Source organism: Anguilla anguilla, chromosome 14, assembly GCF_013347855.1.
Source record: "Anguilla anguilla isolate fAngAng1 chromosome 14, fAngAng1.pri, whole genome shotgun sequence".
NCBI lineage: Eukaryota > Metazoa > Chordata > Actinopteri > Anguilliformes > Anguillidae > Anguilla > Anguilla anguilla.
Window position 1 is genome coordinate 653,742 of NC_049214.1, and position 70,853 is coordinate 724,594.

At 46.6% G+C, this 70,853-nt stretch overlaps 3 protein-coding genes across 8 annotated transcripts; 2 read left to right on the forward strand and 1 right to left on the reverse strand.

The window, feature by feature from the left end:
* The first annotated feature begins 2,461 nt into the window (after positions 1–2,461).
* Positions 2,462–22,251, forward strand: amacr (alpha-methylacyl-CoA racemase). Of its 6 annotated transcripts, none has more exons than XM_035391984.1 (7): positions 2,462–2,484; positions 3,439–3,488; positions 9,913–10,162; positions 11,987–12,130; positions 13,254–13,414; positions 20,778–20,964; positions 21,794–22,251. In XM_035391984.1, the coding sequence occupies exons 3-7, from the start codon at positions 9,916–9,918 to the stop codon at positions 22,201–22,203; spliced, it is 1,149 nt and encodes a 382-aa protein (XP_035247875.1). In that variant the 5' UTR covers positions 2,462–2,484; positions 3,439–3,488; positions 9,913–9,915; the 3' UTR covers positions 22,204–22,251. The 6 variants fall into 6 exon arrangements, with proteins under 6 accessions (XP_035247875.1, XP_035247873.1, XP_035247872.1 ...); XM_035391982.1 differs by lacking the exon at positions 2,462–2,484 and adding an exon at positions 2,491–2,690; XM_035391981.1 differs by lacking the exon at positions 2,462–2,484 and adding an exon at positions 2,491–2,650.
* Positions 22,252–30,964: 8,713 nt separating this feature from the next.
* On the forward strand, positions 30,965–51,949 carry slc45a2 (solute carrier family 45 member 2). Its single transcript, XM_035392013.1, has 7 exons — positions 30,965–31,438; positions 36,493–36,669; positions 41,361–41,725; positions 45,864–46,007; positions 47,695–47,818; positions 48,353–48,558; positions 51,677–51,949. Exons 1-7 carry the CDS (start codon positions 30,988–30,990, stop codon positions 51,899–51,901), a joined length of 1,692 nt encoding a protein of 563 aa, XP_035247904.1. The 5' UTR covers positions 30,965–30,987; the 3' UTR covers positions 51,902–51,949.
* A 5,383-nt stretch (positions 51,950–57,332) lies between these two features.
* rxfp3 (relaxin family peptide receptor 3) lies at positions 57,333–59,430 on the reverse strand. The gene has a single exon (XM_035390379.1). The coding sequence runs from the start codon at positions 59,019–59,021 to the stop codon at positions 57,759–57,761; it is 1,263 nt and encodes a 420-aa protein (XP_035246270.1). The 5' UTR covers positions 59,022–59,430; the 3' UTR covers positions 57,333–57,758.
* Between the last annotated feature and the right edge of the window lie 11,423 nt (positions 59,431–70,853).

Sequence of the window (70,853 nt, forward strand, 5' to 3'; positions counted from 1 at the left end):
CCCATGAGCTAATGCTATTATTAAATTCTCTCTATGAAGTGGGGACCAAATTCGTTCATGCCAGAACGCTGGCAAGCAGATTATCGATTTGAACCCCAAGGCTGATCGAAAGCTCTCCTGTACAGAAAGAACATTCGCAATTAAGGGCATAACAGAAGAACAATGTGTGCTTGGAACATGCGCTGTATGCATTCGTAATGGATTATTATAAATATTCCACTTGTCTTTGTATTTGCCGTTTGTGTATGTTTCTCTCGCCCTATGCTGCACGCTGCTGGTTGGACGTTCACTGACTAAGGGCGGAAGTAGCGTTGCGTTCGTCCCAGTCGCATGTTGCAGAGAGATGAACAGACAGGCTGTTGATAAGATGTTTCTTGTTACAGAATAAAACATGAAAATGATGACGGATGCTAAGTAATTTATAAAACACAACGCAGAAGAGAAATGTTACACATTTAAGGGATTAATTCATCAGAATAATAATTTGTTTGATTCTGAATGGTGCTGGTGTTCGATCACACTAGAAATGAGCTCCAGTGTGTATAAGTGGAAAGATGAAATAGAGTCATTAACTGAGTCATTTGGCTAAATTATAGGCCTTATGATAGGACTGGACATAACTGCCTGTGGAGCCCAACAGAATTAAATTGTCCTCAGGCACAAGTGAACCATTTTTTTGGAGAGAAGGGAACAGCAGTACATAGATATGACTCTACTAAATTAATATCTTTTCAATCTCCTGGTCAAAAATAACCTTCCAAATGGCAACTCTTTAAAGATTTGCGTCATGTGTTTCCTTTGGTAATAGACTATCAGAACAAGATTTTCATTAAGGTCAAAGCAGGAGGTTCTTCTTTTGTATTTATTATTTAACATTATTCAAACAGGGAGAAAGCAGAAAAGGACACAGACAGAGAAGAGAGGACAGCTCAGGTGGCATTGCGGGGATCAAACTCGCAGCTGGGTGAGGGGACTTCAGTAAGGGGCTGCACCACGTGCCTCACCTGAAACAGGAGGCTTGTGAGTGGATCCAGTTTATTTGCTCTGAAAATGGTTCCCTTTTCATAGCAGTGCTGGCTACTAAACACAAAATGGCTCATCGATACACACATGGTTATATTTATGACCCTGTGTGTGTCTATGGGCCATTTGGGTTTAGGAGCTAGGACTGCTATGAAAATGGAACGGTGGTTTTATGCAACATGTGGTTAAACAAGGAGACCATTAAATCCATGAACATTACAGCAAAGTTTAATGAAATCGGGATAGCCTAAATGCTATGGACAAGTTGCTGGAATTCAGGCTATATCCAGTAAAGGTCTGAATATGATCTGAAGGCATCTGAAAGACAACGGCACAACTAGCAAGAGTCTGGCTGTTTGATGGATGTGTCCAGCCCATGCCCCCAGCTTTGTGTTCTGCAAGACATTTTGGGTTTGTATTGGTTTGTATGAGGAGGAACTGGAGTGTGTAGAAAAGGGGCATCTTCTATAAAGCTGTCACAGCCCAGCTCTCACACTACCCCCTCACAGTCTCTTACGTTTTTTGGAGACCTTTTCCTCGTCTCTGTACAGATTTTAAGAAAATTTGGATAGAAAAGGACGGTTAATCTGTACTTGTGTGAAGGGATTTATCCTGTATCCTTCCGGACAGTCCCGACATTCAGAGATTGTTCATTTCTGATCAGAGACGTTATGGACTTAGTGTCAAGCAGGCTTTTCATTTTGTGGATCATGGGATCCTGACAGAAAATACGAGAGCTTTTCAGTTTGGGGAGAGCATGGTTTCCTGGGTGCAAGGGTTTCCCTCATTAAGGATTTTCCAAGGGTGCAAAACTTGAATTTCTTGATACCTTCATGCTGCTTGAGTATTCATATTAAGAATATATTAACATTGTTCACTTTCATGCTTGTCATGTAAATTCCCTGATGGACTACAATCTGACTACAATGGCTACAATCTGACGTTCTCATTCATTTGCATTGTAGTCTGTGTATCTTGTTATTTTCTCCACCACATATGCCTGTGCTGAGCATATTTGTTCACCATTAATTCCCCGTTAATTCCTAGGCTTTACCGGCTGGCCCATCCTAGCCTCTCCAGTTGCTATATACGCGCAAGGCAATATATACTACAGATGCAAATACAGATAATTGTATTAATCCCGATGGGAAATTGGACAATTAAGAAGAATATCATTCTCGCATTAAAACAGTAGGCTAAACAATAAGCACGCAGTGTAATAAATCTATGTTGGCGACAAGTACGTACAGATATTCATGTTTCTTAAAAAAGTAACAACTAAACTCATTTTCATTTTCTGCTTTAAATAAGAAACACAGCGATCGAAAATCAAAATAAAATTTATAAAACTTATAAAAAGTCATATATTCTTCATTGACTTCAATGGGAAGGTCCAATGTTTTGAACTCACAGTAGAGACATGCGCAGTGCAAGTTTACTTCCGGGTACTTGACAAATGAGGTTGGTTTAGGCACTGAGGCGGACCTGATACCTTATAATTATCACGGTTTCTCTGGGCGGAGACAGGTTATTAAAGTATCTCTGGGTCTCCTTTCTTTTTATAAACACGTGTATTATCGTCGGGAGCGACCACAGACCTGGGAGCAGCAGTATCAGTAACGTAACGGTAGAAAGATCCGCTTCCACTCAGAAAGTGTGTTAGGAAAGTAAGATTATAAGCATGTATTCCTTGTTGCAGTGTAAACTTTTTCGTTTTGAATAGTTCCTCAACGTTAAAACAACCCGAAACGTTGCATATAAAGCTCGTGTCAAGGGTAGCTGCTTGTTTTCTAAGGCATGAACTTTGACCGACTTTTTAGCTAGCCAGCTAGCAAACGCTGTACGATGTGAGGTCGCAGGCATTCAGACAGAAATTAGAGAACCATTTTTATGTATCATAGCAGGTACCTCCAACCGTGCAATGGTGCTTTCAGCTCGCTGTTTGCCCGGTAGTATGAATGCCTGTGTGAGATATAGCTGAATTAGCTAAATGTTTACAAATTTAAATTTAAATTCACCAGCATTTGCTGTGTCCTCATTTAGATGGATTTAGCTAATCAGTAATGAAATCAACTAGCTTTAGTGTAGTAGCCTGTCGTCATCTTAAGTAAACTTTTACCCATTCAGACTCATTTGATCTGTAGGCTACTCCTGTGGTTTCCTACAGTAGCTATTCCGGTATGTCCCGTTCAGGTTTTTCTAAAACAATTTTTTGTCCCAAGATGTCAGGTTACCAAATACCCTCTGACAATATAGTTTCATGAATAATCATTAGAAGGAAACACGTTTGTTACGGATATGTGCTACTTTATAATTTGCCTAAGTATTAGGCTTTACATTGTGAACATTTGTTGATGTTTGAACTTAATGTTTCCCCTATTTCTCTCCCAATTAATTGTAGCTTTATTTTTTCAGACATAAGTGAAACCCTGCTTTTGTGCAGCAGAGAACCAGAATTCGTTCAGGTTAGTTGCATCTTCAAATACTTATTCACTTCAGAGCCAGTGTGCAGGAACATTAGTTTAAACTCGTGTGGATATTTGTTCGTGTGTATTCAACAAGGCAATGCCGAGATTAACGCATCTGCGCTACACTAGCAAGAAATCTCGCACTATAATCTAACCAGCAAAATATCATTTTAAATTAGGAGAACTGCTCCATGAAGATCATTTATTACCTCCACTTTTCGAAAAGGTCAATAATATTTTATTGTATCGCAACCACCAAAGCAGCTCTGTAATGTATCTTTTTCCATTTGAATAGCGAATCGAGTCAGTGAAAGTGTCAAAGCAGTTGAAGATGCCGATTAAATTAATACTGGAGCTACTCATTCGCTGATTCTGATTGCAGTTGTCTAGCTGCTATTGAGCTGGTCATGTTTAGCTTTGATGAGGTTAGAATACTGCACCAATGCATGTTTTAAAAAAAATTAGGTTTAACCAAGATTTCATATTCCGTAGCCGAAGTGATGGCATCCGGAACACAACGGTCTGAACGAGTAAAACACAGCAGATGCTCACATAAATTTGAGGGGCGTGTCCCATGTTCGACATAGGATTAGGACGGGCTCGTTGTTAGATAAATCGGGGGAAGACTCTTCACGTGCGGCTGAGCAGATAGACCTACAGCAACCAACAGGGGTCGCTGTAGGACGGTGTGACATGGATCTCGGCCGCTGAACCTGCTCTTGCCCTGGGCGAAGCTGCTGCCCATTTTACGTTGGTTATTAGCTAGTCAATACAATGAAGGTCAGGATTTCTGCCGGGACCGTGGATAATAGAAATACTGCATTCACCCTTTAATTTTATTTAATTTTATTTAATTTTTTACCGCAAAGGCACAGTTGTGAGGACTGCTTTAATTCAACAATCTTTTCTTATTATATTCTCATTAACACTTATTTTTTGGGGAGGTGGAGGGCTTGGAATAAAATGTAATTGGAATTCTAGTGCCAGTATTTTTGTGCGAGTTTGCTTAACCTGAACAGGTTGACATTTTCCCTTGCTCCCAATATCAGAGGCAAGCAGGTGCACAGAGCAGGTCTGAATACCTGCTTGGAAAGCGTGTAACATAGCAGAGTGTGCAGAACTGCAGAGTACGGCTCGTGCCTTAAAGTGGGCTATTTTCAGATGGAGAGCTGGCCTGGCTCACATGCTTTTCCTTCCAGTCAACTGTGCCCACGTTATTAATTGGGCTTCATTAAAGTCAACAGTACAATCCGTTCTGCCTTTTAATGTGAATACAGCAGAATTGTCAGATTCTTATTGGTGCATTGAAGAGTGTGATTTTTTTCCTGTTTTACTTGATAACTTGGAAAATGCAGTTTTTCAGATGGGGGTGTGTCCTAAGAAAAGACATCTAGCGCTTTTGCACTCTGACAGTTGATGGCAGGAGAGACAGTTCAGCTGTAAACTGGAGTGTAATTGTGTTGATGGCAGGAGAGACAGTTCAGCTGTAAACTGGAGTGTAAAGCCGCGTTTCCACCAAAATTACCCGGAACTTTTAGTCCCAGGAACTACTTTTCAAGGAACTAAAAGGTTCCTTCAGCCCATGGTTGTCTGCGTTTCCACCGCGGTCTAAAGTCCAGCGAAGATTAGGCAAATTAGCCCACTGACGTATGAAAAAACGACGTTGTCGTCGGTCCATCTGTCCTATGATTTCTTCTGTAACCCCATACTACCACCGAAGTAGCCTACATTATTTTCTAATAACCGGGACAGCCCAGAGGGGTTTATTCCACTTATATACAACGGGTCACCAACAATGATTATATATGGTTACTTTTGCATTTTTTTTTTATTTTTATCGATTTAATCACCTGGAATTGAAATATTCTTCTGCAGCCGTTTGGGCTTATTTTACCGTTGTCAAGCAAAACTGTTGTTGGTAGTTGAACTTGGACCGTTGTTATGCAACAAATAGGATATAACAGGCTAATAGTCAGATTGTAACTGTTTTATATATCCTCTCAAACACATTCATTATGTTTTTATGCGAACATTCGCTTTCATGTCTTGACATCCGAAGCGACCGAATGCATTCACATTTATATGTATAACTGGCAGCAACAGCAGAAAACATGCACACGTTGTAAACAATTTGCTGTTTGATTACTTTCTCATCGTCAATTCCATATCGCAAATCGCAAAATGACAAGAATAGAACGAAAACTCAGACTTGCGTGAAAATTTAAATTAGTAGTGGTACAGCCACCGTTTGCTTTCCTTCAAAGTTACTGCTAGCCGAGCAGCGAAGTGTGCCCTCCTGATGCGAACCATGCGCCATAAATTAGTCCATAGTCTTCCTGGTCTTTTTGTGGAATTGAAGAATGGCAGAGTAAAATTACGGCAGTCTGAAAAAGCTAAAGGGACGATTACTAGAATTAACCTGTTATTTTACCCTGACAAAAAGTGCGGAAGGTGATTTCCAGTTTGCTTTTACTGTATCACCAATGTAAATTACACAGAACTACCGCATACCTCACATAACTGTATCAAACGTTTTGAGTCAATTACAACGGGCTAACAAAGAAAATCCGGAAGAAAATATTCAGCAACCGAATTAATCCGTTGAATGTTTTGGTACGTAATATGCTGTCCCAGCACGAATGCTTTTTATTTAAAAAAAATTATAAAACGAATACTAAAGCAAGAAAAGAACAGAAGAGCACACGTTATAATTCCAAGACGTTGGCAGGCTATAACCAAAACTAGGCTACTGCGCCGCATAACATACAAGTTTGATTTGAAGTTATTATGAAAATAAATTGGTTTGCGGCTGCATATTTTTAAACATGGCGGCTGAAAACAAACACAAAAAAATGCTCGACCAATCAGCAATGTTCAGCGCTGTAAGCTCCACCCAAAAGGTTCCTGTACTTTCGGAAAGTACTACCCCCCGAGCAGGGACTTTTTGGGGGGTAAAATAAAGCACCCGGAACTAAATTTAGACCCTAGTTCCTGCGAAACACACTTGAGTTCCTCAAAAGGTTCCTAGTTCCGGGGTAAAGTTCCTGCGGTGGAAACGCGGCTTACGTGTGCCCCAAACACATTTACAGTAGGGTGTGAAAAATTAGGTGTTTCCTCATTAATCAGGAATCTGACACGGCTCTGTGCTGGTGAGGCCGGAAGGGAGAGGATTCGCTGTTAATCAAAGCCAGCTCGCTCTCCTGCTGTTCACAGGGATTATGGGTAAAGGAAGCTGGGAGATTAACGTGGAATGCCTGGCGGATGGCGGATAGCGGATAACGATTCCTTCCTGGGGAAAAATCAGGCTGGCCTGAGTGATAAAGCCCGTCTCGGTCTGCAGACGTCAGCTCCACACTTGGTTCTGTAGCCGGCTTTGTAGCCCGGGATGATTGGCAGCAGGGGGATGCACGTACTGCTCTCTGGTTTCTGTGCTCTTACTTGGAGCTGTATTTGACTCTTGCTGTTCTTTGTTTTGCCCTTTTATGAATTTAAAAGCCTCGATTAAATTGCCCCTACGTCTCTTTTTACCGTGCTTGAACAAATTCCTCATAACTTTTGTCTTTCATACCGGAACCAATTTGGTTGCCCTTCTTTGAACCTTTTCCAGAGCCTCTATATTTTTTTTGTAGTATGATCCCCAAAACTCCACTCATTACTCTTAAATGTGGTCTGACGAAAGTATCGTAAAAGATAAGTTTAACTTCCTTGGATTTATACTCAATACTTGGCTATATATCTTAGCATCTTGTTTAAATTTTTTATTTTTTTTACTGCTACAGCACAGTGCCTAGATCCTGAAAGGCTTTGATCAACCATTACTCCCAAGTCTTTTTCAAATTGAGAATATTCCACTTTTTTCCTCCCATAAAATAATCCTGCCTAAAGTTTTTAGTTCCCACATGCAGAACTTTACATTTGGCTATATTGGCTAAATTTAATTTGCTTGTTTTCCTCCCACTTCTGGATTCTCTTTCAGATGTGGACAGAAACCTGGCAAATGAAATTCCTCAGGTTGAGTTCTGTTAGTGGAGTGAGGGGACATAAATTTGCATGAAGGTTCAGTTTAACTGTTTAGCTAATTCCAGATAAACTGCTGTTTCCAGAGATTTTTCATGCACTTGAATTATTTACTTTTAAAAATTAATTTCTTTGAAATATTAATTTTCCATGCCGAGTTCCCCCCTCTCCCTGAGTGGGAATGTGCAGTTATCTGTTTACAGCTGCATTCCTGTTGCAGTCCCTGTGGTTGAATCGGGAAAGCGTGGATAACTGCACTTCTCCTCCGAACCACATGGTGTCGCCATCCTGCCTCTTTCACACCGCCTCTCACAGGCCAAACGTAGACGTTACTGAATCAGAGGAAGCTTCCTCATGTCCAGAGGCTCTTTTCAATCGCTTATTTTATCCGTCCTTGGTCCTCGACTGACCCAGAATTCGATCAAGGTCTGCCATCTTTAAGGACATTCCAGCCCATTAAATGCTCCTATGATCGAGGAGCTAGGAGGGTCCTGAAGGATACTTGGGCAAGGAAACACCAGCGCATTCTTTGCTGAATAATTTTTTTCAGAACGCATGTATAAATGATCGACCTGTGGATCCACTTCTCCCCATCTGCCCCGTCTGTAACTGACGTGGCTTCAAACTAACGCATGACTGAACAAGGACATTCCATTTCCCTAAAACACATGTGCTCAGTTGGTCCCTCCTTGTGTCATTTCCTTGCTTCGTTTCCTCGCTTCCTTTCCTTAAGTCCGCTGATGGGTGGAGCTGAGGAAGCAAGGACAGGATGCAGGGTGGTAAAGTACGCAATACGGAAGAGCCCCAGCTGTGCCAAGCAAACCCTGTGCGCCTGATCGACCAGCGGGTGTCACTAGAGAGCAATGAGACATGGACCGTGTACCGAGCAAACCCCTCCCATCCCTGGGGGACGCAGTTGGGAATTACGCCCCCCCCCCCCCCCCCCCGCCCCAGGCCCTGGCAGGGTCTGGATTGGATCTGCCGCGGGCTTTATTACACATCTTAACTGAATAAACCACCCAAGCTACAGTGCACATAATCGTTATGCTTACAGTTATTAAATATAATTAAACATAAATAAATGTCATTATTAAATCACTCCCAATGGCCACAGTCAGGAAATAAAAACCAGGCATATTATCCTGAGGGAAGTGGTGCCTTTGGCCATTTTATTACTCATGTTTAGGGATTCAAATTCATGGAGTACATTTGCTTATTATCTTACCTTTATGTGAGTTAGTGATTTTAAACATTCTTTAGCAGGTTCTACCAATCAGAAAATGAATGATACCATGCAGCAATGGGGACGAAAAAATCTGGAGAGTGAATTCAGAGTTCATGCTCTTTGTCTGAGTGCCTAATAGGACAGTGGTGCTGAGGCTGGCACACTCCGCCCTAATTTATCCATTTTAACATCTGAAATGTTCATGTGCAATCTGCTATTGATGGAGTTGCGCCTCATACTGTTGAATGTGTTGGGTGTTATAATTCAGCGCGCTAGGGGCCAATGAGAAGCGAGTGTCGCAGTGCATTGTGCTGTGCTGGGTTTCCTGATCTCTGAGGAGCTGAACTGCGGGCAGGAAGCGGTTTTGTGCCAGACTGTAAAAGGAAGAACGCAGGGATGAAATATGAGAGCCCGCCTGAAGCTGTGGAAGGCCTGGCTCAGGCGGTGACGGACGAGGGGGAGCCTGGCGGGTAGAGATGGATAGCCCAGGGAGCTCTGTTTTAACAAGGCGGCCCTGTGTCTCCTGTGGTTTACGGCTGTCCTTTTCAGAGGACGCTCTGCTGAACAGGGTTCTATAGCCGGTACGGGACGGTCTGATCTCCTGGATCTGAGGAGCCGTCCCCTGCCCTGATCCCACTGACCCTCATCAAATCTCTTGAGTCTCCTGTAGTGTTCAGAAATCAGAATTGGATGTTATTAGATGGATGAAAGGATTTAGAAAAGTGAAATACACAAGAGTTTCAGATTGAGTTCTGTCAGTATAACAAGGGAGCATGGGGGAGAAAATGGCAAAGGTAAATATGGTATCGGGAAGTATTTTTTACACGAGAGCTGTCAATGTGTGGAGGGTCTGTCTCCTGGTCTAGTCCGTGTACTTAATGAATTACGTAATGAATTCAAATTTCTAAATAATGATATAAGCTTAGATTTGATCTTTAACGTTCTCTCCTGCTATCAGCTGTCAAAGTTCAAAAGATCTCGATGTGTGTTCCAAAGTCCAAAGCCTCTTCCTCTGGGTGATTTATTTAAGGTCTGGAAATCGGGATTTCTTCGGTAAGTAGGGGAAACCTCGTCCCTGGTTCACACAGGCGCTCCTCTTTCTCTCTCTCCTCTCTCCTCTCTCCTCTCTCCTCTTTCTCTCTCTCCTCTCTCCTCTCTCTCTCGGGCGTGGCTGTGCAGGACATGGCTCTGGCGGGCGTGCGGGTCATCGAGCTGGCCGGGCTCGCCCCGGCGCCCTTCTGTGGGATGGTCCTAGCGGACTTCGGGGCCCGGGTGATCCGGGTGGACAGGACCAAAGTTGCCATGGCGATGGACAAGCAGGCCCGAGGGAAGCAGTCGGTGGCCCTGAACCTGAAGAAGCCGCAGGGCGTGGCCGTGCTCAAGCGGCTCTGCCTCCAGTCTGACGTCCTCATCGAACCGTTCCGCACAGGTCAGCACGTCACCCGGCACGCTAGCGTCTGTTAGCCCCCACGTGTCACCGAGCACGCTAGCGTCCGTTAGCCACCGTGCGTCACCCAGCACGCTAGTGTCTGTTAGCCACTGCACGTCGCCGAGCATGCTAGCTTCCTTCTCCCCCCCTGTGTCACCCGGCACGCTAGTGTCTGTTAGCCCCCGTGCGTCGCCCAGCATGCTAGCATCTGTTCAGTGTCCGTTAGCCCCCGTGTGTCACCCGGCACGCTAGTGACCGTTAGCGACCACGTGTCACCGGGCACTGAATAATATTTTCCAGAAAGGGTTATTAGATAATCATGGTGTGTTCTGGCATATTTAATGGTAAATGGACTGCATTTATATAGCGCTTTTATCCAAAGCGCTTTACAATTGATGCCTCTCATTCGCCGGAGCAGTTAGGGGTTAGGTGTCTTGCTCAAGGACACTTCGACATGCCCAGGACGGGGTTTGAACCGGCAACCCTCCGACTGCCAGACAATCGGTCTTACCCCCTGAGCTATGTCGCCCCTTTAAGGTTTAAAGTGCCCCACATAAGCATCTTGCTTATGATAAGTGTTTGAGAATTTGCTTTGTTAGGCACCGAAGCCATTGGAATGTGCATTATTGTGTTATTTGATCAGGGAGCATGTTTTTTCAGATTTCTTTTCTGAAGTATGCATATATGCGCGTAGCATTCAGTCCGGCGAAGAGGCGGATTGGCCTCGGCTGTCCTGGCTGATGGAGAGAGCACACGCACCTGGGCTGCGTTAGCTAATCAGCCCAGGTGCTTAAAGGTGTGCTGCTCTCCACAGTTCGGCGCGGAGACCGGGAGCTCACACCGAGAGCGCAGTTCCGATCTTCGTTTGGTTTTATTTTTGGCATTGTGTTTGAGACGATGAAGAAAAGGGAAGTAATCCTCAGCTGGGATGCTGGGGGAGCTTGAGCCGGCTGGGGAGGTGGGCCAGCTACGGGCGGCGCACGGGAAAGTTTTACTTTCTTTTGTCTTCGTTATTTTAGTCTGTTTTAGTTTATTGTTTTTGCCCAGAACCCATTTCGTGTTTGTGTGGGTGCCTTCTCTCTCTCCCCATGTGGCAAGCAACGGCGTTCCCCGGCACTGCCGCATCTCCCTCCCCCCAGGGGTGTCACGCTGGCGTGTGGCAACGGGTCTGAACAATATAGAAAACATTAGTAACACGGTCTGTGTAGTTTACGTGTGCCTGTGTAAACATGCATATCCAGTATTCAGAAGGGTTAGGGCATGCTGAGAGAAATGACAGAACCTGAAAGGGAATAAGGCAGCAGTGACAGTTGGAAACTCGGAGGAAGTCTCTGAAAAGCTGGCAGAATACAAGATGACTGGAAGCAAAGCAGCACGAGGGGATTGGTTTTCCGCTCTTGAGCACCTGAGGGAGTTTTGTTAAGAGCTCAGAATGCTCCTGTATGCTTGTAAGGTTGCTAGGTAGCGTTGTGCACGTATATGAGTGATCTGGGCTCATTAAGCACTCTTGTTTTCTACTGCTCTGGATGGCCTGAATGTCCTGTTCTCCTCATTATGTATGCTGTAATATCCCAGATGCAGTGAAGGTTCTGTTGTCCTTGTTTTCCCCCAGATGAAGTGTATTGTCTGTGGGCCATCCTGTAGGGGTTCTGGAGAAGCTGAGCTTGCCCCAGATGAAGTGTGTTGTCTCTGGCCTCTCTCTGAAGGAGTTATGGAGAAGCTGGGTTTGCCCCAGATGAAGTGTGTTGTCTGTGGGCTTTCCCTGTTCTGGAGAAGCTGGGTTTGCCCCAGATGAAGTGCGTTGTCTCTGGGCTCTCTCTCTAGGAGTTATGGAGAAACTGGGTTTGGGACCGGATGAGCTGTTGCAGGAGAACCCGCGCCTGGTCTATGCACGGCTCACTGGATTTGGGCAGTGTGGATCCTACGCCACATCCGCTGGGCATGATATCAACTTCCTAGCCATGTCAGGTAAATACCTAGCCCTGTCAGGTAGCTACCTATCCCTGTAGGGTAGCTACCTAGCCCTGTCAGGTAGCTACCTAGCCCTGTCAGGTAACTACCTAGCCCTGTCAGGTAGCTAGCTAGCCCTGTCAGGTAGCTACCTAGCCCTCTCAGGTAACTACCTAGCCCTGTCAGGTAGCTAGCTAGCCCTGTCAGGTAGCTACCTAGCCCTCTCAGGTAACTACCTAGCCCTGTCAGGTAGCTAGCTAGCCCTGTCAGGCAACTACCTAGCCCTGTCAGGTAGCTACCTAGCCCTGTCAGGTAGCTACCTAGCCCTGTCAGGTAACTACCTAGCCCTCTCAGGTAACTACCTAGCCCTGTCAGGTAGCTAGCTAGCCCTGTCAGGTAACTACCTAGCCCTCTCAGGTAACTACCTAGCCCTGTCAGGTAGCTACCTAGCCCTGTAGGGTAGCTAGCTAGCCCTGTCAGGTAACTACCTAGCCCTGTCAGGTCGCTACCTAGCCCTGTAGGGTAGCTACCTAGCCCTGTCAGGTAACTACCTAGCCCTGTCAGGTAGCTATGTAGCCCTGTCAGGTAACTGCCTAGCCCTGTCAGGTAGCTACCTAGCCCTGTCAGGTAACTGCCTAGCCCTGTCAGGTAGCTACCTAGCCCTGTCAGGTAACTACCTAGCCCTGTCAAGTAGCTACCTAGCCCTGTCAGGTAACTACCTAGCCCTGTCAGGTAGCTACCTAGCCCTGTCAGGTAACTACCTAGACCTGTCAGGTAGCTGCCTAGCCCTGTCAGGTAACTATGTAGCCCTGTTAGGTAACTACCTAGCCCTGTCAGGTAACTGCCCAGTCCTGTCAGGTAACTGCCTAGGCCTGTCAGGTAACTAACTAGCCCTATAAGGTAGCTATGTAACCCTGTTAGTTAACTGCCTAGCACTGTCAGGTAGCTAACTAGCCCTGTCAGGTATCTATGTAGCCCTGTTAGTTAACTGCCTAGCACTGTCAGGTAGCTAACTAGCCCTGTCAGGTATCTATGTAGCCCTGTCAGGTAACTGCCTAGGCCTGTCAGGTAGCTAACTAGATTTGTCATGTGACCTCCGAGTTGGAGGACCAGCCCTCAGCGTTCTCTGTGTCTGTCCCAGGCCTGCTGTCCATGCTGGGGAGGCCGGCTGACGATCCTCAGCCCCCCCTCAACCTGCTGGCGGACTTTGCGGGGGGCGGGCTGATGTGTGCGCTCGGGATCACGCTGGCCTTACTGGAGCGCCACGCGTCAGGGCGGGGCCAGGTCATCGACGCCAGCATGGTGAGTGCACACACACACACACACAGACACTCACACACACGCACACACTCACACACTCACACACTCACACACTCACACACTCACACACACACACTCACACACTCACACACACACGCACACACACTCACACTCACACGCACACACACACACACACACACACGTGCACACACACACACGTTTGTATTGCGATACTTGTGAGGACTTCCCATTGACTTACATTCATTCCGTAACATCTAAACATAACCCTAACCATAACCCAAACCACTACATGCCTAACCTTAATCCTAACCATAACCTAATTGTAACCCTAACTCTAACCCTAAGTCCTAACCCTAAAACAGCCTCTTGAACTTGTGGGGACCAGCAAAAGGTCCCCACCTTGTGGGGACATTTGGTTCTCACAAAGATAATAATACATGCCCAGGTGTCTTCACACCTGAGCCGTCTTCACTCCACACCTGAGCCTTCTTCACACCTGAGCCGTCTTCACTCCACACCTGAGCCTTCTTCACACCTGAGCCGTCTTCACTCCCCACACCTGAGCCATCTTCACTCCACACCTGAGCCGTCTTCACTCCACACCTGAGCCATCTTCACTCCACACCTGGGCTGTCTTCACTTTACAGCTCAGAAGGAGGAAAATTACAGAAATACATAATCAGATCATAAATGATTTTCAGTCATATATAGTGCCCTTTATCACTACTGCAGTGTCTTTTATGCTAATGTTTACCAATAAACAAACAAAGCTAAGATTGAAAATTGGTGAAGCGTGCGCTGAGCTTCCACTCCTGCGCCATGCGAAAATGCAAAGTGAAAGCGACTGGGTACACAGCAGAATAGCGAAGCCTAATTTCAAGCTAGAAGGAGGCCGTAAACTATGTTTGAAAGCTGTGTAAATGAGCTCGAAGAACACGAGGCTGTATGATTACTGGAACATATACGGGGTTTCCAAGCAGGGGCAAACGTCACGATGGGTAGAGCTTTAAGGGGGTTGACCTCTGGTTGAAAACATTTAACTGATAGGGTGTCATTTCAGAAACTTTTTTGAAAATATTGGATGTGTTTGGGTGCTAAAGAGGTGGGGATTTACCTGTCTGAACGCAGCGAACCCAGAGCGGTGTCTGATCGGGCACGTGCGCACGGCTGCTGTAGTTTTCCGCTCCTCATGGGTAGCGCCTGTCCCGGTGTCCCTGATTACCACACAGCGCCACATCAGAGTAATGCCCCCTCTAATGCCCCCTCTAATGCCCCCACTAATGCCCACTGCGGCTACAGATGATGGAACCTCCGCGCACAGTGCTTACATTCATAATGTTTTTGCATGTCGACAGTGGTCAGGCAGCGCAAAATTCAGTTGGCCGCCTCAGAAAAAACCTGCCCATATAAATAGGCCTTAATTGCTCTCCTTTAAATGGTTTTCCCTTGTAATTTTCCAGGGGAAATTATACATTCATGTCAACTGACGAGAAACGGACATAGTGTGTACAGACAGTGGCTGTTAATTGATGGTTGTCATTCTTACTGATGATTGGCCACAATCCGGGCTTTTTGCAGTCCAATGGGAGGAGGTCACGCTGTAAACCTCAGACAAACGGCTGAAATGAACGCTTTTCAGACAAATGGCAGGAGGTCACAGTAATGGCAGGAGGTCACAGTAATGGCAGGAAGTCACAGTAATAGCAGGAGGTCACAGTAACGGCAGGAGGTCACAGTAACGGCAGGAGGTCACAGTAATAGCAGGAGGTCACAGTAATAGCAGGAGGTCACAGTAACGACAGGAAGTCACAGTAATAGCAGGAGGTCACAGTACTGGTAGGAGGTCACAGTAACAGGAGGTCACAGTAATAGCAGGAGGTCACAGTAACGACAGGAGGTCACAGTAACGCAGGAGGTCACAGTAACGCAGGAGGTCACAGTAACGGCAGGAGGTCACAGTAATAGGAGGTCACAGTAATAGCAGGAGGTCACAGTAACGGCAGGAGGCCACAGTAATAGCAGGAGGTCACAGTAACGACAGGAGGCAGGAGGCCACAGTAACAGGAGGTCACAGTACTGGCAGGAGGTCACAGTAATGGCAGGAGGTCACAGTAACGACAGGAGGCAGGAGGCCACAGTAACAGGAGGTCACAGTACTGGCAGGAGGTCACAGTAATGGCAGGAGGTCACAGTAATAGCAGGAGGTCACAGTAACGACAGGAGGTCACAGTAACGGCAGGAGGTCACAGTAACGGCAGGAGGTCACAGTAACGGCAGGAGGTCACAGTAACGGCAGGAGGCAGGAGGTCACAGTAACGGCAGGAGGTCACAGTAACGGCAGGAGGTCACAGTAATAGCAGGAGGTCACAATAACGGCAGGAGGCAGGAGGTCACAGTAACGGCAGGAGGTCACAGTAATAGCAGGAGGTCACAGTAACGGCAGGAGGTCACAGTAATGGCAGGAGGTCACAGTAATGGCAGGAGGTCACAGTGATGGCAGGAGGTCACAGTAACGGCAGGAGGTCACAGTGATGGCAGGAGGTCACAGTAATGGCAGGAGGTCACAGTGATGGCAGGAGGCCACAGTAACAGGAGGTCACAGTGTTGGCAGGAGGTCACAGTAACGGCAGGAGGTCACAGTAACGACAGGAGGTCACAGTAACGGCAGGAGGTCACAGTAATGGCAGGAGGTCACATTCTGTGGCTGTGCCAGTTTGAAGGATGAGGAGCCCAGCGGATGACTGAAGCAACAGGCTGGATTTATCGCTCACTCGGTCGGGAGGCGTGTCTGAAACCGTAAATGTGAGGCTTACGGTGGGGGATGCTCCTGGTGTCACACTATCCCCCCCCCCCCCCCCAGTTTATCATTATGAGCTGCCCGTCTGGTGTGCATGCAAATAGGGGAGAGGGGACTGGACTGTGTGTCTGCATGTGAGTGTGTGCATGTGTGTGAGTGTGTGTGCGTGTGTGTGTGCGTGTACGTGTGTGTGTGTGCGTGTGTGTGTGCGTGTGTATGTATGTGTGTGCGTGTGTGTGAGTGTGATGTGTGTGCTGTGTATGTGTGTGTGAGTGTGCGTGTGTGTGTGTGTGTGCGTGTGTATGTGTGCGTGTGTGTGAGTGTGATGTGTGTGCTGTGTATGTGTGTGTGCGTGTGTGTATGTGATATATGGCCCAGGTTGGGACAGTATCTCTGATGGGACGTGAATGGCATGGTTATTCTGCTCTTTTTATTGCAATGCCCCCCACCCCCCCCTCAGTCTGGAATGTCCCTTATGCAGCTTTGACGTGCAGTCTTTAGAGCCCCCTCTCTTGAGGGAGATGAAACGTGGATCCCTGTCTGACTGATCTCTCCCTATCCTGGGCGGTGCAGGGTCCAATCTCCCTATGGAGCCTCCGACCACAGTCGGCACTGACACGGCCCGGATACTGATGGCATTGTGTACTGTAGAGCAGCCTGTACTGATGGCATTGTGTACTGTAGGGCAGCCTGTACTGATGGCATTGTGTACTGTAGAGCAGCCTGTATTTATGGTATTGTGTACTGTAGAGCAGCCTGTATTGATGGCATTGTGTACTATAGGGCAGCCTGTACTGATGGCATTGTGTACTGTAGAGCAGCCTGTATTGATGGCATTGTGTACTGTAGAGCAGCCTGTATTGATGGCATTGTGTACTGTAGAGCAGCCTTTATTGGTGGCATTGTGTACTGTAGGGCAGCCTGTACTGATGGCATTGTGTACTGTAGGGCAGCCTGTACTGATGGGCATTGTGTACTGTAGGGCAGCCTGTACTGATCGCATTGTGTACTGTAGAGCAGCCTGTACTGATGGTATTGTGTACTGTAGAGCAGCCTGTATTGATGGCGTTGTGTACTGTAGGGCAGCCTGTACTGATGGCATTGTGTACTGTAGGGCAGCCTGTACTGATGGCATTGTGTACTGTAGAGCAGCCTGTATTGATGGCATTGTGTACTGATGGTATTGTGTACTGTAGAGCAGCCTGTATTGATGGCATTGTGTATTGTAGGGCAGCCTGTACTGTAGGGCAGCCCGTACTGATGGTACTGTGTATTGTAGGGCAGCCTGTACTGATGGCATTGTGTACTGTAGGACAGCCTGTACTGATCGCATTGTGTACTGTAGGGCAGCCTGTACTGATGGGCATTGTGTACTGTAGAGCAGCCTGTACTGATGGGTATTGTGTATTGTAGGGCAGCCTGTACTGATGGTACTGTGTACTGTAGGGCAGCCTGTACTGATGGCATTGTGTACTGATGGTATTGTGTACTGTAGAGCAGCCTGTATTGATGGCATTGTGTATTGTAGGGCAGCCTGTACTGTAGGGCAGCCCGTACTGATGGTACTGTGTATTGTAGGGCAGCCTGTACTGATGGCATTGTGTACTGTAGGACAGCCTGTACTGATCGCATTGTGTATTGTAGGGCAGCCTGTACTGTAGGGCAGCCCGTACTGATGGCATTACGTACTGTAGGACAGCCTGTACTGATGGTACTGTGTATTGTAGGGCAGCCTGTACTGATGGCATTGTGTACTATAGGACAGCCTGTCTTAGAGTTCACATCAATCTGAAGTAGGGGCCATAGAAATCTCACCAATTTAATCACTATGAAAGAATTTTGAAAAATTGTTTAGAATTTTGACCTAGTATTTAATCACTGATAATTTTCATTGTAATATTTTTCCAGAGCATCCGTTAATGAATAAACGTTGATAATGGCTTTGGGAAGTGGCTGAAACAGCATGGCCATTGCAGATGGGTCCTTTCACTGAGTGTAATTACATTCCTGAAGGTTTAGTGGGCGGATTGGCATCCAGTAGAAACTGCTTCATAACGAAGCTAATCTGGGACAGTGTGAGACGGGAGCGGCTGGCAGGGCGTCGAGTCTCCTTCCTGCCAATTAAAGGGGGGCTGCTTGAGAAGACTGGGGGTTCGATCCTCTTAAAACGGAATGCCAAGCGCCGTTAGGGTTGCGTGTTGAGCTTCGGCTGTTAACGGCTGGCTCCCTAGCGTGTTAATGCACCTCTCGTACCTGTGCGACCTCTCTCAGATATTTATCGAGCTCGCGTAGCGACGGTACTAAGGAAGAGGACCCTGGGACACCTGGCCTCCAAACGAGCGCCAGCGACGGCGGGAGAGCGCCACGGCGGGTTTCTGAGCAGCAGCTGGGCGCCATGGCGACGGTGTGTCAGTGCTGACATGCCAGGGCTGAACTTAACCGTCTCCCTGCGCCGGGACGGCCTCCCGTTTGGGTCTCCGCGGCTGTCGGCGTCGCGTACGGCCCTGGGGCAGACGTAGAGAATCTTAACGGGAATAACGGTGGTCTTCAGTCAGCAGGAACGGGTGGGGGGGGTGAAGTGAGGGGGGGCTCCAGCTGAGCAGAGACTCTGTAGTAATGGAATGAAATGTAATGTAATGTAATGGAATGGAACGTTGTCTATAATCGTGCAGAAGCCAGAGCATGCATGACTGCACACTGAGCACTGAAGGCGGGTTAGTTAGATTACTCCACATTACACACGCTGTCCTTTGGGTTTGTTTGTTCCTCACATTGGATGGGTGTGTTCTGCATAGTCCAGACCTGCTGCACCTCCTTGCAGTGCGCTACACTGAGCACCGGTCTGATTCAGCGTGCATAGTCCAGACCTGCTGCACCTCCTTGCAGTGCGCTACACTGAGCACCAGTCTGATTCAGTGTGCATAGTCCAGACCTGCTGCACCTCCTTGCAGTGTGCTACACTGAACACCGGTCTGATTCAGCGTGCATAGTCCAGACCTGCTGCACCTCCTTGCAGTGCGCTACACTGAGCACCAGTCTGATTCAGTGTGCATAGTCCAGACCTGCTGCACCTCCTTGCAGTGCGCTGCACCTCCTTGCAGTGCGCTACACTGAGCACCGGCCTGATTCAGCGGATGGGAGAATTCCCGCGGCTGTCAGGCGGTGTTTCCTGGAGCTGCCCGATGCTCTGGCTCCGCCCGCTGCACTCGTCCTTCAGCCCGCGGGTTTAACTGATTCCTGCAGCGTACAGCTCTGAGACGACTGCGTGACATCACACTGCCAGGGTAACATAATAGTCAGCCGTCCTATAAATCTTTGTAAAAAAACGATGGTGAGTTTCCTGCTCTGCTCTAACCAGTTCACATTTGAGGCTGCCGGTGCGCTCTGTCAACATCACGTCCGCTCGGTTTTATTTGGGGACTGCTTTATCCAGAGGCTGTGGCTCTAAGGTGATTTGAAGAAAACCCCTTTGTAAATTCAGTTATTCATAAACCTGGACCATTTCAGATGAGTTGGTTTAATTACAGTGGCATGTCTGATGGGAAAATGGGAGGCCTAATGTCTGTGGTCCTGCAGTGAAATGGCCTACTTCCATTAAAGCATTAAAACACAGGCGGCGGCTTCAACAGCAGTTCTGCTGTCACACGGGTTGAGTGTGCAATGGCTCAGTGCGTTTACTGTTCCAAATTGCCCTGTATGCTGTGTGCGTGTGTGCGCGCGTGTGTGTGTGCGTGTGTGCGTGCATGCGTGCGTGTGTGTGTGTGCGTGTGTGTGCGCGCGTGTGTGCGTGTGTGCGTGTGTGCGTGTGTGCGTGTACGCGTGTGCGTGTGCGTGTGCGTGTGTGTGTGCACGCTTGTGCATGTGTGTGTGTGTGTGTGTGCGTGTGTGCGTGTGCGTGTGTCTAATTGTATATAAAAAGTCTAATTGTATATAAAAGCCCACCTTATTGGTACAGGTAGGGTATGTAAAAGCCCACCTTATTGGTACAGGTAGGGTATGTAAAAGCCCACCTTATTGGTACAGGTAGGGTATATAAAAGCCCACCTTATTGGTACAGGTAGGGTATGTAAAAGCCCACCTTATTGGTACAGGTAGGGTATGTAAAAGCCCACCTTAGTGGTACAGGTAGGGTATGTAAAAGCCCACCTTATTGGTAGAGGTAGGGTATATAAAAGCCCACCTTATTGGTACAGGTAGGGTATGTAAAAGCCCACCTTATTGGTACAGGTAGGGTATGTAAAAGCCCACCTTAGTGGTACAGGTAGGGTATGTAAAAGCCCACCTTATTGGTAGAGGTAGGGTATATAAAAGCCCACCTTATTGGTACAGGTAGGGTATGTAAAAGCCAACCTTATTGGTAGAGGTAGGGTATATAAAAGCCCACCTTATTGGTACAGGTAGGGTATGTAAAAGCCAACCTTATTGGTACAGGTAGTTTATGTAAAAGCCCACCTTATTGGTAGAGGTAGGGTATGTAAAAGCCCACCTTACTGGATGAAGCTGTGCATTTCATGTTCCTGTGCAGGTGTATTTTATGGTCATTTGCTGTGTTGTTGTAAAGCCCTGTATCGCCATGACGATGTGCAGGTGGAGGGTGCGGCCTACATGGGCTCGTTCGTGTGGAAGTCTCGCGCGATTGGCCTGTGGAACCGGCCACGCGGCCAGAACATGCTGGACGGCGGTGCGCCGTACTACGGAACCTACCTGACCGCCGACGGCAAGCACATGGCCGTGGGCGCCGTGGAGCCGCAGTTCTACGACCAGCTCCTGCAAGGTGAGCGTGCTCTTCCTCTTCCTCTCCTCTCTCATGACCAGCTCGTGCAAGGTGAGCGTGGTCTTCCTCTTCCTCTCCTCTCTCATGACCAGCTCGTGCAAGGTGAGCGTGCTCTTCCTCTTCCTCTCCTCTCTCATGACCAGCTCGTGCAAGGTGAGCGTGCTCTTCCTCTCCTCTCTCATGACCAGCTCGTGCAAGGTGAGCGTGCTCTTCCTCTTCCTCTCCTCTCTCATGACCAGCTCGTGCAAGGTGAGCGTGCTCTTCCTCTTCCTCTCCTCTCTCATGACCAGCTCCTGCAAGGTGAGCGTGCTCTTCCTCTTCCTCTCCTCTGTCACATGACCAGCTCGTGCAAGGTGAGCGTGCTCTTCCTCTTCCTCTCCTCTCTCATGACCAGCTCGTGCAAGGTGAGCGTGCTCTTCCTCTTCCTCTCCTCTCTCATGACCAGCTCCTGCAAGGTGAGCGTGCTCTTCCTCTTCCTCTCCTCTGTCACATGACCAGCTCGTGCAAGGTGAGCGTGCTCTTCCTCTTCCTCTCCTCTCTCATGACCAGCTCCTGCAAGGTGAGCGTGCTCTTCCTCTTCCTCTCCTCTCTCATGACCAGCTCCTGCAAGGTGAGCGTGGTCTTCCTCTGTCACATGACCAGCTTGTGCAAGGTGAGCATGGTCTTCCTCTGTCACATGACCAGCTTGTGCAAGGTGAGCGTGGTCTTCCTCTGTCACATGACCAGCTTGTGCAAGGTGAACGTGGCCTTCCTGACCAGGTTAACCTTGCAGTACTGTTAGCCTGACCTGGTCACTCTCTGTCTCTGCCCCTCCCATCACTCTCTCCAGGTCTGGGATTGGACGCTGCCACGCTGCCGGCGCAGATGAGCGTCTCTGATTGGCCAGAGCTGCGGCGGGTGTTCACGCAGGCGTTCGGCAGCAGGACTCAGGCGGAGTGGTGCCGCGTGTTTGACGGGATGGACGCCTGCGTCACCCCGGTGCTCCCTCTGGACCAGGCCCACTTGCACCCCCACAACCGGGACAGGGGCTCCTTCGTGCGGGACAGCCAGGGCGAGGTGAGCCCGCGGCCGGCCCCCGCCCTGTCCCGCACACCCGCCGCCCCCTCCCTGTCTCGGGACCCCTTCGTCGGGGAGCACACGCGGGCCGTGCTGGAGGAGTTCGGGTACGGGCCAGACGAGATCCAGCAGCTGCTGGGCAGCGGGGCTGCGGAGTGCAACCAGGTCTCAGCTCACCTGTAGAGCGGGACGGGGTCAGCGGGGCGGGGGTCAGCGGGGCGGGGGGCAGCGGGGCGGGGGGCAGCGGGACGGGGGACAGCGGGGCGGGGGTCTGCGGGACGGGGGGCAGCGGGGTGAGGGTCAAACCGGGCACCCCAGTGGATCACACACCTCATCTGGCCTCTTCCTCACCTCACCTGGCCTCTTCCTCACCTCACCCGGCCTCTTCCTCACCTCACCTCACCCAGCCTCTTCCTCACCTCACCCGGCCTCTTCCTCACCTCACCCGGCCTCTTCCTCACCTCACCTGGCCTCTTCCTCACCTCACCTGGCCTCTTCCTCACCTCACCCGGCCTCTTCGGCCTGAATCAGGCTGCTGATTTTAAGATGGAAACGGCGGTCAGTGACTGAATGGGTAAAAAATTAAATTAAGAACTGGGAAAGGTTTTGAGGGTTTTGCAGCTTGATTTCCTAAAATGGCTGCTGTCCTGCTGAGTTTCCAGCCTCTTTGTAATCAGGTGGCAGCTCACGAGAAAACCGTTTATCGGCCCCCCTAAAGGAATGGGTTTCAAAAAAACATTAATTTTGACATTAAGCAAGCATAATTTTTTCTAATGCATCAGGGATTTAAAAAGAGAGAACAGTTTAAACCAAGGTTAGTTCTGTGGCCTTGAGGTTCGCTGGTAACAGGCGGGATTTTGATTCCTCAGCTTTTTCTCTGCTCTGCTTTGTCAGCTCTGCTCACACCTGTGCTGTGTTCGTCTGGCACGGTTGCCCACGGCACCACTCAGTAAAACAGGTTCTTTAAAAGAATAATTGTAAAATAAAAGTATATATTTTCCCTTTTGTTCAAGCAAAAAAAAAAAAAAAAAAAGATCAAATAAAGGTTAAATAAAATAAACTTTGTACAGCCTTTTCTTTCTACCTGACTGTTGGTAGTTTTTTATTTAGTTTCAGTTTGTTAAAGTTCTGTAAGAATCAAACAGTGTTGCCTGTGGGCACCACAGATGGACTAGTTAGATGCTGAACTTTGGTGTTTTCGGAGTATAGATCCATGCATTTTTCATTTACTCTAATGAATGCCTTTCGTTAAAGGGCTGCTGTGTGTGTGAGTACTTTGTGTGTGAGTACTTTGTGTGTGAGTACTCTGTGTGTGTGAGTACTGTGTGTATGAGTACTGTGTGTATGAGTACTGTGTGTATGAGTACTGTGTGTGTGAGTACTGTGTGTGTGAGTACTTTGTGTGTGAGTATTTTGTGTGTGAGTACTTTGTGTGTGAGTACTTTGTGCGTGAGTACTGTGTGTGCGAGTATTTTGTGTGTGAGTACTGTGTGTGTGAGTACTGAGTGTATGAGTACTGTGTGTGTGAGTACTCTGTGAGTATTGAGTGTATGAGTACTCTTGTGTGTGAGTACTGAGTGTATGAGTACTCTGTGTGTGAGTACTGAGTACTGAGTGAGCATTTTTCATTTACTCTAATGAATGCCTTTCGTTAAAGGGCTGCTATGTTTCAGACTTTCATAATTATTGTCCCCCAAAATTCCAGTTTTGGGAGGCGTGCTGCTGGCTTCAGTATAACACACCTGGGCTACAAACCTGCTTTAAATCCTTTTATCTCTTTGCAGGCTCCATTTTAACAGCTCTGATCTCTGAGAATTCTCTGCCAGTCACAAGCCAAAATCAACGGTACCATAATATGAAAAATGTATTCTGAATGTGGGTGTAAAAAGTGATTTTTACTGGGCAGGCAGTTAATCCAGTCTGTGAGTACTGAGTGTGAGTACTGTATGTGTGAGTACTAGCTGTGTGAGTACTGTGTGTGTGAGTACTAACTGTGAGTACTGTGTGTGTGAGTACTGACTGTGAGTACTCTGTGTGTGAGTACTGAGTGTATGAGAACTGTGAGTGTGAGTACTGACTGTGTGAGTACTGTGTGTGAGTATTCTGTGTGTGAGTATTCTGTGTGTGAGTATTCTGTGTGTGAGTACTGTGTGTGTGAGTACTGTGTGTGAGTACTGACTGTGTGAGTACTCAGTGTGTGAGTACTCAGTGTGTGAGTACTGTGTGTGTGAGTACTGACTGAGTACTGAGTGTGTGAATGTGCTAGAGCGTGCGGCAGTTTAGGGTTAGGGTTAGCGTGCGGTGGTTTAGGGTTAGCGTGCGGCGGTTTAGGGTTAGCGTGCGGTGGTTTAGGGTTAGCGTGCGGCGGTTTAGGGTTAGCGTGCGGCGGTTTAGGGTTAGCGTGCGGTGGTTTAGGGTTAGCGTGCGGTGGTTTAGGGTTAGCTTGCGGCGGTTTAGGGTTAGGGTTAGCGTGCGGTGGGTTAGGGTTAGGGTTAGCGTGCGGTGGTTTAGGGTTAGGGTTAGCGTTAGCGTTAGCGTGCGGTGGGTTAGGGTTAGCTTGCGGTGGTTTAGGGTTAGCTTGCGGCGGTTTAGGGTTAGAGTTAGCGTGCGGTGGTTTAGGGTTAGGGTTAGCGTGCGGTGGTTTAGGGTTAGCTTGCGGTGGTTTAGGTTTAGGGTTAGCGTGCGGTGGTTTAGGGGTAGCGTGCGGCGGTTTAGGGTTAGCGTGCGGTGGTTTAGGGTTAGCGTGCGGCGGTTTAGGGTTAGCGTGCGGTGGTTTAGGGTTAGCGTGCGGTGGTTTAGGGTTAGCTTGCGGCGGTTTAGGGTTAGGGTTAGCGTGTGGTGGTTTAGGGTTAGGGTTAGCGTTAGCGTGCGGTGGGTTAGGGTTAGGGTTAGCGTGCGGTGGTTTAGGGTTAGGGTTAGCGTTAGCGTGCGGTGGTTTAGGGTTAGCGTGCAGTGGTTTAGGGTTAGCGTGCGGTGGTTTAGGGTTAGCGTGCAGTGGTTTAGGGTTAGCTTGCAGTGGTTTAGGTTTAGGGTTAGCGTGCGGTGGTTTAGGTTTAGGGTTAGCGTGCGGTGGTTTAGGGTTAGCTTGCGGTGGTTTAGGGTTAGCGTGCGGTGGTTTAGGGTTAGCGTGCGGTGGTTTAGGGTTAGGGTTAGCATGCGGTGGTTTAGGGTTAGGGTTAGCGTGCGGCGGTTTAGGGTTAGCGTGCGGTGGTTTAGGGTTAGGGTTAGCGTGCGGTGGTTTAGGGTTAGGGTTAGCGTGCGGTGGTTTAGGGTTAGGGTTAGCTTGCGGTGGTTTAGGGTTAGGGTTAGCATGCGGCGGTTTAAAGGACACCGGCCCGCATGCTGGACCAGCGCCTGCCATCTCCAGGGTGACAGAAGAACATCGCCGCGGTGAGCGTGAGTGCTGCAGTGGGACTGTGGGACAGCCGCTACTCTCCGAACGCTGCGCGCCCATCATTAAGAGTATGGGGTGTTGCTGTCGGACCGTTTCTCAAACTTTCTCTCATGAATAAATCCATCAGAAGTTGCCGCTGGGCCCCGAAGGACCACGAATGCAGCTTTCTAACCGACAGACAGTGTTATACAGCTGCTGGCCTGATCGATATCAAACTGACCAGACTCGTGTTCAGGCAGCGCATAGTGCGTTTAGATTCTTTTCAGTGTTCAGATTAGCAAGATGGCACTTTGCATAATAGTTGGACATTCATCTAATTAGACAAACAATTTAGCAAGGTGACTAACCTCGCCTAATAAATGTATAGCAATGCATACTTGCATGTTTAAAAGTTGTACTTTGGGTCATGCAAAGGCAACGCATATTGGATTCTTCTGGCTGACGCAGAACCGATCCCACAGGGGGTTGCGGTTTGGTTGAAACACGCTACAGAGCGTACAGGATACAGCAGGGGGTCCAAACGTGATGTGACTGTGTATGGATTTGTCAAAATTTAAAACCTTTTTCTAAAATATTGCCCTTTGGGAATCTCTTGGACACATTTGAGCCTTGGTGGGGGTCCCTGGATGAGAACAGGCTGAAAACTCCTGGCTAATGTCATTCTCTGATCCTGTACTGATAACTCGACAGAGTTCCTCTCGCACCCTACAAAACCAACAGGGAGCTGACAAACTAGACGTCTAAGGGGATGAGTATGCTACTGGAATATGGAATTTGGTGCCGTTCCCAGGGACATATTCCCCCAAAAGTATCAGTAATGCGTTTTAACTGCCTGTAGATCAGTGGTCCTCAGCCTCGGTCCTGGGGGCCCGCTGTGTATTTCCCATGGGCCCACATGTGGTTTTCGTTCTAACCACAATTGCAATCCCAGAATTGTAACAAGCTATTATTTTTCCTTAATTAGGTGCTTCTCATGTCAGAGGGATTATTTGCCCACTTAAGCCACCTTGTGTCAGAAATAGCTATGCATGCCATAAAGAATAAAAGCCCCATATTCACACTGTGCTATATTGTAGACGATTACGTAAAGAGGTTAAAAAATTTATTTTATTTTAAAATAATATTTTAACTAATCAAAATAAAGACAGGCAAATCAACAGGTTCCTAATTGGGGAAAGTGTGGACACCTGGCCATTAAGTCTAATCATTTGATAGATAACGAAGAATTCAAAAACAAAGAAAATGATAACGTGTCAAACCTGTATTGTGCTAATTAGTTTATGGGAAATATTACACTGTATATGCACTTAAAGCACTTAAACACGTGTTCAGCAACCTAATTAGGAGCCTGTTAATTTGATCTTTTTAAGTGATTGTTTGCAATCACTTAAAAAGCAACACTATAACACAATGAGATTTTATTCTTCATGCCATGCATAACAATTTCTGACATAATGTGGCTTAACAGGGTAAATAATTCCTCTTAACATGAAAAACACCTAATTAAGAAAAATGAACAGCTTGTTAAAATTCTGCGATTGCAATTGTGGTTGGAACGAAAACCAGCATACACAGGGGTCCCCCAGGACCGAGGTTGAGAACCACTGCTGTAGATGATGCACACAGCCGGAGCAGTGAGGTCCATAAGGATTTGGGGAGATCGCACCCAGTGATGAAGGTGAGAAGCACACACTTGTGTTGTATGAGAAGCAGATGTGCACCCATGTTCATGCCCTCTGCTGCTTGTTATTCTACCTTCGCGAATTTAACACTTTGAAAAGTAGTATTTTTTTTTTTTTTTTTTTCAAAGTTCTAAGTCGGTGTTCTAGAACCCCACTGCTTTCAGTTACCAGTAGTGATTGTGACATCAGCATTAGAATGTTCAGTTTAGGAACATTCTAATCACATATTTGTGATCTCAAACCTTAAAGGGTTAAAGCCCGTATGTGTAGTCTGTCTTACGTCCTTCTGTCTTCCAGTTTACACTGGTCTCCTAAATCTGTGTTTTTTGACTTGTCTGACGTGGATCTGATAAACTGCTCATTGTCTAAATGGTAAGTTGATTGGTGTCTGACCTTTTACATTGGTAAAATCACATGACCCTGAGGGCCATTTTTATTGGGGGTTTGAGGGTCAGATGACCTGTCTGTGTGCCATGGATCATTTTCCCCAGTTCCAATCCATTCACAGAAAAAAACAGTCTCTTTCACACACATTTCTGAAGTTTGATTGAAAAGTAATAAACATAATATGATGGTGTTAGTGTTTCATTTTAGTGGAACAATAATTGTAGATTCCATAAACCCAATTTGATTTTATCTGGGTAAATTTGGCGTATGATGCATAATGTACACTAGCCTACAGGCCCCCATTGGTTTGCAGCAGGTTCTCTGTTAAAGTAGTAGTTTCAGCTACCAGTTATTTTAGAAAGAACAGTTTTTCACTTTTTTAACAAACTGAAACAACGTTGGAATCATTCGTGTTGGACGTATTGATAATTCAAGGGGAAAATCTTTGTTTCTGCTTGTGAATTCTACAAGGAAGCACGGCATCATTGGTCTGGAAAAAGGATTCCTTTATTTTGTCCATCAGAATGACAGAGAGCTTGTTTTACAGTCTGGAATCTGATGCTTTAGTGTCTGAAATATGAGAACTGTCAGAAGCCGGAAGCCCTGTGAAGCCAGCTTGGCCAAAGGTCTTGTTTTCTGAGCCGGAGAAAAAGGAAAAGTCTAAATGATCAGAGTGCGTTTGTTTTTCTTGTGTCTGTGAGTGATAATTAACACTGGCGTGTGATTTCAGATGATTTGCATACGTACATATTGTGTCACAATGCACGCAAAGTCAGAACACACAAATGCAGTATTGTCAAATTTTCTTTTTTTAAATAAGAACATTTGACTCCATCTGCCGTGTAAATGTTGCTTGGGTAAATTTTATCCGGTGAGAACACAGAGATCCCCATGTTCCCCTTGCCCGAAGCTCCCATGGTTCATTGCAGAATCTGTGGCAGTGATGTCTACGAGGTCTATGATTACAGAAACACCTGATTGGAATTGCAATACAATGGCAAATCAGATGAAGTGTAGTACAGAACATGAGTGCCTTGCTCAAATATGCACAAATATCTGTAATAACTAAATGAATAAAGTTGGCCCCCAAAGTGTGTGGGGAGGGGGGTTGGCTGCTCATGGGTAAAACAGCAGTTTTCCGGCAGGGAATCAGATCCTTGGTCTTAGAGTTTCCTAATCCCAGCTGCATAACCATTATACTTCACTGCCACTGTCCTGTGCAGAACCAGACCTCAAGGAATGCAAACCAATAGGCTAGATTGCTTCATTTAGAGCAGTGTCCAGACCATAGGCTTAAAATATATAACACTCCTGCAGATCCCTGAAAATGGAAACTAACCAAAATGCACAAGCATTCATATAGAATAATATTGAAATTATTAATTCAAAATTGTCAGTATAAATTGCTTTTATTGTGTTTAAAGGCTTTTTAATTTTTAAAAGCAATTACTTGACCCTGGTCTGGTGATGTTCCAAGTACTGGAAACGGACTAAAAGGACCAAAGTGTAATACCCAAAAATGTGGGTTTAGCTCATGTGAGCCAATATAAATTCCTCTGGTGAGATCACCCGTCTCTCAGGATGGGTCAGGCTGGGGGGGGGGGGGGCGTATTGTATTGGATCTGTGCAGAGTGGGGTACAGTACTGACTCAGTGCAGAGTGGGGGTACAGTATTGGAGCAGTGCAACGTGGGGTACAGTATTGAAGCAGTGCAGAGTGGGGTACAGTACTGTTCCAGTGTGGGGGTGCAGTATTGGAGCAGTGCAGAGTGGGGGTACAGTATTGAATCAGTGCAAAGTGAGGTACAGTACTGTTCCAGTGTGGGGGTGCAGTATTGAATCAGTGCAGAGTGGGGGTACAGTACTGTCCCAGTGTGGGGGTACAGTATTGGATCAGTGCAGAGTGGGGGTACAGTATTGAATCAGTGCAGAGTGGGGGTACAGTGCCACCTGGTTCTCCTGCTCTAAATGCCCTGCCCTCCCTGCCTCAGATCTGCCCCCCCCAACCCCCTCCCCGCAGGGATTACATGGTACATCACATCAGCTGATTAGCCTAATGCTCAGCACCACTGCCTTCATCCTCAGTCCAGCCCTCGTGAGCACGCACACAGAGGACGCATGGCGACTCCCAATCACAGCTTCTCCTGAACGCCACATTACTGTAACTTTACAGTTTTTCAAAGAGTGGGGGAAAAAGTACCATGATGTTTTTCTGCTTACAGACCGGGTCATCAGATGCCAAATGCATCCTCTCATCACAAGCTGAAGCTGCCTCTAACGAGCCACTAGTTCCCAGGAATGAGTGCGGAAAGAATCAAGCCTTTGTGTTGGGGTGGGGCGGGGGGTAAAGTTGGAAATGTCAGTCACGTGCTCCTAACTACACTCATGACTGTACGAGCCTTAAGGCAAGCACAGTGTAAGAGCCGGCTTCATTCAGCTCAGTCCTCCACCCCCTCCTCGCCTCCCCCGAAAAGCCGCTTTCCCTGGAGAGAGGTGATTTTCACGGGGCAGAGTCACTCTTCGGCACGCTGAGCTGCTATGCAGTAGACTCCTGCTGCATTTGGGGCTTCGTTTGGGGCTCTGCTGTGTTTGGGACAGCGTTTGAGCCTGTGTTTGGGCATTTGGGACTGTGTTTTGGCGTTTGGGACTGTGTTTTGGCTGTGTTTGGGCTGGGCTGTGTTTGGGGCTGAGTTTGGGTGTTTGAGCCTGTGTTTGAGCCTGTGTTTGGGGCTGTGTTTGGGTGTTTGAGCCTGTGTTTGGGCCTATGTTTGGGAGTGTGTTTAGGGGTGTGTTTGGGGCTGAGTTTGGGGCTGGGCTGTGTTTGAGGCTGTGTTTGGGTGTTTGAGCCTGTGTTTGGGTGTTTGAGGCTGTGTTTGGGGCTTAGTTTTGGCGTTTGGGACTGTGTTTGGGTGTTTGAGCCTGTGTTTGGGGCTGTGTTTGGGTGTTTGAGCCTGTGTTTGGGGCTGTGTTTGGGTGTTTGAGGCTGTGTTTTGGGCTGTGTTTGGGTGTTTGAGCCTGTGTTTGGGTGTTTGAGGCTGTGTTTGAGCCTGTGTTTGGGTGTTTGAGGCTGTGTTTGGGGCTGTGTTTGGGTGTTTGAGCCTGTGTTTGGGTGTTTGAGGCTGTGTTTGGGGCTGTGTTTGGGTGTTTGAGCCTGTGTTTGGGTGTTTGAGGCTGTGTTTGGGGCTGTGTTTGGGTGTTTGAGCCTGTGTTTGGGTGTTTGGGGCTGGGTTTGGGGCTGTGTTTGGGTGTTTGAGCCTGTGTTTGGGTGTTTGGGGCTGTGTTTTGGTGTTTGAGGCTGTGTTTGGGGCTGTGTTTGGGTGTTTGAGCCTGTGTTTGGGTGTTTGAGCCTGTGTTTGGGTGTTTGAGGCTGTGTTTGGGGCTGTGTTTGGGTGTTTGAGCCTGTGTTTGGGTGTTTGTAGCTGTGTTTGGGTGTTTGGGGCTGAGTTTTGGTGTTTGGGACTGTCCCTGGACCAGCTGCTTCTGCGGCTCGTTTAAACCTGTCGCCATGACGCTGCTGACGGAGGAGGAGCTCTGTCGGATCCCGGCCGCGGGGGCGGACGTCAGGGCGCTGGGGGGGAGCTGCTCGGGCGACTGCGGGCCGAAGGAGTGCCTGTCCAGCGCGGAGTGGGCGGTGTTCGGCGCGGTGGAGCCGGCCCGGCGCTCGCGGCGGCAGCTGGTGATGCACAGCACGGTGATGTTTGGCCGCGAGTTCTGCTACGCGGTGGAGGCGGCCTTCGTCACGCCGGTGCTGCTGAGCGTGGGGCTGCCGCGCAGCCTGTACAGCCTGGTGTGGCTGATCAGCCCCGTGCTGGGCTTCGTCCTGCAGCCCGTCATCGGCTCCACCAGCGACCACTGCGCCTCGCCCTGGGGCCGCCGCCGCCCCTACATCCTGGCCCTCGGGGTCCTGATGCTGGCCGGGCTCACACTCTTCCTCAACGGAGACGCCGTGGTGTCAGGTGAGCTCTCACACACCTGTGTGTGTGTTTGTGTTTGTGTGAGCGTGTGTGTGTGTGTGAGTGTGTGTGTGTGTGTGTGTGTGTGTGTGTGTGTGTCAGCGTGTGTGTGTGTGTGACTGTGCGTGTGTGTGTGTTCGTGTGTGTGAGTGTGTGTATGTGTGTGTGAGCATGTGTATATGTGTATGTGTGTGTCAGCGTGTGTGTACATGTGTGTGACTGTGTGACTGTGTGTGTGCGTGTGCGTGTGTATTTGAAGTGGGCGGCAGTGTAGTATAATGGGTAAGGAGTTGGTCTTGTAACCGCAAGGTCACAGGTTCAATACCCGTGTAAGACACTGCCGTTGAGCAAGGTGCTTAACCTGCATTGCTTCAGTATATATCCAGCAGTATAAAATTTATGCAATGTAAATTCTGTGTAAGAAGTGGTGTAAGTTGCTCTGGATAAAAGCCTGCGTTATATTATATTATATATTATTATGTATAATATAATGTAATCTAACGAGGTGTCATGCTCCAGTACATGTTTGGAACGTACGTTTAAAGCATCCACCTAAATGCTGTTCTGATGCTTGAAGGCTTGCAGCTGTGAGCTGAGGTACAGGACCCACATGTGAGACGTGTTGCACATAGATTTTTAAGTTGAGTCAGGGCGTATTGAGGTTGCTTTGATCCTTTCACAGGTGAAAAGTGTTGCCCATGGGAACTGTGCTCTGGCCTAATAACAACCTTCCCACAGAGATCAAAATGGCTCCCTCTGTGCCCTCTTTTAAAAACACTGCTGTAACCACTGCTGTTCGTCTTTTCACTTTTTATTTCTACATATATTTTGTTTCTGTTTGACTTCATTATTGTCTTTCTTCCTTTTAATTGTCTTGACTTTGCAACTAATGTAATTTCTTTATTTAAATATTATTATTATTATTCATATAATACTGTTCTCTGCAACATGGTAGGACAACTCAAACTGGCCCCAATAACCTTCTGTGTGTACACTTCAATTTCAGACTTTGATTTATTAACTTATTAGTAAAGAGAATTTATGGCCCATTTCACAGAACTAAAGTCCGAGGCCTTGAGATAAAGGGTATGACACAGGGCAAGCCCACTTTGTTTCATGACACAGGGCTGTCCTTTAAGATCCAACGCTTCTGCGCGGCCTGAAACAGGAGATCAGCTTACGGACCCTGCTCTCTGAGATGCCTTTGTTTTTAAAAGTACTTAGTGGAGCACCAAGTGCCGGGGGATGAAAGCTCATTGAATCAGTAAAATTCTGTTTAATAGTTAATGCAATATAACTTATTAATTTCAGCTGCTTCTCATCATCATCATGAATTCTGCATGGAAAAGTTCTAAATTGAAAAAAAGTTTTTCCACTTCCATGGAGCAGGATTGAGTGTGTGGGTTTGTGTGGAGCCCTGTTTTGGGGCAGGGGCTCTGTTTTGGACCTTTAGTTGGGTAGGGGGTGTTGTTTTGGACATTTATTGGGGTAGGAGGTGCTATTTTGGACCTTTAGCAGGGGAGGGGGCAATGTTTTGAACCTTTAGTGGGGTATGGGGTGCTGTATTAGACCTTTAGTGGGGTAGGGGGTGCTGTATTAGACCTTTAGTGGGGTAGGGGCTGCTGTATTAGACCTTTAGTGGGGTAGGGGCTGCTGTATTAGACCTTTTGTGGGGTAGGGGGTGCTGTATTAGACCTTTAGTGGGGTAGGGGCTGCTGTATCAGACCTTTAGTGGGGTAGGGTGCTGTTTTGAACCTTTAGTGGGGTAGGGGGTGCTCTTTTGGACCTCTGAACACACAACAATTCTACAACAATTTCTCAAGTACTTATTCTGCAAGATTAATTAAATTCTGATCCTTACAATTGGTCCTGAAGGAAAATGCATATTTGACCAGTAAATAATGATTTTTCTGTTCATAAAATCCAGTTTTATCTTGTTAAATGCATCCGTTAAAGAAAATTAATTACACCGACGGCAGAATAGCTGAACTGGCAAATTAGTTTGTTCTGGAGGTCTGTTGAAATATTTATTCATATATGATGCAGACACCAGTGTAGCTGTGGGTTCGATTGCCAGGTGGGTCTCTGCTGTTGTACCCTTGCAGAAGGCACTTTGCTTGAATTGCTTCAGTAAAAATCTGGCTGTGTAAATGGATTATATGATTTTAAAAAGGCGAGGCGTCTGCTCAGTGCAGAGTAAGATCACAGAGGTATATACTGTGCTGTGTATGTATTGTGAGTGAGCTGTTGGCAGCGTACTCTGAACAGTAGTGTTGAGGTGGGACTGAAATTGTTGTTTTGTGCTTCCTCCTAAAATAAGGAATAAATATATAATATATATATATATATATATATATATGAATGTATTACATGTATAGATTTGTTTTCTAGCCAAGATAATAATGCTGAAATGATGGTCTACCCTGCACAATCTTGTTTAAATTCACCATAATTGTCTGCAACCTTTTCTGAGCCCCTGAGGACATTTCATATTTCTGAATTTTTATTACATTTGAGCTGAGAATTGAGAGGCTATTAGTGTGAAACAACATTTTAATACAATTTATAAACAGCTGAAATCCCCCCCCCCCCCGGTCAGCGCATGGATGCTTTCCACGCAGTCTGTCTTAGCTTAATGTGTATGTCCGTGCTGTTTGCACCAAGCGCACCTTTTCCGAGTCACATTTATAATCTCCAAACATCTGGACATCTGCTATTCCAGAAGACAGATGTCACATTGCATTAACCGATTTTAATGCGTTGTATGACCTTTCAGTGCCCTACTGGTTTTAAATAGTGCTGCAGCTCCCTGCTGCCGATCAGAAAGCATTAAAGCACTTGTTCCCTAACCTGCCTCAGGTAGTCCCAGACAGATCCAGGTATCTGATGTGCTCCATCTCGAGATCTCCTGATACAACTAATCTAGGTCCACATACTTTTGGCCATGTAGTGTACCTGTATCTGGCTGGGGGTATCTGAGGAGAGACTGAGGAACTACCGATTTAAAGTCTTAACTAACGTGTACTATCATCATTCACTTCAGAAAGTACTTCTGTGCTGTAGTTACAGGTCTGGTGCTTACTACTGCATAGTACACACTGTTTCAGGTCACTGGTCTGTACTGAGTACTACTGCATAGTATACACTGTTTCAGGTCACTGGTCTGTACTGGGCACGACTGCATAGTACACACTGTTTCAGGTCACTGGTCTGTACTGAGTACTACTGCATAGTACACACTGTTTCAGGTCACTGGTCTGTACTGAGTACTACTGCATAGTATACACTGTTTCAGGTCACTGGTCTGTACTGAGTACTACTGCATAGTACACACTGTTTCAGGTCACTGGTCTGTACTGAGTACTCCTGCATAGTATACACTGTTTCAGGTCACTGGTCTGTACTGAGTACTCCTGCATAGTACACACTGTTTCAAGTCACTGGTCTGTACTGGGCACGACTGCATAGTATACACTGTTTCAAGTCACTGGTCTGTACTGGGCATGACTGCATAGTATGCACTGTTTCAAGTCACTGGTCTGTACTGGGCACGACTGCATAGTATACACTGTTTCAGGTCCCTATTCTGGGCACGACTGCATAGTACACCCTGTTTCAAGTCACTAGTCTGTACTGGGCATGACTGCATAGTATACACTGTTTCAGGTCACTGGTCTGTACTGGGCATGACTGCATAGTATACACTGTTTCAGGTCACTGGTCTGTACTGGGCATGACTGCATAGTACACCCTGTTTCAGGTCACTGGTCTGTACTGGGCATGACTGCATAGTACACCCTGTTTCAGGTCACTGGTCTGTACTGGGCATGACTGCATAGTATACACTGTTTCAAGTCACTGGTCTGTACTGGGCACGACTGCATAGTATACACTGTTTCAAGTCACTGGTCTGTACTGGGCACGACTGCATAGTATACACTGTTTCAAGTCACTGGTCTGTACTGGGCATGACTGCATAGTACACCCTGTTTCAGGTCACTGGTCTGTACTGGGCATGACTGCATAGTATACACTGTTTCAAGTCACTGGTCTGTACTGGGCATGACTGCATATTATGCACTGTTTCAAGTCACTGGTCTGTACTGGGCACGACTGCATAGTATACACTGTTTCAGGTCCCTATTCTGGGCACGACTGCATAGTACACCCTGTTTCAAGTCACTAGTCTGTACTGGGCATGACTGCATAGTATACACTGTTTCAGGTCACTGGTCTGTACTGGGCATGACTGCATAGTATACACTGTTTCAGGTCACTGGTCTGTACTGGGCATGACTGCATAGTACACCCTGTTTCAGGTCACTGGTCTGTACTGGGCATGACTGCATAGTACACCCTGTTTCAGGTCACTGGTCTGTACTGGGCACTAATGCATAGTATACACTCTGGTCTCTGTACTAGGCACTACTGTAAGGCAAGCCCCTTGTGTTCACTGCTCCACCAATAGCTTTGAAGTGCTCTTTCATCCAGATCCCTAAAGCAGTACATCTGTCACACTCCTTTGTGAAACATATTGATTCAGCTGTAACATGGAAATGGTGCATCTGTCCTGTGACAGCAATCTATCTTCAGCAGTAATCTGTCTTCCTTATTGGAGGAGGGGTATGGCAGGGACTGCAGAAGTGTGCGATATCCCATCCCTGTCACATCACAGGCATTGTGTACTGAATATGTTTTAGGAAATCATTAATGTCCTAATTTAAGACCTTTTCTGCCTGCAAAACCAATAACATGACCAATATGGTATTTGTCATGGTAAGGTCATGGTATTTGTCTGGCCCCAGTCATCGGTTGTGTTATTAGTTTTTCTATGTACTAAAATGTCTGTATAAGTCAGGTGCTAAATCTCTTCATTCTTCAAACCACAACATTTTCATTCTGCAGTCATGTGGTGTCTTTCATCATAAAACCACGAAGGCTTCATGCCTCATTGGAGTTTTCTGTCACAAAGGTTCGATTGTACCGTTGAATTTTAGCTCGTCTGTGGAAAGTTTAGTTAGCAGATCCTGTCCTCTGATGCTCCCCCCTTGTTGTAGCCATAGTAACAGAGAGGAACTTGAAGAGGACCTGGGCCATCGTGGTGGTGATGTGCGGGGTGGTTCTGTTTGACTTTGCGGCGGACTTCATCGACGGGCCGGTGAAGGCCTACCTCTTCGACGTCTGCTCACACCAGGACAAAGAGAGAGGTCTGCACTACCACGCCCTCCTGACGGGTAAGTACGGTGGCCTGAAGGCCCAAATCCAGCAGCCACATCATCATCTCTGAGTTTTACATGAATGTGTCAGACTGGCAGCACACTGGGGAAAGTCTCAGTGAGTAATTTAGCTGTGCAGAGAGTTTAGCAGTCATGCAGAATTCTGAAAAAGTTATTTCCTGCACATTGGCATGTTGTTTATGAACATGAAGATGTAGTGCAGTGTGTCACTGAGCAGTGGGCACAGGGTCTGGGTGGCGCAGTGGACACAGGGTCTGTGTGGCGCACAGGGTCTGTGTGGCGCAGTGGGCACAGGGTCTGTGTGGCGCACAGGGTTTGGGTGGCACAGTAGGCACAGGGTCTGTGTGGCGCACAGGGTCTGTGTGGCGCAGTGGGCACAGGGTCTGTGTGGCGCACAGGGTTTGGGTGGCACAGTAGGCACAGGGTCTGTGTGGCGCACAGGGTCTGGGTGGCACAGTAGGCACAGGGTCTGGGTGGTGCACAGGGTCTCAGGGTCTGGGTGGTGCAGTAGGCACAGGGTCTGGGTGGAGCTGAAAGCTAATCCAGCTCCTTCACGTGTCATGTGCTGCAGTCATGTGATTGAACAGTGAGGTATAGAGCGCGTGATTCGAATCTTCCTCCCTCCCCAAAGTTATTCTCACTGCTGCTTTGATGCAGTGCATACCACACATTCCTGTCAGGATTAAATGGTGCCCTGTCTGCTTGGGCAGGTGTTTTCCACAATCCACTCTGCTTCCACAGACCTTTTCCTAACACCAGTATCTCTATCGCCTCTTATAGAGGATGTCATTTTCTAAATCTCGTCCGATTGAGTGAAAGCTCACTACTGAAGGGCCACTAAATGCAAAGAACGACAGAACAGAAAATAGAAGTGCTGGGAAAGGAAAATCATTTGAGAACTTAATGAAAGACATGCATAATACATATATGTATATATATATATATATATATATATATATATATATATATATATAAATCTGAAGAAAAAACAAACTACCCATTCAAACCTTGTTGAAGACATCCGTACAAGTTATATGGATAAAAAGCGGTGTGTGGTTAGATATGGTACACAATTCCAGTTGTGTAAATCAGTGTTTTCAGGGATATGCATCTGTGTGTGATACTCCAAGAAAAGAGCCTTTTCTGATCTTTATTTTCAAACATACAGTCTTTATCAGCTTTTTGTAATCATTTTTAATTAACCTAGAAATCATAATAGCATTTGGTGACTTTAACACAGACATAGTATAGTTTTTGCCTTGGAAGAAATGTGCACTTGTACACTTACACACAGCTTTTGAGTTATATATATATATATACTTTGTTATGTAACATCAGTAGCCATGTGCTGGGTAAGATCTGTATTAAGGCTGGGCTTCTTTAAAAGAATGCAGTAAATAAGATTTAATAAAAAAGTGTCACACATATGAACTCCTGACCCCTTTTTAACACAAGCCTGAAAGTCCATCCATCCATCCGTTATCTATACTGGCTTATCCTGGGCAGGGTCGCGGGGGTGCTGGAGCCTGTCCCAGCATGCATTGGGCGAGAGGCAGGAATACACCCTGGACAGGTCGCCAGTCTATTGCATGGCACCCACGCCATTCATGAGAATGACATACCCAGAATAAAATGGGTACTATTGAACCCCTAAAACTGCTGCCGTAATCCTGGCCTCTTCTCCAAGGTAACCCTCGGGAGCTGGTTTTCCAAAAGTCAGAATTACTCTAGATATTGTTGAAACAAAGTCACATAAGGTGAAACACTGGTATTTTCTTCTCACCTGAAAGATCTCTGTTGAGTGGATACAGATGCTTGTGGCTGAGTCTGGTGGGCTTAGAAACACAATGTAGCCACGATGCTGGAAAAATCCTGTTTCAATTTTGATGACAATGCCACCAAAAATGAGCACGCTGCAGTGTTTTGTCTGAGCTCTGTCTCGGAAGGTTTCCAAAAAGGCAATTTGGAGACTCCAAAAGGACATGGCAACCAAATGATATTATGGGTCTTCAGAGGTGTAAAATTCTATATATTGTATACTGTATGCTTGTGGCAGATGTATGCTTAAAAGTAGCTGGCTTTCTGACTGTCTGTCACCCTCCTCTTCCTTCTCCTTATACTTCTCTTCCCCCCACTCTACCACCCACTTGCAACCTCTGGCAGCATCACTTCTGGAAGATTGTAGAAAATAAAGACAACTGTCTAGTTTACTAATCCATTGATTGAGGTCCATTAATTGAAGCTTTCATCAAATAACCCATCCCCAACAACAGGTCAAAATATTCTCAATTATCAATATTCTACAATTTTTAAAATTGTTATTCTGTATGCCTACTTTTTATTTATGAGAGTACTGATAATAATAAATATATTTTGAGAATGTATTGAGATGCTCGCCAAAATAAAAAGTCCTTCTCTGAGCATGCCCTCTGCTGTGGATTTTTTCACCATTCTCCTTGGAAATATTCACTCAGGCGACTGATTTTTTCCAAGGGCTCCAAATGCAGTCTTCTCTTTAGCCATTGCAATATAAATTTCTGTTGTAAAACAACCTTTGTCGCCATAGTCTCAACATACTTGAGACCAGCAGGAGAATCAATGCATGACCTTTTATGGGTGCCAAACAACCAATACAGGTTATACATGTCATTTCATAATCTAACATTTCATAATCTAACATTTCATAATCTAACATTTCTCCAGGTTGTCACTGTAATAGCTTTCCACTGGCTGGCAATGTACTGGGCAGAAGTTATGCTGTCAATGTTGAGTCCTTGCGAGTCCCATTGGCTATTTTGAGGGACTGCTTGGTCAGTATTGTTCAGAGAAGCTTATTTTGTTCCAGAGAATCTATACAAACCAAAGATAACAACATTATTTTACACACAATACGTTTGGCATGTATGCATCAGCGAAACAGAAAACAATGATATTTCCTCCAGAGAATTTCTAAGTTAAAGACTGGACATTCTATCAAGGCTTCTCTGAGTTAGTCTGCTGTTTTTGGGACTAAAAATGACATTGGATTTTGTTCACCAGATTCTTTCCATGACAAGCATGTGAAGTTTATTGTGATGTGTGTCGTCTGTGGATTTTGAAAAATAAAAGAAGGTGAGGACCCCCAAGCTTGCTCTGCCACCCCACCTGTTACAAAATAAGGAACTGCTGCCGTGAGAACACTGGCATGGTAAAACCATGGTGCATAGAGAGAGAACCGTGAGTTTTAACACTTTCAAATGGTGTGTCATGTGACCATTTTACCAATTTCACAGTAAAAGCCCGAAATGAATGTAGATAATTCCACTCTGGCCCCAGAATGGGCAGGGTGCAACTGCAGGGGTTCAAATAATGTCGTGGAATTTAATAACTGTACAGTTAGATTAAAATGTGGTAGAAAGCAATAGTACTTATTTAATGGGTAGCCTTCTGATTTCATTGTTTTGGAAATGGTTGAATACTGCATTCCTCTTCCAGTGCACCTCTAGGCAGTCTCTAACGGAATTACTCACAGCAGCATCACAGAATGAGCCATTCAGAATGCTGAGCTGTGTGGCACGCTGCCCTGTTCTGCCGCTTTATGAACATTCCGGAAGCGTCCTGTGTGTGACAGCGCTGCAACAGATGGAATGCTGGGATTTGTAGTTTGAGATATGCTCTTGGGAAGTAAGCATGACTTGGTGATTAATAAAAGGAAGTGGATGCACGGGCCAGTATATTACTGTAATTACAGCAAGCATATTCCTGCGACTTCAGCCTCCCCGGTTTTGCATTTTGCACTCTCCTGTTCATGACACTGCAAAAAGCACGCAGTGCAGTCTGAGGACAAGAAAAACAGAAACAAATGACTGTCTATCTTTACTTAAATTCAGTGAAATGTTGAAATGTACATGTGGATGTGGATCTTTTCACAATCCCCAGAAACCTGTGTGAGAATGTCAGCAGACCGCATGTTTACATTCCAGCGGTCTGAACAGGCTGCAGAAGAGATTAGAACACTCAGAATAGAACAGTACCGCTCAGCTCCACATCGCCGAGCTGGCCTGGCGCATGGTGCCGGCTGTCTCAGCTCTTATTGATACAATATCTAGAACAGATGCATGGCGTGTGTAATGGTAAATGGTAAATGGACTGCATTTATATAGCGCTTTTATCCAGTTGATGCCTCTCATTCACCAGAGCAGTTAGGGGTTAGATGTCTTGCTCAGGGACACTTCGACATGCCCAGGGCGGGGATCGAACCGGCAACCCTCCGACTGCCAGACAACCGCTTTTACCTCCTGAGCTATGTCGCCCCTAATGATCTATTTAAATATTTTGTGGGTTGATGGAAAGAAATATCAACTCACAAAAAATATGAAAATATGATTTATCTGTGAATTAACCCCTTAAAGGATATGGATTGATGCAGGCCAATGTACCATACTGTACCATACCCTGAATATTTACCTGAATATTTGAACATTTACACACACATTATGCACATCTTCACGCACATTTTACACACTTATTATACACATTGACATGCATGTTATACATTTACAACAGCAGTTCCCTTCCCTTCATCTGGGAATCAAACCTTAACCCGCTGCGTTACGAGCCCCGATCCCAGACTATTTCAAATCAAGTCAAATCAGAATGTATTTATATAGCGCCTTTCACTACCCCTGTGTGTGTGTGGCGTGTCACAGGTCTGGGAGGAGCCTGTGGGTACCTGGTCGGGGCGATGGACTGGGGTCACTCCGCTCTGGGGGTACTGCTGGGCTCGGAGTACCAGGTGATCTTCTTCTTCTCGGCCCTCACCTGGGGATGCTTCCTGTGCCTGCACCTGTTCAGCATCCCGGAGACGCCGCTGGAGAAGGGCGGGGCCCTGGAGAGGGGCGGGGCCCTGGAGCCCCGCCCCTCCGACACGGTGCTGCTCCTGGGGAACCAGAGCAGCGGGTACGGGACGGTCCCCAAAGAGCCTGCCCCAGAACCGGAGTTCAGAACCCGCTCCTTCTCCGCCCTGGGTGAAGCCAACTCCGTCACCTCCAGCGCCAAGCAGCCCAACAAGGAGGTCAGTCACTGCCATGGGCTGCACATGCATTCAGTGTGTTCACTGCACAGATATGCAGTTTAAGTTCCATGAGCATGCTCACTGCACAGTTATGCTGTTTGGGTTCCATGAGCATGCTCACTACACAGTTATGCTGTTTGGGTTGCATGAGCATGCTCACTGCACAGTTATGCAGCTTGGGTTGCATGAGCATGCTCACTGCACAGATATGCAGTTTGTGTTGCATGAGCATGCTCACTGCACATTTATATGGCTCCATTCTGAGCACTTATAAATGTTAGATTAGACTGGATCCGATTGTAGTAGATTACACATAGATCTTTACACACATTCCAGTGGGTGGGGTAGACCCTCCTGCCCTTTACACATTGCTTACATGTGACTGCTGTGCAGTTATGTGGATTCTTGTCGGCTAAATCCCTACCTGACAAAAAACATGCAGCCTTGTTCTTTAACTTCTTTTCAGAGATAACAGCAGTTTTCTACCTCTTGCAGGTTTTATCAGGGTTTATCGATTGCTCAGTGTGTCCAAATGCTTTCACAGAGTAATCAGTGGTGAGCGATGGCGATACGTAATATGCCAGCATGTTTTTATAAGCTGGTTAGTACTGATGCACACAAACGTATAGATCAGACACTTTGCGTATGTGTGCTTAAATGCTTCCAAATAATCGCACATGAATGTTACAAAATGTATGAACAGTCCAGAAAGCAGTCAGGGGTCAAAGAGAACTTCATCACAGATATCAGCTCCATATCTGTCTGCCCTCATAACCAGTCAACCCCAGAACCTTCTGGAAGCTTTGCTCTTGGATAAGGAGGAAGCTGTCACGTGTGCCTCTGTCACTGGTCCCTAAGAAACCAAAGGTCAGAGCCAGCTGTGCACCTGCGTGTGGAGAGTTACCAGTGCTCTCCATAAGGCAGAGAAAAGCGCAGACACCCACTAATACAAGGCAGGCATATTCACACATACTGTACTTATCCATTCTAGCATTCTATAAACAGATGTGGGTCATGTCTCGAAGTGTAATCTCAAAATGTGAACCCAACCGTCGCCTAGAGTCCCAGCGGTCAACGGCTCGTGTCATGAAGGTTCAGTTCAATTCCATTCGATTGTAGCCGAGAGGCAATGATTGGGTAAAACTGTGTGATTGCATTTTGCAAATACAGACAATGTCCTTTTGAAGGTAACCTAGAATTAATTGCATGAACAATGGGTAGTGATTCATTGTCATTGGCAGGCGTTCAAGGAAACGAATGGCCTGGATAAATCCCTCAATAAAGTTTTATCTCCAAACTGTCATTTTCCTTTTGTTTTCTAGGCGGAGGATGACGTCACACCGCCAAACTCCAGTTTTCCCTTTTGCTGTTTTTAGATTCTAATTGCCACAATTTCTTTTGTCCTTAATTGAGTGTCTAAGATTGCATGTTTGTGCAAAATGAATCACATCTGTTTGTGCGAAGTGATCCAGGAGAACTATTGTTCCGCTCTAGATGACCTTGGCGTGTCCATTTTTAACCTTGGAGACGTTCCCTTTAAACTGAACCATAATGCGTTTTGATGACTAGCGCTTTGTACCTAATCAGCTCGTTGCTGCTATCATCAGTGGCATCTGTGCTGTTAATTATGTGATAATATCACACATTGGAGAGCGCACGGCAATGCTCTGAGAATAATAGCGCCAGTCACATGGGCGCTAATGTCCGCAGGCTCCGCGCATGCCTGGCTGTAGCGCCCAGGGCGGGAGGAACACCGTCAGCAGGATGTCTCTTTCACTGCGCACCAGCGCCCCCTACTGGCAGGCGAGGCACCTGCAGCCTGCCTGCGATGTGAGGAGTGTACAAACTGTAGTCAGAGGAGAATCAGTTTGCCTGGCAGTGCACGCTTTGGAGGAGAGGGTGGTTTATTAATTCTCTGGTTTCCAAGGTTGGTTGAAAGAAGAGCTCAGTATTAATTTGTGGCCCTTCTTCAGATTGTTACTAGTGGCTGTAAAATACCAGAGCTGCAGGTTCAACTGATTGATTATGTGTGATTGGGGCAGTTTGTCTCAGAGTAACAGAACTGTTGATGTTTGTGTGATTGGGGCAGTTTGTCTCAGATTAACAGAACTGTTGATGTTTGTGTGATTGGGGCAGTTTCTTTCGGTCCTTCAGCCCAGTTCAGCTCCCGCCCCTTTCTCCTCGGCTACAGGAAGAGCTCCTTTGTGGAGACAGTCAGGGCGGGGTCTGGCGGATTTGGGTCTTTGATGGCCAGCACCCCTCTGAGATGGTGAACTTAGCTGGGTCCTGGGAAAAGTGCAGAGTCAGCAAAAAGACAATGGCAAAAAAGTGAAAAAAAACAGAAGCATAGAAAATGTGGATTGCCGTCAGTTTTAGTCTTTATGTTCCTCACCTTCCTGTAGCTCCCCAGGTATGCTGTGATGTAACCTTGTTTAATTCAAGCTTAGTTACAGGACGGTGGATGACAGGTGAACGCTGTCATGCGTTAAATGCTTTTGTTCCTTTGTAACTGTCGCCTTGCTGCGACCGGCGGTATCTGACAGTCGAGATCGACGGGTCTTCATCTTCCCATCGTGCATAATCAGCTCATCTCTGATTGGGTCTGCGGTGACAGAATCAGGCTCAGCTCAGTCCCTCAGTTTGGATCGAGGCCTCATTAGATCCCACGGCTTTGGGAACAATTTCAAGCAGCTGTCACGATTCAAACGAAGCCGTGGCAGCTTGACACTTTCACAACAAACCGTCAGCACGCACAGCAGACGTGCTCGAACGGGAACTGCCTGTTTTCAGCCAGACACTGGAAATCAGGCATCTCCCCCATATTAGCAAGAACAAAAAATTATTTTCTTCAGATCTTAAAAAAACCCGCTATGTTTAGACTGCAACATCCATCATATTCTCAACCCCATTATCATTGCATCTCTATCAGTACTCAATTTGCATAATGTACTGTCTTCAATATTTTTTTGTCAGTTTCTATCTAATTTCTGTATTTATTTTTCCTATTCTAAGTATTTTTTAATATAATAGCTTTCCTTCTTTTATTTGCAATTTACCTTGACGCATATTGACATTACACATGTATTTGGGTGCCTGGATTAGGGGTTGCCCACAGGGGTGTGAGGGGGGCAGGGGGGGTAAGAGGGGGTGGGTTGGGGACACTCTTTGCGTACAGTTCATTTACTTTATGTGTTTCTCGTCAATGTATTCTTTCATACGTTTATATTATTGTTTAATTTTGTTTCTTCTGTTAATATCCTTGAAATGTAATGTTTTTTGGCTGTGGAGCTGTCCCTTACAGCTGGAGCATGACAGGGGAACAAAAAAAAAAAGAAAGTAAAAACTGCCATCGGCATGTAACGCCATTCCCAGACGCAGGCAATGTACCAAAACAAATCTTTGGTCTCATCTTCATTAAAAATATTCAGAGCAGATCTTTGGTCTCATCCTCATTACAAATATTGAGAGCAGATCTCTGGTCTCATCTTCATTAAAAATATTCAGAGCCGATCTTTTCCGTGAGCGTTTGCCCTTTTCACACAGCGTGATGTAGATCTGAGTTAACCTCGTCATCAATCACCACACCCATCTCAGCCACAAACTGAGGCTGCTGCACTGGTCTCCTTTCAGGCTGTCTGGGGCACTGACCGCACTGGTCTCCTCTCTGGGGCACTGACTGCACTGGTCCCCTTTCAGGCTGTCTGGGGCACTGACCGCACTGGTCTCCTCTCTGGGGCACTGACTGCACTGGTCCCCTTTCAGGCTGTCTGGGGCACTGACCGCACTGGTCTCCTCTCTGGGGGCACTGACTGCACTGGTCTCCTCTCTGGGGCACTGACCGCACTGGTCCCCTTTCAGGCTGTCTGGGGCACTGACTGCACACAGACAAGGTGACGACAAATCTGCATGAGTCTTGGGGGCTGGCTGCTGAAGTGGCCTTTTCTGGGTCCTTTCACCTTTCACCTTTTCTCTTCAGGCCTATTGTGAGCTGTGTGGGGGGTGTGGTGTTGGAGGGGTGGTCCCAGTGGTCCAGGGCAGTTAGATGCATTTCCATGCGTCAGTACGCATTCAGTATCACAGAGTCACATGAGAAGCACTTCTCTGTCTCTCCCCCTCTCTCCCTCTCGCTGTGTTTTAGGTGCAGAAGCGGATGACCCTGAAGTCGTTGCTCCTGGCGATGATCAGCATGCCCAGCCACTACCGCTGCCTCTGCGTTTGCCACCTGCTGGGCTGGACGGCCTTCCTCTGCAACATGCTCTTCTTCACGGACTTCATGGGGCAGGTGCGTGGCGGCGCCCTCTTCCTGCGCGGGGAGGAGAAACGCCCTCATTTCCTGCCTTCTATTCACGCGCGGGACGCAGGGCGGAAATTAAAACCCTGATTAGTGCAGTTGCGTCTGTCAGCGTGCGCTCGTTCCACGCTGATAAAAAGTTTTAATTAAAGACGTTAAAATGCAGATTAGAGGTTCTGCTTTATGCTGACGTTAGACTGGAGTGAGTGAACTGCGCTTGGAGGTGCTGCACCACCAGTGGTTATGCATGTGGCGAGAAACTCGAGCAGAACGACGACTGTCAGACAATTACTCTCTCTGAGACCAGCTGCGTCAGCCATGGCGTGACAGAGCTGTCAAACCAGGCTGAATAACACCGAGTTTAAACAAAGACTCGTGAATCAGGCCCCACATCTCCCTAATGGTGGCTCTGAATGTTAATAGGCTCTGTCTCTGTCTTACTATCTATCCATCACTTTGATTTATCTGTAACTGAGGGTCCTGTTCTTGCCAAGGCTTTGAGTTGCATTTTTCACATTTGCAAACGCATCCCAGCACGCCGTGATTCATTGGCAGGTGGAGACTGTTGCATGGTGATAAGGGACAGGGAGGGGCTGAGCGTTGCTTTTAGGTCGGTGGAGTTAATGAAAAAGCACGCCACTTCACCGGAGGAAAGGAACGGGGCATCCCTGACTAAAGCATCTGAAAGTACGGGGCATCCCTGACTAAAGCATCTGAAAGTACGGGGCATCTCTGACTAAAGCATCTGAAAGTACGGGGCATCCCTGACTAAAGCATCTGAAAGTACGGGGCATCCCTGACTAAAGCATCTGAAAGTACGGGGCATCTCTAACCGAAGCATGGCTCAGTCTCTGCCATTCAGAAGCTCATAAATTGGTTTAGTGAGGCTGAGAGCCATTTCAGTCTAACCTCTGCTCCTGTTGGTCAGGTGCTTATCTTTCATCGTAGTGAAGCTGTGCTTCTGCTAAATAAAAACCTCACCCTGCTGCTCAAAGCCACGATTCTGTTTGAGCAAAACCGTGCCTGAAATCCATGACAGTGGCTGCGTAGCTGGGGCGTGTTCAGGATCCACGCCAGAATGCTCCTCTTCTCCTCTTTGTTATTTAATTAGCACAATAATTTATTCGATCTGACATTTCTTTTTAATTAAGTTATGAGCTGCAGCTGCATACTGCTCATGTCTTTTGTGACAATGTTTTAATGTGGTCTGATATGAGCGTGAACCAACCTCGGTGTATACAGAACAGAGAAAACAAAAATAATTACAGTGCTAAGAAATTTAGAAAATAAAGGCCGGATAACTGGTTAGAACTGAAACCAGCACATGCAGGACTGGAGTTTGTTTTCCCCTTTTCCTGTTGTTCTGGAGAATAACAATTTGTAATCATAGTGAGTGAAGAATAAATGGCTCCTCTTAGTGTGCAGTGCCCTCCCTCTCTTTAGCCAGTCTAACTCAACATGGCTGCCCGCTTTCTCTGTTTTCCCCTGGGGGCCAGTCTTTGGGTGAAATAAATATCTGCTGCACCCAGCAGAGAGTTTGGGCCCATAATTCAGATGCTTTTATCTTCCTCCTCGCTGGCCTCCCTGCCTCCACAATCTGACCCCCGCAGCTCCTCCAGAATCCCATGATGCAGCACCATCGCACATTGTCTGACCGCTGTTGTGTGTGTTTCCTCAGATTGTGTACAAGGGGAACCCGTATGCTGACCACAACTCCACAGCCTACAGCACGTACGAGAGAGGAGTGGAAGTGGGCTGCTGGGGCCTGTGCATCAATGCTGTGTCATCTGCCCTCTACTCCTGTGAGTTACCCCACTTTACCCTGAGTTACCCCCACTCTGCCCTGAGCTACCCCACTCTGCCCTGAGTTACCCCCTCTCTGCCCTGAGTTACCCCACTTTACCCTGAGTTACCCCCTCTCTGCCCTGTGAGTTACCCCACTTTACCCTGAGTTACCCCCTCTCTGCCCTGTGAGTTACCCCACTTTACCCTGAGTTACCCCACTCTGCCCTGAGCTACCCCACTCTGCCCTGTGAGTTACCCCCTCTCTGCCCTGTGAGTTACCCCACTTTACCCTGAGTTACCCCACTCTGCCCTGAGTTACCCCACTCTGCCCTGTGAGCTACCCCACTCTGCCCTGAGTTACCCCACTCTACCCTGTGAGTTACCCCATTGTGTGTCCATGCTGCTAATTCTCTCCTCTGTCTCTCCCTCTCTCTCTCTCTCTCCCTCCCTCTCTTTCTCTCCCTCCCTCTCTCTCTCTCTCTCTCTCTCTTTCTGTCCCTCCCTCTCTTTCTCTCTCTCTGTGTCTCTCTCTCTCCCTCTCTCTACTCTAGATGTCCAGCGCCTCCTCCTCCCATATATCGGGCTTAAGGGGCTGTACTTCGTGGGGTACTTTGTTTTTGGGCTGGGTACCAGCCTGATTGGCCTGTTTCCCAACATCATCGCCACCCTGACCCTCTGCAGTGTCTTCGGAGTGATGTCCAGCACTCTCTACACCATCCCGTTCAACCTCATATCTGAGTATCACAAGGAAGAGGAGGTCAGTTTTCATAAACACAACCATATCTCAGTTTTCATAAACACAACCATATCTCAGTTTTCATAAACACAACCATATCTCAGTTTTCATAAACACACAACCATATCTCAGTTTTCATAAACACACAACCATATCTCAGTTTTCACAAACACGACCATATCTCTGAGCATCACAAGGAAGAAGAGGTTGGTTCTCATAAGTGCACAGACTCATATCTGAGCATCACAAGCAATAATAATAATTGTTGTTTGGATAGTTTTTTTTATCACCATACTACCTTACATCAGTCATTTAATTGCTGAGCTGTTGGTGCATTTAATTGCAGGGTACTTTGAGTAGTAGTTTTATGGAGTCATCAAGATGAAGGATATCACTGATAACAAAATCGTGCTCAGGTTGTTGAGTATTGATAGCATAGTGCTGATTGCTGAATATTGATTGCTTAGCGCTCATTGTTGCGTGTTATTGATCAGTGTGAATCGCTGAATGCCGATTGCTCAGTGTTGATAACTCAGTGTTGATTGGTCATTTTAGTTTGCGCTGTGTTATTTTGGCCAGTGTTGATAACTCAGTGTTGATTGTCCATTATTGTTTGCACTGTGTTATTTTGCACTAGATCACTGTCCCTTTAGAGTCTGTGAGCGCTGTCCCTGTAGAGTCTGTGAGCGCTGTCCCTGTAGAGTCTGTGAGTGCTGTCCCTTTAGAATCTGTGAGCGCTGTCCCTTTAGAGTCTGTGAGCACTGTCCCTTTAGAGTCTGTGAGCACTGTCTCTGTAGAGTCTGTGAGCGCTGTCCCTGTAGAGTCTGTGAGCGCTGTCCCTGTAGAGTCTGTGAGCGCTGTCTCTTTAGTCTGTGAGCGCTGTCCCTGTAGAGTCTGTGAGCGCTGTCTGTGTAGAGTCTGTGAATGCCTGTAGAGCCTGTGAGCGCTGTCTGTGTAGAGTCTGTGAGCTCTGTCTCTGTAGAGTCTGTGAGCACTGTCCATTTAGAGTCTGTGAGCACTGTCCCTGTAGAGTCTGTGAGCGCTGTCCTTTTAGAATCTGTGAGTGCTGTCCCTGTAGAGTCAGTGAGCGCTGTCCCTGTAGAGTCTGTGAGTGCTGTCTCTGTAGAGCCTGTGAGCGCTGTCCCTTTAGAGTCTGTGAGCACTGTCTCTGTAGAGTCTGTGAGCGCTGTCCCTTTAGAGTCTGTGAGCGCTGTCCCTTTAGAGTCTGTGAGCGCTGTCCCTTTAGAGTCTGTGAGCACTGTCTCTGTAGAGTCTGTGAGCGCTGTCCCTGTAGAGTCTGTGAAAAATGTAACATAGCCTAAAGGTGAAATGTATTTCAATCATTTGTCCTGTTCTCAGCCTACAGTTCTAAAAATATCACTGCACAGAGGTAGAGCAGCCAAACTAATATAGCAGTGTTGTCGGGGAAACCAAACATTACGCGCTGCACACAATATGATTTGTATGAGAATATATGAGACTGTTTGAGAATATATGCATGGAATTATGCCCTGTTAGTACATGAATGTGGCTGTATTTAATTGATTTATAATTTTAGTTACATAATGCTAATAATATGGATCTTTAAGGACAGGTGTATTGGATGTAAAGGTCTTAGTTCCTGAGCGACATAGCACAGGAGGTTACAGCGGTTGTCTGGCAGTCGGAGGGTTGTCGGTTCAATCCCCTGCCCTAGGCGTGTCGAAGTGTCCCTGAGCAAGACACCTAACCCCTAATTGCTCCCAACGAGCTGATTGGTACCTTGCATGGCAGCCTTTCACCGTTGATGTGTGAGTGTGAGTGTGTGTGTGAATGGGTGAATGAGAGGAATCAATTGTAAAGCGCTTTGGATAAAAGCGCTATATAAATGCAGTCCATTTACCATTTACTTAGTGCTTTTCATTGACTGTAGTGCCCATATTTCTCAGTATTACTCGAGTGAAGATGACACATTCTCTGAGTCCTTCACCAGAACATTGGTAATGCATCCACACCACAGTCTGTCTCACACGCTTCGGGTTAGCTGTTGTTCTGAAGTCACTGCGAGTGATGAAGTATCTATTTAGCTTCCTTGCAAGATGATCCTTACCCTTCCTGAATCCCATCCTGCTACCCCATAATGAGATAAGAGTCGAAAACAACCTCATACAATCACACCACACCACATAAGCAATTATACCACACTGCGTAATCACATCACACCACATCACGCAATCACATCACACACCACATTACAAACCACCTCATACAATCACACCACACCACATAAGCAATTATACCACACTGCACAATCACATCACACACCACATTACAAACCACATCATACAATCACACCACACCACATAGTCAATTACACCACACTGCATAATCACATCACACACCACATTACAAACCACCTCATACAATCACACCACACCACATAAGCAATTACACCACACTGCATAATCACATCACACACCACATTACAAACAACATCATACAATCATACTGCACCACACAATCAATCACACCACACAATCACACATTCACATCACATCATGGGGCAGTGGTATAGGTTAAAGGTTAGGGAACTGGGCTTGTGACCTGAAGGTTGAATTGCTTCAGTATATATCCAGCTGTATAAATGCAAGAACTGGAAAAGAGCATTTGCTTAGTGTAAGTAATGTAAACAACAATATCACCACATCACATACAGTAATCAAACCACATTACACACAACATCACAATCACACGACATCACACAATCACATCACACACCACATTACAAACACACCACAATCACACGACATCACACAATCACATCACACACCACATTACACACAACGTCACAATCACACATCACATAATCACATCACACACCACATTACAAACAACATCACAATCACGCAACATCACATAATCACATCACACACCACATTACACACATCACAATCACACAACATCACATAATCACATCACACACCACATTACAAACAACATCACAATTACACACCACCAATTAGGGGTGAAATGAAAAGCTACAGGATGTTAGATCTCCAGGAACAGGGTAAGGAACCACTGCCTCAGAGTCTGCAGCAGATGTGGCAGGTCCAGTCTTTTCCTCCTGTGATCTCACCTCCCCCCACCCCCTGCTGTCCAGGCCCTGAGGAAGATGAGGGAAGAGGAAGGCGGCAGTGGGCGGGGCACAGGTGTGGACTGCGCGGCGCTCACCTGCATGGTGCAGCTGGCTCAGATCATCGTGGGGGCGGGGCTGGGCGCCCTGGTCAACATGGTGGGCAGTGTGATCGTTGTGGTGCTCTCCGCCTCCACCGTCGCCCTCATGGGCTGCCTCTTCATCGCCCTCTTCATCAGACACGTGGAGTGACCCCTCTGAACGACCGACCAATAAACACCTTCCCCACAGCCCTCTCTGTCTGACTCCTCATTGGCTCCTTCAGAGTGCCAACACCTTCTGAGAATTCACCTTTAATTCTTATTCACTGAAGAATGGGCTGGAAATCTGAATTGTGAGATCAGGTGTGTAACCTGAGATGTGCTGCCCAGAACAGCCTGGTGTTTGTATGAGTGGTTACTGTCTCTCTCCATCTTAACAGACTGGTGTTTGTATGAGTGGTTACTGTCTCTCTCCATCTTAACAGCCTGGTGTTTGTATGAGTGGTTACTGTCTCTCTCCATCTTAACAGACTCGTGTTTGTATGAGTGGTTACTGTCTCTCTCCATCTTAACAGACTGGTGTTTGTATGAGTGGTTACTGTCTCTCTCCATCTTAACAGCCTGGTGTTTGTATGAGTGGTTACTGTCTCTCTCCATCTTAACAGACTGGTGTTTGTATGAGTGGTTACTGTCTCTCTCCATCTTAACAGCCTGGTGCTTGTATGAGTGGTTACTGTCTCTCTCCATCTTAACAGCCTGGTGTTTGTATGAGTGGTTACTGTCTCTCTCCATCTTAACAGCCTGGTGTTTGTATGAGTGGTTACTGTCTCTCTCCATCTTAACAGCCTGGTGTTTGTATGAGTGGTTACTGTCTCTCTCCATCTTAACAGCCTGGTGCTTGTATGAGTGGTTACTGTCTCTCTCCATCTTAACAGCCTGGTGTTTGTATGAGTGGTTACTGTCTCTCTCCATCTTACAGGCAGCTCTGCTTTATAAAGATGAATAAAAGATTGCAGGAACACAGGAGTCCTTGGCATGAGTCCATGCAGTTTTTATATTTGTTTTTTTTGTTTTTTTTTTTATAGCAGACTGACTCAGTGAGCTATAGCTATAGCTATTTTCCACTTTTGATGAAACCGAAAGATGCAGTTTTCTTTACTTTTCATAAGAGCTACTAAAAAAAGAAATTACCATGTGTTTTGTCGCCTGTGAATTCTCTGATAGACATCCTTCACCAGGCTGTCCAATAGCAGCTCTGGAGCTGTAAAGATGACTTACACGCCCAATAAAACCGAGCGGGGTGGTAGTAAAGCGGTGAGATAGCAGAAGCTCATTCTGCGTTTAGGCTGCCATTAGCTGCAGAATTTTATGCACTACATCACTGTTTCGGTCGGCTTTAAAGAAGCAGTATAACGACCCCATGGAAATGGACAGTTGGCAGAACAAGCATAATTTTAATGGCAATTTTCGCATTTTGTGCACATCCATTACACTCCCTCTCTGCCACACTGATTGAAGAAGGTGTTTTTCTGTTTTTGTTTCTAACCATCAATCAGAGAAATGAGTCTGTGGATGATGCATGTACTTTTAGATCAATATGTACAGGTAGTTTTCTTGCCCTGTTCTGCCGATTGATTTTTAATCATTTAACCTTTTTCGGGGGGGGTATTTTATAGCTGTGCAAGGTATCTGTGTTCCTGTTTCATGACTTTGCAGGGTGGGGGACTGTGTCCCTGTGTTATAGCTGTACAGGGGGACTGTGTTCCTGTGTTATGGCTGTGCAGGGAGACTGTGTTCCTGTGTTATGGCTGTGCAGGGTGGCTCTGTTCCTGTGTTATGGCTGTGCAGGGGACTGTGTTCCTGTGTTATGGCTGTGCAGGGAGACTGTGTTCCCGTGTTATGGCTGTGCAGGGTGGCTGTGTTCCTGTGTTATGGCTGTGCAGGGTGGGGGACTGTGTTCCTGTGTTATGGCTGTGCAGGGGACTGTGTTCCTGTGTTATGGCTGTGCAGGGAGACTGTGTTCCTGTGTTATGGCTGTGCAGGGGGCTGTGTTCATGTGTTATGGCTGTGCAGGGGGGCTGTGTTCCTGTGTTATGGCTGTGCAGGGGGGGAGACTGTCCCTGTGTTATGGATGTTCGGGGGGGGAGACTGTGTCTCTGTGTTATGGCTGTGCAGGGGGGCTGTGTTCCTGTGTTATGGCTGTGCAGGGGACTGTGTCCCTGTGTTATGGCTGCGCTGGGGGCTGTGTTCCTGTGTTATGGCTGTGCAGGGGGCTGTGTTCCTGTGTTAAGGCTGTGCAGGGGGCTGTGTTCCTGTGTTATGGCTGTGCAGGGGGACTGTGTTCCTGTGTTATGGCTGTGCAGGGGGCTGTGTTCCTGTGTTATGGCTGTGCAGGGGGTTGTGTTCCTGTGTTATGGCTGTGCAGGGTGGGGGACTGTGTTCCCGTGTTAAGGCTGTGCAGAGGGGCTGTGTTCCTGTGTTATGGCTGTGCAGGGGGCTGTGTTCCTGTGTTATGGCTGTGCAGGGTGGGGGACTGTGTTCCTGTGTTATGGCTGTGCAGGGAGACTGTGTTCCTGTGTTATGGCTGTGCAGGGTGGGGGGCTGTGTTCCTGTGTTATGGCTGTGCAGGGAGACTGTGTTCCTGTGTTATGGCTGTGCAGGGTGGGGGGCTGTGTTCCTGTGTTAAGGCTGTGCAGGGGGGACTGTGTTCCTGTGTTAAGGCTGTGCAGGGGGGACTGTGTTCTTGTGGTATGGCTGTGTGATCGTTTCCCAGTGGCTCTGTTGCAGTAGCATGCTACGGCTCTCCAGCTGTTATCTAGCAGGGGTTTTTATTCTCAGTTGTTCTGAGTGGAAGTGGATGTGTCCCCTCCCTCAGACTCACTCACAGCTATTGGCCATCCATCATGCAATCACAACCTCCTCCACCACCACGCTGTTCTCATAAACACAGCAAGGTGTACATTTAGAGCACCGTGCCAATTAATAAGATGGAACGGCTAAAATATGCACTGCTTCTCACATTGGGTTGTCCTTGAATCTCTGGGCTCACGCACACCAGTACGCCACAGTGCTCTAACTTCCATTTGAAAATGGTGCTAATTTGATATCTTCCTCTTTGTAGTTTGCAAACAGTATGTCTATTATATATGAATAAATGATTACGGCAATATCCCACTTGACAGGAGCTGATGAGAAGACTCGGTGGACACAGTGAATTCGTCTCTGTTTTAAATTGTTTGCACAACCTTGAATCTGTGCAAATTGTGCAGACCTCTAAGCCAATTACCCACTTAGCCCTGGGGTACCTTTCTGCAAAATCAGAGGAACTGACAGTTAAAAAGGAATGTCGCTGTGTAGATGAACGAAAATGTGTTAGAACCTCGTTGGGTCCCATCTTTAATGATTTTATTTATAAATATTATACCTGGCTAATTACAAGGAAAAATCAAGGTTAGAAATGTGTTGATAATCAATTTTAGTTTTACATTCTTAAAAATGATACTATTTTAACAATCACAAATTTACTACCAATTACATTCTAAACATGTATAGCCCATAATTAATATAAATCACCAGAAACTACGTTTTAAGTTAAATGTTTGTGTTTGTCAAAAGCCTAAAAAGACAAGAAATGAAACCGATCAGCCTGCTTTCCATCAAGTGGTTAATTTTAATAGCCCACTTTTCCTGAGGATTTAATCCTTTACTGGAACAAATTATGACAATAGGTACCTACACTACATTTTTTTAATATATAAAATTATAATTCATATGCGCCTAGATGCTCAGAAACTTGAATTCGCCGGTGTAACAGACATCCCGTAGCTGCGCTATTCACAGCCTGCTGAAGAAAGCCGCGCGTGATGCTTTTGAGCTGCGTTCTAGGGTCCTGCGTGTTACCACTCCCCAGTCCCTCAATCCCGACAGTCATTGCTCGGTAACATCATGAATCGTGATCAAATCGGGGGCCCTTAGCAAGGGTTTGAGTTCTTAAGGTGTACCTTCGGAGCACAGCCATGGACGCGCAATAGAAAAATGACAAACAACATGTACAGTAAGCCTCATGTGCACGGTAAACCCGTCCGCTCCTCTTTTACTTTCCATTCGATTCGTGTGGGTAAAGGTAAGCTTGTCTTCCCCGCCCAGCTGCGTCGTATTTCGTGGTCTTGATTATCAGCCTCTCACACATGATGAGATTCGGTAGAACAACAAAACGTTTGAAAAATGTAGAGGTGTACAAACGCGGAACAGAAATTACCGCACCCAATCTTATTAAATACTTTCGGAACAACTTCTAAGAGGTATTTCCTCCCCCTTGAATTGGGCCAGGTGTTCGGTGGCGTGGAAACCAGATGGGTTTTTAATGTATAGGTCGACATCAGTAGTTTTTTTTATACCGTAGTTGATCTTTTGCAGGTCGGGTACTTGGTTTGAGAATATTTAGTGTCAAGTCAGCATGTCCACCCTAGCACATTGAGAAGTGGTGAATTTATACAATGCCGCTACGCAGCTAAAAGCAAAGGAATGGAGGTGCTTCACTCTCCTGGTGGTTTCCTTTTAACCGCAACGGATCACAAAGTTCTTACACAGATACCGGTCTGCGTTTAGTCAACTTATCACATCTTAGATCCACACCAGTAAGAAGAGTACGGTTCAGTGTCATACAAGTGATGTCAGTGCCCCAGCAGAGGGAAAACTGTGATTTTATTTCTTTTCTCATTACCTATTGCTTACTGGTAATTATGAAAAAGTTGTATATAGCCTATACAGTAGTTACGTAAGATGAAATTGTTTTAAAAACAATTATTAGGGTAGGTCAGTGGTTCTCAAGTTAGGTCCTGATTTGTCCTAATTTCCAATTTACGGTTGTTGAACAAATGTGTTCAAATTCTTTCATTTTTTCCCCCTTAAGCTTGTTAACCCTGTTTTCGGTCATCATATGTTCACACTTTCGCCGATTAGGAGCCTATTGAGTATTGATTCACCTCAGTCTTTAATTTGATCAGCTAATTTTAATGTAACAGTTTTGAGTTTTCATTTACAGAGAAAATATTTAGCCTCGCAATATTAAATTTTACTTCAAACAGCTTTGAGATGTCAGTAGTCATAGCCGTTTCAATTACATCCATAAAGTTATCGAATCGAATCATCGTGTTTTTCTGTCACTTAAAACATTTCCCGCAAAGGTTATCACAGTGCTCCGCTCCGGACTGAACTGCGCATAAATCATATGTTACATTTATGGCGACTCTCCACTTTCTCTCTGTGCACGGTGATTTAGCACAGTGTGAACATAATTCTTAATGACGCATAGTTACTAGTGGGGTTGCTATTGTGATTGGAGGACCGAATTTGAGAACCACTGGGCCAGATCGAGAGAGAGACAGACGTGACACAACCCCTGACACGTGACACTTTTCATTCCTTTTTAACATTATTGAAATGTAAGATTTGGGGCGACTCTCCTGAAAACTGTAGCCTATAGCGAACTGTGGGATTATAGCCTACGAAGGCTATAGTTGCCTGCTGTAGTTATTTTGCATGAAATACGAAAAAAGGCTATTTGTTTGATGTGGACGAATGATTATGCTCATAATCTACAAACGCGCGTTTGTCGTATAAAGTATCTGCAACACTGGGAAAACAGAGAATAAATGTTTATTTTTCACAGTTTTTGACACGTTTAAATGTAACAGCGCGCAAGCGATACGCACGGACTTTGAATACTTATATAACCAACAATATTAGCAAACTTTCGACCCGGCATATCGGCATTTCTCTTTTTAAAAAATAAATAAAATTTGACACAAAAATACAAGCCAAATAAAAGCATGTACAGACCTGACATTCCTAAGGACATAACATTGATTTTGAAAAGCCCAAACCTGCCTTCGTTTACCATCCTCGTAATTTACGGTTCATAATTGTCTACAGTAAGAGGGACTCCATTTGTTCCATTCATTTTCAATTGTCTTCATGACCTGGATTCAGAACCTGATTGCAAATACGATGAATGACCATTCCTTCACGGGAAGGATAAAACCATAACCCTATTTTGTTTTACATTTCTACGTGCTGTTCGGGAGAAGATCGTTTCTTCCGTGATACATAACAGCCCCAGGGGGGTAGAATACGAGTCCGGGTTCGGCGGGACTCAGGTGAACCAAGGGGTTTCCCTGTTCATCCTGTTCCGGCTTAGTCGTCGCCGTAAAGGGTCGCATGTTCGTGACCGAGGGCGAGGTGATTTTCCAGAAGAGTTTTTTCAACGCCTTTCTGAATTCTTTCCTCATTAAGCAGTACAGTATGGGGTTCAAACAGCTGTTGGAGTGCGCCAAGCACACAGAAACTGGGAAGATGTACGACTGAGTTGTGTAATACTCGTAACTGAAATGTACTAAATTGAATTTAATGAGTATCCCCCAAGCCGTCAACGCCTGATTAGGTAGCCAGCACAGGAAAAATGAGAGGACGACAATAGTCACGGATTTAGTAACTTTGGACCGTCTTTTCGCGCTGGACGTGTTAATGTTTTTGCTTGTAATGAAACGCAAAAGGAGCAAGTAGCATACGGAGATTATCCCGAGAGGGATGACAAACCCAAGCAGTACTTTTTGAGCGTGGTAGAGCCCCAGCCAAAATTGGGCATCGCCCCTCTTGTCCGGAAACTTAACCAGACACAGCTCCTCGTTCGACACCGTGGCCGTGGTGGAGAACACGGCGTGAGGAAGCGCCGCGACCACGGCGACGACCCAGATGAGAACGCTCATCCACTTAGCCGAGCAGCAGTGGCGGCGCCGCTTGCTCTTGAGGGCGGACGCGACGGACCAGTACCTCGCCACGCTCATGGCCGTGAGGAAGAATACGCTGGCGTACATGTTCATGGCTGTCACGTAAGAGACAATTTTGCACATGGCATTGCCGAACAGCCAGGTGAAATCCAAAGCGTTCTCCACAGCCCAAAATGGCAAGGTCAGTACAAACTGGAAGTCCGTCACGGCTAGGCTGGTAACAAACAAGTTGATTGGCGATTTCTTCCACACTTGTTTCGACTTCATTAGATGCAGGACAAGGATGTTTCCAATTAGTCCCAAAGCACAGACAACTGAGTAAGTTATAGATATGACTATTCTCAGGATTGCTGATCCATCACCCACAAAATCTGCTTTATCCAAATCCAGGATATCGAACAAGTCAGCCCAAGAACTATTTGTTTTGTTGAACATGAAAGTTGCGTTGTACGGGTCAACCGGGAAAATTCCAAACACCTCATCATCTGGCTGTTGATCCGCGGCAGAATTTACTGTCGCGCCGGTGCCATTCAAGACATCCATTCCATTTCATCCGAATCGACCACGATGTGAAGAATTATTCCGAATGATGAGGGCTTTGGGGGGTGCGGCATCGCCTGTCACCCCGCTGGTCTCGGCAGTACCGTGGTACAGCTTAATATTCCTGAGATTTGGATGGCCATTGCAAAATGAACCATTTGCCGCCGGAAACCACACACGTTTAATTATTTTATTCGAAACCTGCTTCAGTATATCTTTGTGAGTGTTCATTTAACGTAATGTCCTTGGTACGAAATAAAATTGCCAGACGTGGCGTTCTCTGCCTGTTGGGGTGAGGTTAAGATACGAAACAATCTGTCTCGAAAACGGTGAAAAATGCAGCCTTTTATCGAAGCAGCTCTCAGGGATTGGACAGCGCGCGCACTTACGCAGAGCGCTCTCCACGGTCCTGAGGCGTACCCCTTTTAAAATAACGCCCAGGTAACTGACAACGTGTTCGGGAAGAACTTTTACTTAGTCCGTTAAATGTCCGTTATATAAACACAAATACATCAGTACAGAGGTGGAAATCTTTTCTTACTGTGTTCAACTCTTAATGGTGTACTATACTTGTATGCGCCTAAGGATATATACACATGATAGCCTTTGCATTGCCGTTTTTTCAATAATTCGTGGGATTTTTCGTCCAAAACTTTGAATATATGATGAAAGAGTGACTCACTGGTTAAGTCAGTAAACGCCAGTGAAACACATAAGCTTTCAACAAGGTTACCGACGTAATAAAGAGGGCAGCGCGTGTTATCTCTCACAGAAACGCTCTTGTTTGTGTGAGAACGACCAGACTCCTATATGCACTGTTCCTTACCAATTAGCAAAATGTGGAGATGTGCGTAAATACCATCTAGCAAATACAGGCATAAAAGGTAAACGTCTTCCCCTAAATTGGGTTATTCTGTTTATATTTTATATATTTAAACATATCATGTTTGAATATGTGAAATTCAGTATTGTAAATATATTAGAATTCAATGTTCTTCTTAAAGGAGGTTTTTGTCTAATTGTACATATTGCCTGTTCAAATTGCTCTTATTTTTTTTCGAATATTCGAATTTTGCCCTGTTCTTGCTGTGCACTCCATCGCCTAGGCTATAGTGTAAGCGCAATTCATGCGTCTCCGCACAAGCACACGCTTTATACCGATATTTATTTTATTGATAGTATCTAAATCAATATTTTCATTCAAAGACAACTTTTCAATATGCAGAGGTTAATCAAATAAATCGTGCATTGCTGATTTCAACAAATGGTTCGCGCCAAGTCTGAAAAACGATATTAATATATCTTGAAGGTGTCCGTTCACTGTTCAACGTACAACTTTTGTCTGTCCCTTTGATGTACAGTATTAAATCCACACATTGTAACGTGTCTGATGCAGTTCAGACCCTGCTCAGAGTACATGCGGTACTGGTATATAATCCCACGGACCAATTTCTGCGTGCCAACAGTCCAACACGTTTAAAAGGGACGGAAACAGGCTGCCATGCCCTTATACGTGCATTATTGAGAGCGGAAAGGACGTGGCTGTTTAGAATCTGAAGAAAAATAGGACCGCAACTCCAGCATGTATCGCGGAAATCATTTTTTTAAATAATGTGAAATGGCTCGAGCCCGGCTCCTCCCAGCCCTTTCTTTATCCTTATGCAGCGCGCGCCTCCTGCACCTCAGGGTTATTCGGCGCTGTTGAAATGTCATCCGCTGAGGAGAAGTATATTATCTGCGCTGGAAGGTCTTTGTGTCGCCAAATGCAATTTCCTCATATTGAGACCTCTCTCGAGCTCTCCTTAACGGGGAATTGTATGAAGGCTATTAATGCCGAGGAGAAGTTTGGTGGAGGGGTGAGGTCGTCAAGGCAGATATTTCAGAGAAAAGGGAACCTCTCTATTGTACCAACCTACAAAAATGTTCTGCCAAAATGGAGACCGCAGCCACACCATGAGAGTTACAAAATATTCATATCATTTTCATGACCCCCAGATGTTCATATCCATAAATATTATCACTTATGACATCCTGAAGAAACTGGCTGCTGAAATGTAGGTGGATCACTGAAAAATAGCAGATTAAAAAAAATTAAACTAACCGTCATATTCATATTCTGTTCACACTGTGCAGCCTTTCGAGAGACTAGCAGCAGTGATCTTAGACAGGAGGAATTAGCTCTGATCTGAACCTCCTGTCATGCCGGACTCTGGCAGGAAAGCTGAAGATTCTTACAGGAAGCAGGAAGGGGAAGCAGCAGTTGCCAGGACTATGCACAGCTGCGGTTGCTTAATTGCACTGCGCGTGGTGCCATACACTCTCAGAGAGGTCTCTGGCTGCACACTGGGGTTATTTCATCGTTTCATTTATGTGCATAGTTCAGAACTCCTGTTTTTGCTCCAGCCACACTTTATTTGTGTGTGCGTGTGTGTGTCTGTGTGTGTGCGTGTGTGTATGTGTGTGTGTGTGTGTGCGTCTGTCTGTGTGCATGTGTGTGTATGACTGTGTGTGCGTGTGCATGTGTGTGTGACCATAATGTAATTTTCTATTATTATTATTATTATTATTACTATTATTGAAAACTCTAAGGCTTGTACTCTGAAAAGCGAAATGCTTCATCCATGGAATTGGTGTAAATCCTCTCTTAATTCTGTACACATAGTTAAAAGAAAATGGATATAACAGTGTTCCAACCATGAAGGGGCCTGCTGGTTCTGGTTGTTCTGTGGGGCTCTGTGGGGTTCTGTAGGGTTCTGTGGGGCTCTGTGGGGTTCTGTAGGGTTCTGGTTGTTTTGTGGGGCTCTGTAGGTTCTGTAGGGTTCTGGTTGTTTTTTGGGACTCTGTGGGGTTCTGTAGGATTATGAGTGTTCTGTGGGACTCTGTGGGGTTCTGTAGGATTATGGGTGTTCTGTGGGGCTCTGTGGGGTTCTGTAGGGTTCTGGTTGTTTTGTGGGGCTCTGTGGGCTTCTGGTTGTTTCATATTGAGTGTGGTGTTCTGGTGCTTCTGTGGCTGTGTGAGCAGCCGTTTCCTGGCACAGTTTGAGTGCACTCAAACCCTTAGGAGGCGAGGGCAGTGGCAGTGGGTGATCCTCTTCCTGTGTTAAAGCAGTTCTTCACTGCATAACGATGTCATTCAGGATGATGATGTGCCCGTCTACAGAGGATGAGCAGTCAGCCAGTGGTCTGAGGAGCAGTGCTCTGTCATTATCCACCATGACCTTCTCAGTCCCCAGATCTGAACCCAACCCTGCATCTGTGGAACTGCATTTTGCACCTTCACTCTCCAATAAGCCTGAGCTGAGCCTGAGCGGATTCATGTTCATGTGGGAAAGTGGGGTCTTACTATTATCCTCTTGCAGGATTGAGAGGCTCTATGTCAGGTTGCATACAGGCCTGATCACAACTTCATATGGGTGTTTCTTTCACCCCCCCCCCCCCCCCCAATTTGGAAGGCCCAGTCATGTACTGGCCCTCATTACCGCTTCTCATTACGCTGCGACTCGCAAGGAAAACGTTTCACATGCAGCTTAAGCAGTGGACCCAATCCACCACTGGGGGTCGCTAGAGAGTGGTGAGATGTGGATCCCTGCTACCTAAACCCTTCTAAACCCTGGGTAATTCAATGCTTTACCTGCCACAGTCGTGACTGGCACTGCCAGCATTCGATCTGGGACCATGGGGTCCATCCCTGGCCAGAACACTGCCTTAAGCTCATCCAGTGGCCTCGTTTTCTTTTCTTTGTGAAATGTGATACTCTCAAACTGCAAAAAATTTCTCCAAATTACACGGAAATATCTCACAGAAAATATTTAACTGGGGTCAGATTTCACAGAGCCAGTCTCCTGAGTTTTACTGAATGAAGGAGCCTGTATCACTAGTCTATCTAAGACAGGAAGAATGTGTTGGTCCTGGAACACAGGGCTGCTAACAAGCCAATCGGCTGCAAGAATTGATTTCACAGCTCTTGTTATCCACAGAGCTGAAACCTGTGTGTAAATACATTATGCTCATCAGTCACATGTTCAACCAGATGAGGAAAATCCAGGTTCAGAAAATAAAAGTCCTCCGCAATATTTAGTTCCAATTACCTGGACTTGCCAATTAGCACAATTCTTCAGACACAAGGTAGAACTACTCAGTTCATGGGTGGAAGAAACACATGGGAGGACATTTACTTGCTGACCCTTGGACTTTCCTAGCCTTTGTTTAATGAGTGGATTTGTATCTGTGGCTGTGTGATCCCAGTCTGGGGGCAGGAGCAGGTGCAGGTGCAGGAGCAGGGGCAGGTGCAGGAGCAGGTGCAGGTGCAGGTGCAGGTGCAGGTACAGGAGCTGGAGCAGGAGCAGGAGCAGGAGCAGGAGCCCGTTTCATAGCAACAGTTTCAGTGTGCTCACTCCTGGCTGTTAACTTTAATGATGCAGATTTTCACTCTGACACACGGCCATTATGTCTACAGAGAGAGTAAGATCTCTGCTTTGTGTCACTCAAACCGCCCTTTCTGCCACTGTTCTGTCCTGCATTTTCCTAACCACTTTTTCTTGACCTTCACTATCCACAAATGTACATTCCTAAAATACCTTTGTTTTTGATTTTGAGAATGAAAGTACACTGACAATTCTGTCATTCAGTCAGAATGTGCATTGTAGGAGTTACAATGAGCGCTGTGTGAGAATGGGCATTCCAAAATTAGGGGGGGGGGGGGGGGGCATGAAATTGGTGTTTCCCATAATCACAACGGCTCCCTTGTGGCCAGTTGCTCTGCTTGATTATGAAGTGCTGATTTGTTTTATATCTGTTAAAATGGCCAATTCTGGATAGCACTCCGCTCACAGGCAGGTCTTCCGCTTTTGTGTGTTCTCTTTAATCAGCAAAAATCATTTCAAGGAGAAGATTCATTCAGTTTAGTTAAATCAATTTGATGATTACAAAGATGTGAGTAGTGAATCAGCATTTGACCTTGTTAAGCTGTTGCATTCTCATTAGCAACAAAACTGCAGGATATGCTGTTGTAATGCTGTGCACATTATCTTTAAATCATCAGCAAGGCCTTAAAGCGCTGTCACTCCAGTGCGTTTCATTTGCTTAAGGCCGGCTTTGCTTAGTGTTTGCTTAAATAATGACACTTGTGCAACAAATATGCCCCCTGTGGCCATTTTGTGCTACTGCAGCCATTATTGAGGATTAGAGCCTATTAGAACCTAATAGCCATATTCAACCATCTTACTGAATAATAGAGACTAATAACCATATTTAATGGTATTACTGTGGAACAAAGATTAATTGCTGCATTTAACCAAGTTGGCCTGATTGCTTGAACAATTTAATACTGACTACAAATTAGAAGACTAAACACATAATTAGCAACATAAACTGCTGCTTTACTGTATCCAGTCTATTATTTAAATGTATTTTAAATCAGAAATTCAGACGAACAACAGAGCAAGAATAAATCTGGGCATAGTACACTGAATCTCAGAATATCTGGTTGCAAACATCACAAACGGAGCTTCTCACTAAAATGTTCTGGACCTTCAGCTTTTGCCTTCATCTGTAGTTGACTTTCTTCATTCCGGTTCTTACTTCTGTCAGTGTTTTCTCTCTTTGAATCTGGGCCTTGAAGGTGAAAAACACCCTCCATCACAGGGTCATGGCAGAGTCCAATCTGCTTTATGCTCACTGGGGCACTTCACTTTCTTCAGAAAACCAGGCTGGGTTTTAATCTTAGTCAGCTGCGCTTTACTGCTGGATGACACAGATCAGCCTGCCTGAGACCACACTGGCCTCGTCCTCGTCAGAAACACAGAAATAACGAAGTATGTTTCAGCGAGTGTGGTCGTAAAATCATCTCCTTAATTTTGACAGCAAAGAAAATGACAGTTCAAAACTCTCGGGACAACAAAGGGACTTCTTCCCATGTAACAAGCAAACCCAGACAGCTAGAAAAAGTAGTTTTTTGCCTCTGTCTTTTACAATAACAACACTGTTATTGTATTGTTTTATTGTGTTGTTGTTTTTATGTAATACCTCTTGTTCTCTGATTTCAGACCAGAGGATTACCTGGCTGTTTTACAGCATCTAAAAAGGTCATTCAGCTTTAAGGATAAAAATAATCTGCTGAGAAATTGTGAGCAAAGTTCTTTTGAGTTTTATATGTCATTGTAAATTGGAACGTGGTGAATGCACGAGGGGTGTGTAGAGAGAGCGCTCACAGTGTCTCCTCCACCAACAAAATGATTGTGCTGTGGCCCTGACAGTCTGGTCTACAGTGGCCTTGCCAGTCTGGTCTACAGTGGCCCTGCCAGTCTGGTCTACAGTGGCCCTGCCAGTCTGGTCTACAGTGGCCCTGCCAGTCTGGTCTACAGTGGCCCTGACAGTCTGGTCTACAGTGGCCCTGACAGTCTGGTCTACAGTGGCCCTGCCAGTCTGGTCTACAGTGGCCCTGCCAGTCTGGTCTACAGTGGCCCTGCCAGTCTGGTCTACAGTGGCCCAGTCAAAAGGCCTGGTCTCAGTCCCATTGAGAGTCTGTGAACATTTCAGACCTAAGCAATCTGAATAACCTGGAGCAAATCTTCCATATAGGCATATTTTTACCCAAACAGACTTGCAGCTGTTATTGCAGCAAAAGGGGACTCTGCCAAATATTAATATGTGGGGTTCGATTACTTTTGCAAGCAGCATATTTCAGTTTTCATTTTGTTATCCCCTTTTGCATTCATTCCGTTTTTATCAGTCTGGTCACACAATACACCGTCTGAAAGTGTTAGAACTCACAGTTGTATATTTATTTGACCTTGCCAGCATTGTAGCAACAATAGTCAAACAATAGAGGCATTTGTTTGACTGCGTCTTTGAACTACACAATTAAATTGGTAATTACTGTACATCATCAATGAAGACCAGTGAGCCAGTACCGGTGGCCGGCGTACGCGCCTAAACCATGACACCCCCACCACCATGTTTCACAGATGAGGGGGGGCCTGTCTTTGTGCTTCTTTGGATTTTGGGCAGTTCATTTTGGCCTCCGTGCCCTACGCTTGTCATCACTCTGACACAAGTGCATGTCGGTCTGTTTTGTCCCCAAGACCTTCGTCCAGAACTCTGCAGGCTCTTTTAGGTACTTTTTAGCCAACTGTAACCTGGCCATCCTGTTTTTGTGGCTAACTAGTGGCTTCCATCTTGCAGTGTAGCATCAGCAGTTCAGTTCCTGATGTCTTTTGTGGACATCAGTCACTGACACATTCACACCTGCCTCCTGCAGAGTGTTTCTGATCTGTCAGACAGGTGTTTGGGAGTTTTTCTTCATTATGGTGACATTTCTTTGGCCATCAACTGTCTTCCTTGGCCTACCAGGCCCCTTGATTTTTGCTAAACCTAAAGTTTGACCTATGTCTCTGGCTGTTTTTTTTTTTCTTATTTCTCAGCTTCATAATGGCTTCTTTGACTTTCATTGGCACAACTCTGTTTCTCTTGATGACAAACACCAGTAACATACTCTAGGATTGAAGGCAATCAAAAGAATAGAATCATTAGATACTGAAAGTTCTTTTATACCTGCACGAAGGAAGGCAGATGACTAATCATAAACACCTGTGAGGCCATTTGTCCCAAACATTATGATGCCCTAAAATGGGGGGATTTTGCATAAAAATTGGGCTGTAATTTCTACATGAAACCAAAAATGCTAATATGACCTTTTAATAAAAGGCTAGAATCTTCACTTTGACCACATGTGAATTGTTTGATTAGGAATCTAAAATTATGGAGTACTGAGCCAAATCGAGAAAGAAAATGTATTTATCCCAAACATCATGGAGCTCACTGTAGCTTTCTGAAAAAAAACAAATAATACAAGAAGCAATAAACACCTGCGATTTTCTGTTTCCTCTCTCGTAAAGAACACAGAATAACGTGTGTTTAATTGTTCAATTAAATTACATTTACGTGGCACTTTTTGCAGGGAGACTGTCACAAAGATGCTTTACAGGAAAAATTACACCAAGATCAAGCCTGAACCCCCAAAAATCCAGCAAGTGATGCAAAAAAGAACCTCATATAGTCACACACACACACACACACACACACAAAAAACTCCTCGTTGGGCGGAAGTCTCAGGAGGAACTTCAATAGTTAATGATGAGCTTCAGTACATGATAATTAACCAGTAATGGGGAATCTGGGGAGCAAACAGACAGAGGGGTCAAGCAGATTACTGCCTGAATGATAAAATTAGCTAATAGAACTGAACAGCCAAAGCAAAGGAATGTATATTACTACACGGATCAGGAGGGGCGAAGCCATCACGACGTGGGCTTGAACCCGGAGACGCCGGAGCGGGAGAAGAGAAGAAAGGTGCCACGCGGGTAAGGAACAGGACACTTATGATGTTCGTATTGCAGGATTAGAGGTCTGAACGCAATGTGGAAAAGGCCCAGGGTGGCAGCATATCTGAAAGATTTGTAGAATGGCGCCGTACACAACCCTGAGAGTGATCTTGGACAGACAGCGAACCCACGCAGCTGCAGTACCAGATGTTCACCAGCAGAGGCAGAGTGGGCCCCTTCAGCTCGACTCCACGCACATCCAGCCCTCCCACGCATCTTTCATCGTAGCATCGCTTGAAAAGTTTAAAGCTTGAGCTGAAAAACAGATGGCGTGTCTGAAGCCCTGGCACGCGAGCGGGAGATTACTCCAGAACAGGGGAGGTCCGGACGGGAAGGCTCTGCTTCTCATTTTCATTTTCGTTCTTGGAGCTAATTCTTCATTTTTAATTTGGTTTAAACTTCCAAATATCCAGCACCCTGAGAACAGAGTAATTGCGCTGGAGGGTACGGCGTAAATAATACTCTGACATATTCTGGAGCAAGGGCATTTCAAACCTTATGAGGAGAAGAACCTTGCCAATTCTGCATGGCAACCCTAGACCAGATGCTAACGCCGCCTCGATATGTTCCCATTGCTCGGTTCCTGTAAGTGCCCTAGCAGCTGCAATCTGAGCTAGCGGGAGGCGTCTCAAGGTGAAACTGGGGCAACCAGAGGGGGGATAGGAGCCGCGAGGGGGGATAGGAGCTGCTGGGGGGGATAGGAGCTGCGAGGGGGGATAGGAGCCGCGAGGGGGGATAGGGGCCGCCGGGGGGGATAGGAGCGGCGAGGGGGGATAACAGCTCTTTCTCTCAGACAAGGAGCAGCGCCCATGCTGATTCTGCGCCCCAGCCCGCGCTCTCCCGCTCTGATAGCGGAGAGGCGTGTTTGTGGCGGTATTGGCGGCCGCCCCAGGAGATGGCACCCCCACACACCCCCCCCCCACACCCCACGGCCCTTTCTGTGCCCCAAAGAATAGGGCCCAAAATAGCGTGCAAGATGAAAAGTTTTGTTTTCTCACAAACTTTCAGCCACAACTTTCTCACACAAGCTTTATTTTGTTGTTTACAGCAACAGGAATCAGCAGTGTTAAGATTTACGGTTTTTGTGATGAAGGAAAATGATAAAAGTTTTTTTTTTTTTTAAAGAATGACATAACCTCAGGCGTAATGTGCTTGCTTTTATCTTTAATATTTTATTCTCATTAAAAATAATATTTTGTGCAACAGTTTCTCATGGGGAAACAGCACACACAGATGAAAAAAAATAATTTTAAAAACAATATTAAAATTACAAATTCCAAAGGTTACCATGACCAAGGGCTACAGTTTAATCACCATTTTAATCATTTTGATTCAAAATGAAAAGTACATGTTGGTATTCCCCATTCAGTTTGCAGAGTTCGGCAATTTTAATTGAAAATCTATGGCTGCATTAAAAAGGGAAACATTTTTATTTTAAATTGCATGTCAAAGTTAAAGGCAACTTTTGACTAAATCCAGGCCAAGTCAAATCTGGAGAAACTTGAGAATTTTGTTGATAAGTGCCAGAGTAACTTCAAAATGTCAAAACTCAGCTCTTCGTGGCTGAGTGACTAACTGTAGTAAAAATGTGTGCAGACATCTGAAGATCAATGAACCGAAATGAATGTGCTTGTTCTGATTCTTCAAAGAAAAGACTATGGTGCCGGATAAGCTTTTGGTTTAACCATCTCCAAACGGCAGGAACTGAGACAGGATTACAGAGACACTGTAAACAAGCCAGAGGCATGGAAACTTTATTCAGAAGAATAAGCCTGAGAGGATCAGTGCGGTCTTTTAGTTGTGCAATACAGAGGACGTCTTATTTAGCATGTCGATAAAATAACCCTGTCAGCCATGGTGACCTGTAGACCTCCCGCCCTGCTCTGGGTAACAGGACAATCAGCCATGGTGACCTGTAGACCCGCCGCCCTGCTCTGGGTAACAGGACAATCAGCCATGGTGACCTGTAGACCCACCGCCCTGCTCTGGGTAAGGGGCCGATCAGCCATGGTAACCTGTAGACCCCTCGCCCTGCTCTGGGTAACAGGGCGATCAGACATGGTAACCTGTAGACCCCCCGCCCTGCTCTGTGTAACAGGACGATCAGCCATGGTAACCTGTAGACCCCCCGCCCTGCTCTGGGTAAGGGGCCGATCAGCCATGGTAACCTGTAGACCCCCCGCCCTGCTTTGGGTAACAGGGCGATCAGCCACGGTAACCTGTAGACCCGCCGCCCTGCTCTGTGTAACAGGCCGATCAGCCATGGTAACCTGTAGACCCCCCGCCCTGCTCTGGGTAACAGGGCGATCAGCCACGGTAACCTGTAGACCCGCCGCCCTGCTCTGGGTAACAGGGCGATCAGCCATGGTAACTGTGGCAAACACACCTGCCACAGGCCACCGAAGTGGCTTTCCTTGGGGCCCTCCAGCACAGAGACACAGGGAGATGATGTTCCAACAGTCCAGCTTTATTTACAAGGGTCGGCAAGATGTTATAGCCGAGGAGCAGATGTTAAAACTGTCATGACAGAGCTCCCTGGTGTGGGTGGGGATGGCAGATTTAACCTGTGCGCAGTGATTACCTCACTACGCACAGGTGCAGCCACTCCTGTTCCTGGGTCCAATTAGCCTGGCCAATTATCTAATTCTTCACCAATTATCCAATTGGCCAGGTCTAATTAGCTTGACCCAGGGCAGGTGTGGCTGCTTAAACCAGCCATCCCCACACCACATACCCCCAACGCCAAACTGAGGCCAGGGAGAATCACTGGCCGAAGCCTACCCCCCCCCCACCCTCCCAACAAAGCAAAAGACAAACAAAAACAAAAACACTCCAAACTAAAAAAAAAAAGTCAGGGTGGGTGGCCCCGGAACAGTCCAGTACATGCCGTGACCCTCCTTCGGACGACAAGGCAGCCCTTCTTCCTCCTCCCTCCCGGAGCACGGGAAGTCCTGGGCTGCTCTGCTGGCTGGTGGGGGCGTCACCGGCTTGGGCTGTTCCAGGGGCTGTGGTGGGGTGGCTGGCCTGGTGGGCTGGCCTTGTGGTGCTGGGGACCAGGAACCCTCGTGGCTGTGGTGGCCGCCAGTCGGCTCTGCTGGCGGGCGGCTGCAGGCTTATCCCCTCATGGGCTCCGGGCAAACCAACCAGGCCAAAACAAAGAACTAAAAACAACCAAATGGACGAGAAAGGAAGCAAAACGGCGCGGCCACCGCTCGTGCGCCGCCCGTGGCTGACCCGCCTTCCCGGCCAAGTCCAGCTCACGGCGCGACCACCTCTCGTGCACCGCCCGTCGCTGACCTGCCTTCTCGGCCAGGTGCAGCTCCTCAGCGTCCCAGCTGAGGATTGCTTCCTTCCCCTCCCTGGTCATCTTCCGCTCCCCATTTTTGGCCCGGAGGATCCACCCGAAGCCCTGTCGGGAACACCTCAGCCGCCCCTCCTCCAGTGTGCTTCCTGG

Bases quoted from the DNA above. Each gene is read 5' to 3' on its own strand.
- slc45a2 (XM_035392013.1), top strand. From the start codon at position 30,988: ATGACGCTGCTGACGGAGGAGGAGCTCTGTCGGATCCCGGCCGCGGGG. The intron at 47,819-48,352 runs GTGAGTTACCCC...TCTCTACTCTAG, and splicing joins GTCATCTGCCCTCTACTCCT to ATGTCCAGCGCCTCCTCCTC. The intron at 48,559-51,676 runs GTCAGTTTTCAT...CCTGCTGTCCAG, and splicing joins AGTATCACAAGGAAGAGGAG to GCCCTGAGGAAGATGAGGGA.
- rxfp3 (XM_035390379.1), bottom strand. From the start codon at position 59,021: ATGGATGTCTTGAATGGCACCGGCGCGACAGTAAATTCTGCCGCGGAT.
- amacr (XM_035391984.1), top strand. From the start codon at position 9,916: ATGGCTCTGGCGGGCGTGCGGGTCATCGAGCTGGCCGGGCTCGCCCCG. The intron at 10,163-11,986 runs GTCAGCACGTCA...CTCTCTCTCTAG, and splicing joins CATCGAACCGTTCCGCACAG to GAGTTATGGAGAAACTGGGT. The intron at 12,131-13,253 runs GTAAATACCTAG...TGTCTGTCCCAG, and splicing joins CAACTTCCTAGCCATGTCAG to GCCTGCTGTCCATGCTGGGG.